The sequence below is a fragment of the Bos mutus genome, chromosome X (assembly GCF_027580195.1).
Source record: "Bos mutus isolate GX-2022 chromosome X, NWIPB_WYAK_1.1, whole genome shotgun sequence".
NCBI classification, from domain to species: domain Eukaryota; kingdom Metazoa; phylum Chordata; class Mammalia; order Artiodactyla; family Bovidae; genus Bos; species Bos mutus.
In genome coordinates, this window is record NC_091646.1 from 93,817,962 (window position 1) to 93,890,050 (window position 72,089).

General features: G+C 41.2%; 1 protein-coding gene across 1 annotated transcript; it reads left to right on the forward strand.

Annotated features, from left to right (window-relative positions):
- The first annotated feature begins 44,578 nt into the window (after window positions 1–44,578).
- On the forward strand, window positions 44,579–55,259 carry DYNLT3 (dynein light chain Tctex-type 3). Its single transcript, XM_005889417.2, has 5 exons — window positions 44,579–44,659; window positions 47,614–47,655; window positions 52,101–52,224; window positions 52,841–52,918; window positions 53,437–55,259. Exons 1-5 carry the CDS (start codon window positions 44,630–44,632, stop codon window positions 53,511–53,513), a joined length of 351 nt encoding a protein of 116 aa, XP_005889479.1. The 5' UTR covers window positions 44,579–44,629; the 3' UTR covers window positions 53,514–55,259.
- Window positions 55,260–72,089: the final 16,830 nt, after the last annotated feature.

A 72,089-nucleotide genomic window follows, 5' to 3' on the forward strand; every position in this document is an offset into this window, starting at 1 on the left:
CCACACTATGTGGCTTATGGGATTGTAGTTCCTTGACCAATGATCAAACCCAGGCCTTTGGTAGTGAGAGCATGGAGTCCTAACAACTGGACCACCAGGGGATTCTCTCAATGTTTTTTATACTTAGAGTCTGGTCTGAAAAGTCCAGTTGTGAAAGTTTGCCCATTTATCACCTAAGGCTAAAAATGGGACTGGAAAAGTGATGAGGGAAGAATCACTGTTCAAGCGGGAAGTTGGTACTATTCTTTAAAGCAAAATTAAATCTGAAATGGAAAGCTTAAACACTGGAGTAATATGCTATGCTTAGTTTTGTCCTCAAGTAAGAAAGGCAGTTACATCTGTGATATGTTTAAAAAAGAGCTCTCCTTTCCACCATCCCAGCAGTATGTTTCTGTGCTGAAATCTTACCATTCCTTTGGGCTTCAAAGCATATTTAATCTTTAAAAGTCTTCTATGCAAAGAAGGAAGTACCTGTTGGAAGGAAGAGCAGGGGTGTACCAACTTATGTTAGAGAATACCAATACAGTGTCTACTGAAGAAAAATTATACAACCTACAAGTTGAGAATTATGTTTTATTCAGTGGACATACTGAGGACTTAGGCGTAGGAGACAAGCTCTCAGGTAGCTCTAAGGGACTATTCTGAAAAGATAAGGGAGGAGCCAGGACATACAGTTTTGCAACAAAAAACAAGAAGTAGGAACATCAAAAGATTAGTGTTAACAAAAGGGAACCAGATATCTCAAGTTACTGAATTTAGCACTGTTCTATGTGTGGGAAGATACAAGAGTCTGGGCTCAGGGAAATCATTCCTTTGATATGCATCTTAGCTCTCTAGGGCCAGTATTCTATTCTTTTCCATCCTGAGGCCCCTCAGGGTACACCATTGGGGGTGGCAGAATTTTTCCTGTTTATTCTCAATTAACGTGATTATTCTCACCCCTTGCTTAAGGCCCATATCGTAGAGGCTGTGCTGTGCTCAGATACTCAGTCATGTCTGATTCTTTATGACCCCATGGACTGTAGCCTGCCAGGCTCCTCCGTCAATAGGATTCTCTAGGCAAGAATACTGGAGTGGGTTGCCATTCCCTTCTCCAGAGGATCTTCCCAATCCAGGGATCAAACCTGTGCCTCCTGCATCTCCTGCACTGGCAGTTGGATTCTTTACAACTGCGCCACCTGGGAAGCCCTTCAGTTCAGTTCAGTTGCTCAGTTGTGTCTGACTCTTTGCAACCCCATGAATCACAGCATGCCAGGCCTTCCTGTCCATCACCAACTCCTGGAGTTCACTCAAACTCACGTCCATTGAGTCGGTGATGCCATCCAGCCATCTCATCCTCTGTCGTCCCCTTCTCCTCCTGCCCCCAATCCCTCCAAGCATCAGAGTCTTTTCCAATGAGTCAACTCTTCACATGAGGTGGACAAAGTATTGGAGTTTCAGTTTCTGATCTCCTTTAGGATATACTGTTTGGATCTCTTTGCAGTCCAAGGGACTCTCAAGAGTCTTCTCTAACACCACAGTTCAAAAGCATCAATTCTTCGGCACTCAGCTTTCTTCACAGTCCAACTCTCACATCCATACATGACCACTGGAAAAACCATAGCCTTAGTGACATCCAAAACAAGCAAATAACAAAACATGGACAAAACTCTCACAAGTCTGATTCTAAAAAGCCTTGTAAAGCCAGGAAAGCATGTCCTGATGTCTCTTCAGGAGTCAGTAAAGTAGAACTGTATCTCACCAGGAAATAAGACTTCTCCAAAGTCCTTTTTTCCTCCATGTTTAAAACATTCTATTAGATTTTAACAAAAACTTTCCTAGTAAATGAATATTCTAGCCAGTCAAGCGGCACAGAGATAAAAAAGAAATAATACTTTTTCCCTTCTCCCAGGCTCTCCACTGGGGTTTCCTTTCATATCTCCTGCTTTCTAAAGCAGCAAATTGGCCCTGCCCCTGGAATTGAGTGACCTTGGGCAGCCAAGGTCCTGGTTGGATATTTTTAAAAATTGTATTGGTGTATAGCTGCTTTACAATGTTGCGTTAGTTTCTGCTGTACAGCAAAGGGAACCAGCTATATGTTATACACATATACCCTCTTTTTTGGATTCTCTTCCCATTTAGGTCACTGCAGAGCACTGAGTGGAGGTCCCCGTGCTACACAGTAGGTTCTCATTAGTTATCTGTTTTATATGCAGTATCAATAGCGTATATATGTCAATCTCAAAGTCCTTTTTCAAGGCATCATTCTACTAGTTCCTTTGTGGTTGCTTTCCTTATTCCCTCTCTTCTCATGAATCTCCCAGTGCCTTTCTTTCTCCACAGATCGCCATCCTTTCCAGACTGTTCTTATCTTCTGGGAGTAGCTCTACACCTTTTCATATAGTGTTTTCACTTTCTCAAATTCTTCTCTCCACTTCAGACTCCAGCACTGCTGCTTCAAAAACCCAGGATTCTCAAAAGGAGAAATAAGGAAAAAGACTGGAAATAAACATACATTACTAAAATTGCTTCCTGTCAGAGTTAAAAGCAACATTGTGAAGTTTTTTGTGGAAAATTGTCAGTTCAGTCCTGTCTTTTCTCCCTCCTATGCTAATTCAGCCCATTTAGGGGAAAAACAGGCTTATTATAAAGGATTTATCTCCCTCTAAACTAGGACATGTAGGCTGTGCTCTTTGAATACTGAAGAAATAGTGGAATGCTAGCTCTCTTGCCTAGTATTACAAATCTCCTAACTTAGGAATTCCCACCTTGTTGAGAATGACAGCACCTGTTTTAAATGTGGGACTGTCCATATGTACTTGCTGTCAATACTTAAAAAAAAAAAATGAGCTGAAATGTCTCTCTTACATTCCCCTCTAGATTGCAAGCTCCTTGTGTTTATTTTAGGGCTTAGTGGCATTTTGCATATAGTAGGTTCTCAATTAATAGTATTAGATGTATGTGTCCAATGATCAAAAAATTACAAATACAATAATAAAAATGAACTTATGAAACAGAAACAGAAACAAACTTACAGTCTTAGAGAATGAATTTATGGTTAGGGGGAGGGGAAAAGGATAGACTGGGAATTAGGGATTGACATGTACACACTGTTATACACAAAATAACCAATAAGGACATACTGTTAAAAACAATCTTTTAAAAAACAATATTTACTCCTTAAAGAGAAGTAGATAAATCATTTGAATGTGTTTGTAATTTTACATTTCTTCCTTCCAGAATCCAAATGTCCAATATCCTAAAGTACTGTTTATCTGTACAGCCTTTTCCAGCTCTCTTAAACCCATAGACACATTAGTCATTTTTATCATCCAATACCAAGAATTCATCCATAACCGTCTAATGGCTTTCCTGATCTCCTGTGGAAAATGCTGCTAAAAACAGACACCTACCACTTTAATTTTTTGTGAGGAAGAAGAAAGCAATTTAGCATCCATCATCCTGGGAATATTTTTACTTCTAGCTTTGTGTGTGTGTGTGCTTGGTTCTAACATGATTTTAAAGAAAAATGTTTGGATAGAATCATCATTTAATATAAGCCATATATGCATAAGACAAGTCTCTGACCATATTACCTAGTCCAAATATCCTCATTATACTTTAATATAGAAAGAGCAAACAGTTTGCATGAATGTTTACTCTGCAGGCATTTACCCAAGATAAGCATTGCATTCAGTCACTGGTCATATCTTTTCTGGCCTTAGGAGTCTCTGTTGTGTACTAAATTGTGGAGCTTGGTGTATCAGTTGAAAAAAAAATACTCACAGACTTAAAACTTTACAACAAGAGTTGCCCTTCATAAGAACACATTGAGAAAGGAAGAGGCAGGGGCTCAATACCTCCATATCCCAATTCCTTACCAAATCAAAAGTACAGACTTTCTTTTATTCCAGAGTATACTCAATGTTCTAATTTGGATTTCCCTGAAACTAGTTCTCTGTGAGTGGTTTCCAGTTTTTACAGTACCCACATCACTCAGGCATATTTTGGGTTTTAGGTATATACAAGTGAAGTCGCTCAGTTGTGTCTGACTCTTTGCGACCCCATGGACTGTAGCCTACCAGGCTCCTCTGTCCATGGGATTTTCCAGGCAAGCATACTGGAGTGAGTTGCCATTTCCTTCTCCAGGGGATCTTCCTGACCCAGGGATCGAACCCAGGTCTCCTGCATTGTAGACAGACGCTTTACCATCTAAGCCACCAGGGAAGTCCCATTAGGTACATACTTAAATCTTATTAATACATCATCTTTCTGCCTCTCAGTGATTCCTCAGAGTTTCTGGAGGTACAAAGGGTTCACGTTCTTGTTTTCTGGCACATTTATACATTTTTTTATATTTTAATATATTTTTTGAATTTTCTGGCAACTGGACACAGGACAGAGGAGGCTTGTCTTATGTGCTTCGTCCACTATTCTAAATGGAAATCACTCATTTTCACTAACCCTGGGGTGGTGGACTACACAAGCACTAAAATCTCTATTTTGAGTTTATTACCACCTCTACAAAGAACTACTGATAGAATGTGTCTCAGTTCTGGAAACCTGACCAGAGCTTCCTCTTCTACTTCAAAACATGTGCATGCTCATGGTCTTCCAAAAAGCATTCTCCACTTCTTCCTTATAATAGAATCACTCAATTATAGATAGGTATATGGTCACCCAGCTAAAGACTACATGTCCCAGCTTCCCTTGTAAGTAGGTATGGCCATGTGAGTAAATTCTGGCCAAATAGATATAATGGAAGTGATTGTGTATTGGTAAATGTTTAACCACCAGCTCTTGGGTGTAGGGAACTTCCCAGGTGGTACTAGTGGTAAAGAACCTGCCTACCAATGCAGGAGACATAAGAGATACAGGCTTGATCCCTGGGTTGGGAAGATCCACTGAAGGAGGGAATGGCAACCCACTCCTGTATTCTTGCCTAGAGAATCCCATGGACAGAGGAGCCTTGTGGGCTACAGTCAATAGGGCCATGAAGAGTCGGAGCACATGTGGGTATAAAGGAGGAGGAGCCCAGATTTGTAGCATTTGCTAATTTCTATGGTGTAAATACTCCAACCGTATCTGATTTCAATCTACAATGTCATTGAATGGCAGAGTTGGAAAGTATTTGCAACAACATTATATTGTATTCGGACCATGTGGATAGATAGATACAAATAACATCAGTAGCATAGATAATTGGAGAAGGTGATGGCACTCCACTCCAGTACTCTTGCCTGGAAAATCCCATGGACGGGGGAGCCTGGTGGGCTGCCATCTATGGGGTCGCACAGAGTTGGACACAACTGAAGCGACTTAGCAGCAGCAGCAGCAGCATAGATAATAGTAAAGTGTAGTAAAATAATTGAGGGAAAACACACTTTAATTATTTACTCTTCTAATACAATTTGTTTAATGGTAAATTTATATATTTAATTTTTAGCAATGGCTGTCTTTCTCAACCAGCTCACAAAATTCTCTAAAATTTAACAATTGCCTCTTGTGAGCTTGTGCTAGCTGGTGTGAGGAAGTTCTGATACACCATTAAGTGGAAGTATAGTTGACCTTTGAACAACATAGGGGTTAGGGATGCTGATCCCTCTTTGCAGTTGAAAATGTGAGTATTACGTACAGTTGACACTCCATATCCTGATAGCTCAGTTGGTAAAGAATCTGCCTGCAATGCTGGAGACCCTGGTTCAGTTCTTGGATCAGGAAGGTCCTCTGGAGAAGGGATAGGCTCCTACTCCAGTATTCTTGAGCTTCCCCTGTGGCTCAGCTGATAAAGAATCTGCCTGCAGTGCAGGAGGCATGGGTTTGATCCCTGGGTTGGGAAGATCCCCTGGAGAAGGGAAAGGCTACCCACTCCAGTATCCTGGCCTGGAGAATTCCATGGACTGTATAGTCCATGGGGTTGCAAAGGGTCAGAGATGACTAAGCGACTTTCACTTTCACTTTCATCCACGGTTCCACATTAAAAGACTCTACCAACTGCAGAATGTGTAGTATTTAGTACTGAAAAAATATCCACGTATAAGTGGATCTACACAGTTTGAAGTGTGTTTTTCAAGGCTCAACTGTAATGTGTGAAATCTCAGGCACATTCTTAAAAGGAAGCATCTACCCTTCCCCTTCCCCTCTTCCTGTTTCTGTAGTCCAGACCACAAAGAAAGCAGTGGTGAGCAACTTTTAACCAGACAGATGAAGACAACATTCTAGGGGGCGGTAAAGCAAAGAGAAAAGAAACTTGGGTCCCCTGGCTGATTTTTTATTCTTTCTTTTGGTTGCAGCATATGAAATCTTAGTTGAGGCACATGGGATCTAGTTCCCTGACCAGAGATCGAACCCAGGCCTCCTGCACTGGGAGCCCAGAGTATTAGCTACTGGACCACGAGGCAAGTCCGCCCTGGATGACTTTTAAAAGCAGTTTCCCTATTCCTCCATCCACCTTCCATGTCAGACTTTCCTGTGAGAGAGAAGTACATTGTGTATTATTTTAAAAATCTTTCTTGTCTGATCTCTGCTAAAGCAGCCAAACCAACCAACCCAACAGAGTTTGCTACCAGGAACAGGGCTGACACTACAGAAGCTGAAATATGTGCTATTTGCTTAGCATTTAGGACAGCAGGCTGTGAGGTAACAGATCATGTAGGCTAGATAGATGGTGACCCTTACTGTGTCATAGCAAACATCTGGTAAACCTGTTAGGGGAAACACTGACTGAAACCGCCACCCTGGCCAGGCAAGATAGTAGCCACTTGCATGAGTTATCTTACAACAGATGGTCCTGGTAAGGAACGTGGAACTAACAAGCTACCACCAAGAAGAATTTTGGGAAAGGTCAAAAGGAGAGAGGATGCTTCCATGTCCTAGCAACCATAAACAGTGCTACAATGACCATCACAATTTATTGCAGAGTAATTGTCCTCCAGTTAAAAATAAAATAAAAATTTTTTTAAAAAAAAAAGGAGAGAGGAGATGCCAGTTCATATGCCCTACGAAGCTCCCAGAATCCTCTCTGGAATCCATCTTGGCTGAGCAATGCATGCACCACCAGGAAGAACCCTGAGTCAGAATGATTGGCCAGAGACAACCTGGAAACTAACGCCATCACCATAAAACCTGAGACTGCGAGCCACATTGCAGAGCCGTCCTTCTGGGTTCCCTTATTTTTACCCGGCTGTTCTCTGCCTGGGCGCCCCTTCGCAATAAAGTTTCTTGCTTTGTCAGCACATGTGTCTCCTCGGATAATTTATTTCCAAGTGTTAGACAAGAGCCCACTCTTGGGCTCTGGAAGGGGTCCCCATTCCTGCAACAAACGTATTGTCAGTGTGTTTGAAATGAAGGCCATTTGCTTACTGAGCTTGTAACTCACAGGGAAGTGGTAACAAAAGTCACATGGTTGGTATATCTTGGCTTCTTTTAGCAAAGTACTATAGTCAAGAACTAACCATAAGTAAGAATTAACCAGTCTGCAAAAAGAGATGGAACAGAATGCAGTTCTATGAAGGGATACTTTCAGCCTGTAGCCTACAATCTAAACTGATTGGGAATCTGACAAATTAAGGTTTTGCACATTTGGATAAATCAACTGCTTCCACACTCCTAACACCACAAAGAAGACTGTGGCTTCAAACCTTTCTCAAGAGCATCTCACATGATTGTTCTTGGCCAGGCAAGAGGAGCCAGACCAGTAGGAAAATTCAGATTAAGGGTTTTGCCTTCTCTCCTCTTATTGTTTTAGGTGCCTTCAATATAGCCACCATGGTCCTGAGGAAGAATAAACATAATTGAGGAAGAGGAGAAGAGTTGAGCACAGAGGTTAGTAAATAAAGTCCTGGTTAACTTAAAACTACATGTCACTTTTACATCAGTTCAGTTCAGTTGCTCAGTCATGTCTGACTCTTTGTGACCCCATGAATTGCAGCACACCAGGCCTCCCTGTCCATCACCAACTCCTGGAGTTCACTCAAACTCATGTCCATCAAGTCGGCGATGCCATCCAGCCATCTCATCCTCTGTCGTCCCCTTCTCCTCCTGCCCCCAATCCCTCCCAGCATCAGGGTCTTTTCCAATGAGTCAACTCTTCGCATGAGGTGGCCAAAGAACTGGAGTTTCAGCTTCAGAATCAGTCCTTCCAAAGAACACCCAGGACTGATTTCCTTTAGAATGGACTGGTTGGATCTCCTTGCAGTCCAAGGGACTCTCAAGAGTCTTCTCCAACACCACAGTTCAAAAGCATCAATTCTTTGGCACTCAGCTTTCTTCACAGTCCAACTCTCACATCCACACACGACCACTGGAGAAACCATAGCCTTGACTAGATGGACCTTTGTTGGCAAAGTAATGTCTCTGCTTTTGAATATGCTATCTAGGTTAGTCATAACTTTTCTTTGAAGGAGTAAGCGTCTTTTAATTTCATGGTTGTAATCACCATCTGCAGTGATTTTGGAGCCCAAAAAAATAAAGTCTGACACTGTTTCCACTGTTTCCCCATCTATTTCCCATGAAGTGATGTGACCAGATGCCATGATCTTAGTTTTCTGAATGTTGAGCTTTAAGCCAACTTTTTCACTTTCTTCTCATGGACTTGACTGAAAGCAAATAAACTGTTAGTTTTCTAATTTTTTGGTGGACTTACGATGCTCAAACCTATTTAAACCCTGCTGTTGCTGCTGCTGCTAAGTTGCTTCAGTCGTGTCCGACTCTGTGCGACCCCATAGACAGCAGCCCACCAGGCTCCCCAGTCCCTGGGATTCTCCAGGCAAGAACACTGGAGTGGGTTGCCATTTCCTTCTCCAATGTATGAAAGTGAAAAGTGAAAGTGAAGTCACTCAGTCGCATCCGACTTAGCGACCCCATGGACTGCAGCCTACCAGGCTCCTCCGTCCATGGGATTTTCCAGGCAAGAGTACTGGAGTGGGTTGCCATTGCCTTCTTCAATTTAAACTCTGAAACAACCCCTAATCCCTCCAATCTGTACCAGTAGGAATTAGGCTGTTTAAAACTATGCAACCCCCAGGAAGGGTACACGTTCCAATACATTCCAAGTGTGGCCTTCCAGAAAAAGATACATGAGTTACTTCCAGAGTAGGACCCAGTGGCACTTCACTGCCAGGAAGGAACCTTTCACAACTGCTGTGCAACAGAATCTAACTGCCAGGTACAATAATTATCACGTGTTTCCAATTCTTCCTTTTTCCAAAATGGGAGCTTTAAGTGTGGTTATCCTAGCTCTCCTCATCACAGCATATTAGATGATGAGAAGGCTGATCATTTGTCAAGTTCATAGGTCACCAGACCATGAGAAGTCACATCAAAACCTGAAAGTCAGACTATGCATCACAAAGGGATGCTGGGTTCTCAGATAAAGTGATTGCATGGCTCTTTGGATTGTTTCTCTAGGGGAAGTGGTATTCATGGATATTTGGTTGACCAGAGATTTGACTGCTAAATGTCCCCAATATTTATTCTTTCTTCTCCTTTTTAGGACTAGAAACCTCTACGTTTAAACTGGGTAGCTAACCATCCAGCTAAGGACTTCATTTCCCAGACTCCCTGCAGCTAGGTATGGCTACCAGGTCTTGGTGTGCAACTCTTGGTTGCTGTTGTTATTCAGTCACTAAGTCATGTCTGACTCTGCAACCCCATGGACTGCAGCACACCAGGCTCCTCTGTCCTCCACTGTCTCCCAGAGTTTGCTCAGATTCATGTCCATTGAGTTGGTGATGTTATCTAATCATCTCATCCTCCGTCACCCCCTTCTCCTGTCCTCAATCTTTCCCAGCATCAAGGTCTTTTCCAATGAGTCAGCTCTTCACATAAGGTGGCCAGCATCAAGGTCTTTTCCAATGAGTCAGCTCTTCACATCAGGTGGCCAAAGTATTGGAACTTCAGCTTCAGCACCAGTCCTTCCAATGAATATTCAGGGTTGACTTCCTTTAGGATTGACTAGTTTGATCTCCTTGCAGTCCAAGGGACTCTCAAAAGTCTTCTTCAGCACCACAACTTGAAAGCATTGATTCTTTTTTAATTTGGATTTGACCAAAATGATGCTTCACTCCAATATTAGGTACTTGGGATCTTCTGGCAAGCTGTTCATATAATGTAGATGATAGGGTATAAAATCTTAAAATCACACTACATAGGTGGGAACCCTCTGGGTCAAAGGGCAGAGTTGACACTACAAAATCACCCAACACTGAATTTGAATTTTACCTTAGGCTAAGTGAGTGAATTTCTAGTGATATCAAGGTGGACTCATGGTCTTTTGGAAATCTGAGGACATTGGGATGGGGCAAAGGCAAAAACCTGAATCAGCATCTGGAGTTTAGGGCCATAAAAATCAGTTTAGTCAAGGAAGGTGTACTCTGAAAACTACCCAGACACCATGAAACACACTAGCCAAGACATCCAAGGAGTGAGTAATATTGGCCTTAGGATAATATGTCTACCAGCACAACTCAGAACTCAACAATGTGTGTTAGTTTCCTGAATTAGGAAAAAAAAATTCTCAGTCCCCATAGGATCCAACATGTTCCAGTTTTCTCAGAATAAGCAGCCTGTGTTAATACCTCAACCCACTGTTGACTTGTATGACTTCACTGCCCTGGACTCATTCGTACAATATTCCCATCTCAGCCATACGCCCGTTAGCACTGTTGGCTGCTCTTTCTGTGTCTAGCAAATGATCAAAATCTGTTTCCACCCACCTGCTCTCTTGTGCTCTAAGTGGGGATATTTGCACTAAAGAGAACCTGTCAGTGTTAATTAGGGAGGAAAGCCTGTGTGGCAATGTGTAGGTTTAAAAGACAAGAAAATCCCCCACGGAGATTCTGTGGAACACTTTGGATACACTGACAAGTTAATAAAAAGCTTGATTCAATGACATTTTCAACACACTGGTATGGAAAGTACCACTGGAAATAAAGCAGCTTTCAAGGGACAGATTGTTTCATTGAACTGTGTGGAAAACGGTGCTTGCCCTTAGATCTCATCTGTTTCACGGCTCCTGAAGTGATGCATCAAAGAACAACTGGTAAGGGAGCTGTGGCTTCAGGTTCCACAACCTGACAACAGCTTCTTTGTGGCACCGGGAGCGTTATTGTTAGAGGAACTCACTCATCCAGAGAAGGCAGAGTGAGTGTTCTGCTTTTACTCTTTTCCAAACCTGTATTCTATGGACAGAGGAGCCTGGCTGGCTATACAGTCCATGGGGTTGCAAAGAGTTGGACATGACTGAGCATGCACGCATGCACACAAACCTGTATTCATGTAGAGCAACCTTGGAGAGGAGGAAGGAGAAGAGAAGGACCCGTGTTGACACAGATGGATCTGTGTGTGCTCCGGATGAGGGCAGACACAGTTGGGGGACCATTTGTGGTCACAGCTTTCAGCACACCAGGCTTGGGCTTGTTTGTTTCAGATGTGTCAAGGATCACTGGATTTACAAAAAGTTCTCTTCCTTCTCTCATGAAAATGCATACATGCTCAGTAGTGTCTGACTCTGTGACAGCACAGACTGTAGCCTACCAGGCTCCTCTGTCCATGGAATTTCCCATGCAAGAATACTGGAGTGGGTGGTCATTTCCACTCCCAGGGGTTATGAAAATAGTAGAAAGATCTACTGAAAGTAGACTACTAGAAAGTGTCTGCCTCAGTTTCACCCGTATAACAAGTTACTTAATAAATCAGGCATATGGGGGACTTCCCTGGCAGTCCAATGGTTAAGACTCCATACTTCCAGTGCAAGGGACATGGGTTTGATCCCTGGTTGGGGAACTGAGATCCCACATGCCTTATGATGCAGCCAAAAAAAATTAAAAAGCAGGCATGTGATAGCCAAGCAATTCAGTGATGAGTCTGTATGTTTCTACATGGCTGGCAAGAAGAGGGTAAAGTCATAATTAAAGGGTCAAAAGTCCTCACCATGCACAGTAGCTACTACGGTTAGCGATTAGTGAAATAAAAGAATCACTCAAACTTCTAAGTGGCTATATCCATTCATATTTATGACTACCAACTACTGACACTTCAAATCATCTCATCTCAGTAATCTAAGAGAAACCACTTAGTCAAGCTGTAAGCATTTATGCTTGCTTATTTTTATGAAGTAGATGTAATCAGACTTACCATACCATGGTCTTAAATTTCAATAAATGACTCAAAAAAATGAACAACGTGGTCAGTTGATAACAGAAATGGCTCCAATACTTCCCTTCCAGCATCTGTACCCCTTACACTATGAAATTTAAGCTCCTCCCACCAAGAGGTGGAGTCCTTTCTCCCACCTTTTGAATGTGGGTCAACCTGTGCCTTGGGCTTCCTTGGTGGCTTACTCAGTAAAGAATCCACCTGCAGTTCAGGAGACCTAGGTTCGATCCCCAAGTTGGGAAGATCCCCTGGAGAAGGGAAAGGCTACCCACTCCAGTATTCTGGCCTAGAGAATTCCATGGACTATATAGTCCATGGGGTCGCAAAGAGTCAGACACGACTGAGCAACTAAGCACAACACAGTACAACCTGTGCCTTACTTTGGCCAACACAGTCCAGAAGAAATAATGACGTTCCAGTTCTGAGCCTGGGTGGCAAGAAACCTTGCAGTCTTATGCTTTTTCTCTTGAACTTTTCCTTTGTATGAAAACAAGTCCAGGCTAGACTGAGGGAAGATGAGAGACCATGATGAACAGAGCCTAGTCATTCCAGCTGAGACCATCCTAGACCAGTCAGCCACCAACTGACTTGCCATCCAGAGATGTATGAATGACAGAGGTTGAAAAAAGCTGTGATGTGAGTGTGCATAATCAATCGTTCAGACATGTCTGACTCTTTGTGACCCCAAGGACTGTAGCCCACCAGGTTCCTCTGTCCATGGAATTTTCCAGGCAAGCATACTGGAGTGGGTTACCACTTCCTACTGCAGTGGATCTTCTCAACCCAGGGATTGAACCTGTGCCTCCTGTGTCTCCTGCATTAACAGGTGGATTCTTTACCACTGTACCACCTGGGAAGCCTGACATAAGTTGAGCCCTGAAATTAGCTGCTGCTGCTGCTAAGTCGCTTCAGTCGTGTCCGACTCTGTGCGACCCCAAAGACGGCAACCCGCCAGGCTCCCGAGTCCCTGGGATTCTCCAGGCAAGAACACTGGAGTTGGTTGCCATTTCCTTTTCCAATGCATGAAAGTGAAAAGTGAAAGTAAAGTCGCTCAGTCGTGTCCGACTCTTAGCGACCCCGCAGATTGCAGCCTACCAGGCTTCTCCGTCCATGGGATTTTCCATGCAAGAGTACTGGAGTGGGGTGCCATTGCCTTCTCTGGAAATTAGCTGAGCCCAGCTCAAATCAACAAAACCCATAGCACCTAGCCAATCAATAGACTTCTGAAAAATTATAGATAGTTGTTGTTTTAAGGTACTACTTTTAGCTACAGCTAATTGAACAGTCAATGAATATTAAGTTTCTTTTGGCTCTGCTGTCTGATTTTCTTTGGAGTTATCCTATTGAGTTGGCCAGAAAGTTCATTCAGGTTTTTCTGTAACATTTTACAGAAAAACTCACAGGAACTTTTTGGCCAACCCAGTCATTTCTTCTTTCAGGTTTCAAACATGAGCAACAGGACTTGTCTTCATTACTGATTGAATGCACAGAAAAGGATGCTATTTTATTAGCAACACTAACTTTTTACTTTGCTCAAATTCCAGACCCCTCCATCATTCTGAGAAATGTCAATATCCATGTAGAAGGGTCTCTCTAGCCTGATATTTTGTTTTGTTTTACCTTCTGAAGTCCAAGAACCTTTACCCCTCATGGCTCTTCAACAACCATCTCTCACTATCTGAACTGCTTCACCCCAGAATTTTTAACCTCCGATATCCTTTAGCTTCCTCCCATTTCTCACCATATCTGATTTATTGGAAGTTTCTATCTCTGGTTCCTGTGTTTGCTTGCAGTATGCCAGCTCTCTTGATCTCACTCCTATTGCAAACACTACATTGGCTCATTTAACCCCAATATCAGACCTCTCTTCCTGAAACCACCTGTGTAAATAGAGGCTGGAAGATGAAAACCTTGAAATTTTGGTCTCCTTTGCAATAAGGGGTGTAATGTGACACAATTCTCTCCAAAGAGGTTAGGGGAAGTCCCAGTGGAAGGATTTCCTTCCCAAAGAGAATCTCATTAAGAGAAAGCCCCTGACTACACCTTCCGCTTTCTTGCCTGGAACTCAGATGTGGTGATGTGCTTGTTTGGCAGCCATATGGCAACCACAAAGATCAAAGCTATATGACAAGGATGAAGAAGATGATACACTGATGTTACAATGATGATACTACAGAATTACAACATAGACCAAGTCCCTTCTTCAGGATTCTCATTGTATAAGAAAAGTAATTTATTACTTATTTAGGCTATTCCATACAGTAAGGTTTTCTGTAGCTCATGGCTCTATAGTACAGTTGGACTGTTACAACTCACTTCCCTATTTGCTCCTAATGTATTTAATACATCTTCTCTTCTATCACACTACCCTGCAACATTTCATGCAAGAATCCCTCCAACTACTCCTAGACCTGAATTACAAAGCCTATCTAGAAAAATCATACAAGTCACACCACTGCAGTGTTAGTTGGTAAAGCATCCTGAGCTTTACTCAATACTGGAGTAAGTCTCCCCTGTCTTCACATACTAGCCATAATTAATGTTTATCACCTTATTGTTCTTTCCTATGTGACTTTGTGACGTTTCCTGACCAATATCCTTTTGCAGTTTATATAGAAGCCATAATATTGGGATTCCCTGTTTCACTTTTCTTCCTCCTCTCACTTCTTTTCTGGAAATGTATCTTTATTCCATCCTACTTCTTTAAACAAAATTTTTTTTCTGCCTGCATAGGGTCTTAGTTGCAGCATGTGGGATCTAGTTCTCCAACCAGGGATCTAACCTGGGCTTCCTACATTGGGAGCATAGAGTCTTAACCACTGGATCATGAGAGAAGTTCCCCAATCCTAATTTCTATCTTTCTGGCTCAGTGGAGAAGTAACCCTTCTTCTAACCAATGTGATTTTCTCTTCCTTTGCTCTAGGGGGTCATCTCCTTCCACTTGCTCAAGGATCACTCTGCATAAGTCATTCTCTTTTCTTCTGTATTTTCAACTCCTCCCTCTTGGCTGGTTCTGTCTCCTAAGCGTAGAAAAGATCTCTACAGTTTTTACACAGCACCTTTCCCTTCACCTATATCAGCTAGCTATTGCCGTCTATCTCCCCATACTACATTCCCAGTCCGTTTCCATTACATGGTAGGCTGAATATATCCTTAAACTCTTCAAATCCTCTGCAGTTGTGAGTCTGAACCCATCACTTCATTGAAGCTGCTCTGATTAAGGTAAACAGAATTCTCCTAATTGCATGATTCAGTGTACTATGTTCAATCCTTATTTTCTTTCTCTGACATTCCATGCCAATGCTCACTCTTTCTTTGAAACTTTATGCATTAGTCAGCTATTGCTGCATAACACTCTACCCCAAAACTCAGTGACTTAATGACCATTGGTGGAACTTCCATGGTGGTCCAGGGGTTAAGACCCTGACCTTCCCATGCACGGGGCCTGGACTCAGTTCCTGTTCAGGAAACTAGATCCCACATGCCACAGCTAAAGACAACTAAAGATCCTGCATGCTGTAACGCAGATCAAAGATCCTGTGTGCCACAACTAAGACCTGGCGCAGTCAAATAAATAGTAAATATTAAATAATCATTGGTTATTTTAACACAAGTCCGTGAATCAGTTGGGGGCTGTTTGATCTAAGCTGGTCTATTCTTCTGCTATGAGCAGCGAGCTACACAGACTAGTCCTTTTCATGGCAGAGGTACAAGAGTACAGGCCAATTTGTATAAGCTTCATTTCCAATCTCTGTGTCACATCTGTTAACATTCCACTGGCTAAAACATGTCATGTGACCAAGCTTAGAGTCAGAGAAGGAAAACACTGAAAATGTACATAATAACAGGAGTAGATACTAGGAGGGGTAAAAAAATTAGTCATTAATGCAATTAATTTATTCTTCGACTTTGGATTTGTGTGTGTGTGTGTGTGTGTGATTTCACGTCTTTCATAATTATGCTTTCTGTCTTCTGGGGGCACCCTTCTGCTGCCTATCCCTTGGATGTAAGTGTTTTCTAGTATTTCAACCTCTGTGCTCCTTTTTTTCTCCTCACTCTCCATATTCCCCCTGGGTAATCTAACCACTCTTTATATATTAAGGAATTTGATTTTTATATCTCAACATGTATCCTGTTTCTATTCAAATGGAAACATTTATACTTTCCCACATGCATTGTAATCTTACATGCTTCCATGCTTTTGAACATTCTGTTTCTTCTTCCTGGCATTTTTACCTTCCTTAACCTAGTTAATATTTACCTTTCTTCTAAGTCTGAGCTCAGCTAATGTGTCACATTCCCTTCCTCCCATGACCCTCAAAAGTCCAGACTACTGTTAGACTATAACAGGCCATCAACAAACATTTGGTGAAATATTGTTTAAAACAAAAATCTGTATTTAATTTTATTCCAAAGATTTTTAAAAAATCAGTCTACTGAGGAAAGACATAACACCAAAATATGTTTTAGGCTACTTAGATAAAAGGTGACAAAGAGACAGATTTTATACTGCTTTTTCCTTTCACTGCTCTTCAAGAGAGATTCACAGTGTAATATGTGATAGCTAGGAGTGAATAATTCATTTTATTTGGACCTCACACATAACCTTTAAAGGATAGGCCTTAAATTGCATTTTTTTAAAAAGAGATGACATTCTCTGTTTTGAAGTTGACCTTTTGTATCTTCATTTTCTATGTAAATGGCTGAATGCTTTTCTTTTGAGGAAAGCATACTTTGTTCAACCATGTCACTGATATCTAAGATACTATGCAATGCTCCAACAAATTGAATAAGTATAATTTTATCAAAACGGTTTCTTACACAGCTCCCTCATTTCACATTGAGTTTTACTACTTAACTTCCTGATAAATAACTCACTGGGAAATTCACACATTGGTAGCATCAGATCAGATCAGATCAGTCGCTCAGTCATGTCCGACTCTTTGCAACCCCATGAATTGCAGCACGCCAGGCCTCCCTGTCCATCACCAACTCCCGGAGTTCACTGAGACTCACGTTCATCGAGTCAGTGATGCCATCCAGCCATCTCATCCTCTGTCGTCCCCTTCTCCTCCTGTCCCCAATCCCTCCCAGCATCAGAGTCTTTTCCAATGAGTTAACTCTTTGCATGAGGTGGCCAAAGTACTGGAGTTTCAGCTTTAGCATCATTCCTTCCAAAGAAATCCCAGGGCTGATTTCCTTCAGAATGGACTGGTTGGATCTCCTTGCAGTCCAAGGGACTCTCAAGAGTCTTCTCCAACACCACAGTTCAAAAGCATCAATTCTTCAGCGCTCAGCCTTCTTCACAGTCTAACTCTCACATCCATACATGACCACAGGAAAAACCATAGCCTTGACTCGATGGACCTTTGTTGGCAAAGTAATGTCTCTGCTTTTCAATATGCTATCTAGGTTGGTCATAACCTTCCTTCCAAGGAGTAAGCGTCTTTTAATTTCATGGCTGCAGTCACCATCTGTAGTGGTAGCATAGTACAGTATAAATGTCATAAACTTGACAACTAGTTAGAGTCAGAGACTGTGTTGACATAAAAGTAAACTCAACTATAGATAAGTATTTCGATAGCACCACTGCTTTGTTGATAGAAGACTACCTATCAGTAGGAGATTTCATAAGGAACAGAATTATTAAAATTGAATGATAAAACACTCTGGGTTCCATAACACTACTCTGCGCGCCACCCCCCCCCCCCACCACACACACCCCTCTTAGCCCTCATACATTAACTGAAAAACAAAACCATTTCTTGCATCAGCCATTGATCTTGGCTCTAGAAATACAGGGGCAAATGGTTCCCTTACCCTTGTCAACTGAAAAAATATATATATATACAACATAAAGTTGAGAATTATGTTTTATTAGGGGCATTACAATAAATCCCCTACATATGAACTTTCAAGTTGGAAACTTGCAAAGATATAAATGTGTGTTTGCAAGTCCAATCACATAAGTTGTCATAGTTCACCTGTCTGGCATACATTGTCACATGCGTCATTTTTTTTAGAGGGTAGATAGAATTGAATACAGCAAGAAACCAGAACCTGTGCCATCAATGTCAGGCATGAATGAAACTGCAGTTTGCCCTGCATCTACTGGGCTTCCCTTGTGGCTCAGTTGGTAAAGAATCCTCCTGCAATGTGGGAGTCCTGAGTTCGATCCCTGGGTTAGAAAGATCCCCTGGAGAACGGAAAGGGTACCCACTCCTGTATTCTGGCCTGGAGAATTCCATGGACTACAGTCCATAGGATTGCAAAGAGTCAGACACGACTGAGCAACTTTCACTTTCACTCCATCTCCTATTGATGATCCTTCAGCTCTACCATCTCCCATCCCCTCTCCCTCCTCCAGTCAGTAACTGTTCTCACCTGTTCACTCAGTGCCAGCCCCTGTATGCCAGCTGTTGTACTCTACTACTGCACTTTTCAAGGTATTATCTTGAAAATGTCTTCTTTTTGTGTTTGTTTTTTATATGTTCTTTGTGTAAGAAGTATTATAAAATTCTCACACAAATAACAACTGATTATATTAGTTGGGACTTAGGCTAACTTTGTCGGATTTATGAACAAGTGGGACTTAGGAACATGCTCTTGGAACAAACTCATTTGGATGTAGGGGACTTACTGTACTGAGAACTTCAGCTTGGGATACAGCCTCTCAGGTAGCTCTGAGGGACTGTTCTTAAGAGATAAGGGAGGAGCCAGGATATATATGAGTTTTTGAAAAGAAACAAAAGCCAAAAATCAAACACCAAAAAATTACTGCTAATTAAAAACCAGACATGTCAAGCTGATGAATTTGGTGCTTTTCTATGTATGGGAAGATGCAAGAGGGTTAATGAAATGATTCCTTTGATATGTACCTTAGCTATCCCAGAGCCAGTACCCTCTTTCTCTTCATCCTGAATCCCCTCAGAGTACACCACTGGGGGTTGGTTGCAGTGACTAAAGGCTTGAAGGCTTCAACACTTTAGCATCCTTTGTTTACTGATATGACAGGTAACACTGTTTGTCCACAGTGCCTCCTCTTGCTCGTAAAGTTAACCAACATTTGGGAGGCATTTCATGACCAACTTTATCCCATGGCACTAGTAAGTATCCTTCCTAGATCACGCAAAGATTTTGTTGATAGACCACTTAATGTGCTAATTTTTGGATCAGGTCCTATTGATAATCTAAAATTATCTGAATTGCCTCTCTAACTGGTCTGTTATCATCTAGGAAATGTCTTTCCTTGTTGCTTCTTCTCACATAAAGAGCTGCATTATTACAATTATTCTATGTAGAGTATATATATGTATACTCTGCATGCTTTGTTGCTCAGTTGTGTCCAACTCTTTGCAACCCTTTGGAATGTAGCCTACTAGCTCCTCTGCTCATGGGATTTTTCAGGCAAGAATACTGGAGTGGGTTGCCATTTCCTCCTCCAGGGGAATGGATACACACACACACACACACACACACACACACACACACATATAATTGATTGCCTCAAGATGTTTAACCATCATTAATTTTGTTGGAGACCCTGGTTACACATTTGGTTAAAAAAAAAGAGACAACCATCTTATAAGACAGCCAAGATGTGCAAGTATGTACTAGATGTACAAGCAATACATATAGTAATGTTAATAAAATCATAGTAGAGAGAGGCATCAGACATAAATGATTTGAAAATAACAGGAGAGAACAAATTAGAACTAAGATTAGTATAACTAGCTGTAGTCTAGTTACAATAAGCCATCAAGTCCATAGGGGAGCCAGTTGGGTTGGAGAAGCCAAATTCTGGAGGGATCAGGGATACAGAAAAAAATTAATGTTTTGTCTTTGTTTACAAAAGTTGTGCTTTATCAACTTATTGTAGGTCATAGTTAGCATAATAGAATAGGTTTTCTGTAAAGATTAAAAGTCAGTATATTTCAGAAAAAAGTCATAAAATCATGAATATCATATTAGATTCCCAGGAATTCCATATAAATTTTGGAATATCTATATTATTTTCCCATACAAAATATAACCTAAGAAGGTTTATCTCCAATTACCTGACAATGCTCCTCCAGTATTAACATACCAAATAAGTCTAATTAGTTTAACATTCCTCTCGGAGATGCCTCAAGGTTTCTTTGAGGTGTCGAAAGAATTTCAGTTAAAATTTGGTATTTGGGAAGTTTGTCAAAAATATCAACAAGAAGGGAGTTCCCCAGTGATCCAGTGGCTAAAACTCTGTGCTCCCAATGCAGTGGACCGGGGTTCAATCCCTGATTGGGAAACTAGATCCCACATGTGGCAACTAAAGACTAGATGCAGCCAAATAAATAGATTAATTTTTTAAAATATGAAAAAGATTCAAAGTACTTGGTCAAATAGGATCATAGATTCTATTGTGAAACAGTACTTGTTCACTTAACTAAAGTGACAAAAGATTTCAAAAGCAAATACAAATCACTTAAAGGCAAAGAAAGTCACACAACCTGTTATCAAAAGCAGTATTCCAAGAAAATTTTGTTATTTTGAGAGAGGAACCAAATTCAGTCTGCATCAGCTTACTCTTAATAACAAAATCCATTTAACTATTTAAATTTAATCCAATCTCAGCCCAACCATTCACGAAACTCCTTTTCCAGGGCTGCCTTTCTAAATACCTTCCACAGCCTTTTATATTCCTATTTGTCCCTTATTCTTCCATCCAGAAACAGCAAGCTCTAGAGCAAAATCACTCTTTCCCCTTAACAAAATATATTTTAATTCCTCATACCTTCTTTTGCTGAAAACACACATTCTATTTTCCATGCATACTGAAATGTTTCCCTTATTATATTTAGTAGATTTAATTACATATTGTAATTTTAATCCTTGAAAATCTTAATCTTTAGTAAAAACCAAAAGCAGCAAGTAGTTGTAAACTGTTTGTAATACTAGCTTATTTATCATACTATACTTACTTCCTGATTGGATTATCCTATAACCTTTAGAAACATACCTCTCTCATAGCATAATTTCTTTCCTTAACATGGTTTAAGACATATGTCTAACAAACCCAAACATCTTTAGCTTCCGTCTCATAAGGAGACAAAAGTAATAGCAATTAATGTTCTAATATTTTATCTTATTTGAAATGACCTAGATATTCAATAAACTCCCATTATTTAACTTAAAAAATAAAGCTGCAGGCTACCAAAAATCTAGAGAAATTAAACATACTTCTTCTTGAAAACTCTTATATCATTTACCTTTATTTTGTAACTTATGAAAATATCATCATACCAAGTTAATTTTGCTTGCTGACACTCTGCAACAGAAATAACATGAACTTACTGACCTTAAGTAAACCTAGGTACAATAAAAACAAGACATATCTGTACTGGTCAACCCAACAAGCTTAAGTTAGTTTTAATACCTGATATTAGCTAATACTGAATATTTCCTAGATCACATGAACTTGAAACTCATCTTGGTCAGTTTCTTTTATATCTAGAAATATTTAATTTGTAAGTGTTTACTTTTAAGTCAATCAAACAGAGCATATTTATACATTTAATTTTGATAATATTTTCTGGAGGTAGAGAAATCTCACATATATAACATACACACAGACATATGTAGACAAATCTAGAGATCTCAAAACTTCATTTTATGGCTTAGTTATGAATCAGGTACTACAATAGAAACTTGCGTGCACATTCAGTCACTTCATTCCTGTCTGACTCTTTGTGACCCTATGGGCTGTATAACCCACCAGGCTCCTCTGTCCATGGGATTCTCCAGGCAAGAGTACTGGAGTGGGTTGCCATGCCCTCCTCCAGGGGATCTTCCCAACCCAGGGATCAAACATTGCAGGTGGATTCTTAACCACTGAGCCATCCACCTTACTAGTTTATAAATAACAATTGGAATAAGTTACATTTGTTTTCTCAGATGACTAAATCTTTACTATTTGTGGAAAGGACTTTTAAGATTCATATTTGTCCTTAATAAATATTTAAGAAGTTGTGGATAACATTTTAGGTGAGGGAGACTTTCCGGTGGTTTGAGTTTTAAAAGTCTCTTTTTTCTCTTTGGTTTCAGGTTCTTCTAATCTAATCAGACTCAGGCTCAGGTCTGTATTTACATTTTGCATGTGGGTGGGCTGTGTTTATATTGGGCTTCCCTGGTAGTTCAGATGGTAAAGAATCCACCTGCAATGCAGGAAACCTGGGTTCCATCCCTGGGTTTGGAAGCTCCCCTGGAGAAGGGAATGGGTATGTTTCTGATTTGTAGGGATCTGCAAGACAAAGCAGAGAAGGCGATGGCACCCCACTGTTGCCTGGAACCCCAGTACTGTTGCCTGGAAAATCCCATGGATGGAGGAGGCTGGTAGGCTGCAGTCCATGGGACACGACTGAAGCGACCTAGCAGCAGCAGCAGCAGCAAGACAAAGACAGTTGCTTTTAATTCCCCAAAGATCTAGTCTGCTGCCTAAATGATATTAAAAGATTGATTGGCCCAACTATATTTTCTCTAATTTGCTTTCATATCAGCAAGAATATTTCCAACTAAACTGCAAGTCAAGAGTTCTATGTTCTAGATTCAATATATCATGTATATATCACATATCATCTAAGATTCAATATAATTATGTCTTCAAAAGTTTGTATAAGGCATTCAACAGAGGCCCTCTGAGTGCACAGGTTAAACCTGAAGCAAAAAAAAAAAAATATTAGCCCCTGAATATTAACTCCCAGTTTTTATTTTATATCATGTGGGCTCAGGTAACCCTGCTGATTACCTTTAGTGTGTTTAATTAATATTTCCTGATGGGCACATTTATGATTTCAAGCAGGGGAAGCACTCCCCAGTGAAACATGCTTACCCCACAATATAATTAGGCAAAAGAGATGTAACCATCTTATATAAATCTCATTTAAATATAGCAATTTATATTAGCTTTCATATCAATTCTATCAACTTTCATACATTTTAAGTTTTGTTTCTATCAGAATCCCATCAACAGCCCTTGTTCTTACAAGGAGTCCACAAATCTTTCTTGTTATCCTGACCACTGAATCTATTTTTATGCAAAAGACCTTGGGATCCCCAATGAGAATTGAGCCAAGGGACACAGGCCTTTATTTAATTTTTTTAAAAAACTTAATTGGCTTGTTGGCCCAAGCAATTGCTGGTCAGGTATCTCAGTGTAATTTTCTTGTAGCCTTTTAAATATATATATATATATATAATTTTTTTTAAAAACTGGTATAAATAGACCAGACTTGCTTGGGGCCCTTTAATGTTGAGAATGAATAAGAGTCCTTTTGGGAGATCTAAACTCAGGCAGTATTGTATCAAAATTTTTTGTTTTTATCTCATTAATGTCTGTTTTACTTACTCTATTATAAATAAGCATATAAAGATTTCTTTATCCTCTTGGTATGATTCCCTTTAACATTTCTACCTTGTTGGGAAGAAGTCCCTAAACTTTCCTTCAGGTTTTTTTTCTTATTTCCCTGTTAATCAACCTAATTAACATTAATTATCCTAATGTTTTTATTAGTATCTCTAGACTAATTGAGGGAAAGCACAGACCTCAAATAAGGCTTCTTAAACCAGTTGTTTTGTTTTGGTTGTTTAAAACTAAGGGAGCTCTTAGGTTACCATTGTGTATATTTCTTTCGACCTTCTAATTTCTGTTTTTCATTGGTGCCAATAAAACAGCTGTTTATAACAAGTTTCTCCAGTTTAAAGGATCCGTCGTCTTGCCGTTAATGATATATTTGTTAACAGTGACTCAAAGTGTCAGGGGAAGCACAGTGACTGAAATTACCCACCCTGGCCAGGCACCGTAGTAACTATTTGCATGAGTTGTTTTACAACAGGAGGTCCTGGTAAGGAACACGGAACTAATAAGCCACCACCAACCAGAAGAGTTCAGGAAAGGTTGAAAGAAGACACCCCATGTCCGACCACCTCCCAGAATCCTTCTCTCTGGCATCCATCTGGGCTGAACAAGGCGTGCACCACCAGGAAGGACTCTGAGTCAGAATGATTGGCTAAAGACAACCCGGAAACTAATCCCATCACCATAAAACCTGAGACTGCAAGCCACCTGGAAGAGCAGTTCTCCTGGGTTCCCTTACCCTACTGCTCTCCACCTGGGCACTCTTTCCCAATAAAATCTCTTGCTTTGTCAGCACATGTGTCTCCTCAGACAAATCATTTCTGAGTGTTAGACAAGAGCCCAGTTTCAGGCCCTGGAAGGGGTCCCTCTTCCTGCAACAAAAGCAGTAAGATGTACCAGTTGTTGTAGTCACTCAGTTATGTCTGACTCTTTTTGTAACCCTATGAACTGTAGCCCACCAGGCTCCTCTGTCCATGGAATTCTCCAGGCAAGAATACTGGAGTGGGTGGTCACTTCCTCCTCCGGGGGATCTTCTCAACCGAGGGATCGAATCTGTTTCTCCTGCATTGGCAGGCAGATTCTTTACCACTGAGCCACCAGGAATGTCATAAGATATAAGAGGTGTCCCCACAAAAGTGTGAAGAATGCCATCTTTACATTTAGAAAATTTTCTCCCGAAAATAGTCTAAATAAAGACTGACACAATGAAAGTTAAGTTGGCAAAAGTCCCTGAGAGTTGGCACAGTCAGACAAGTCTGCTCAGAATCCCAGTCTATTTGATTGGCTACCAACTGTACACCATATGTGTACCTTCCAGATGGCAGCGACCAAGCTCTCAAAACACATACACATACATACACATACCAGAACTGCCTAAGAAGATCAGGTAGACTATTTACACCTCAAAGACACAGGGAGAGAAATGTAAATTCCCCCCAGAAGGACTTCTGTTTCTTTAAGGTCAGAATTCTAAAGTGATGTTTAATCAAGCCTACTTTCTCTAACTTAACTGCATACACAATAAATAAGCCCCATTTTGGCCATTTTCAAGGGAAGATTTCCTTTAATTCCCAATTAAGTACTTATATGTTTTTTAAGTACATAAACCTGGCTGGGGTGTAAGTATAAGATTTGGTAAGTACATAAGCCAAGCTGACCTTCTGGTGTGCCTTGTTTAGGAAAGGTGTTAGACCAGCCTCTTACCTACCTAATCAGCTAGTCCAGACAGTGGGGTGTTTCTCAATTGGGCAACTCCCCATGTCTTTCAACTGGGCTCTTGCAGTATTTTTTCAACTGGGGGTGTTGTGGCGGGGTGCGCACCTATTAGACATCACCAAATACAACTCAGGATTGTCAACCAATCAATAGTCAGAAGGTTCAAAAACCAGGAAAGGCTCACCCAAATTCACCAGAACTTTCTGAGGAGGTGGACAGGCACAAGAGCCTCTGCTGGAACAAGGCTCAGGTTCTCATAGCGTTCAAGGAAAGGTGAGAAATCTGCTCTGGCTCCATTTGTTGTCCGTAAAAACTGCTGACCACTGGGGGGGAGCAGAACACAACCTAAAAGTTATGGATTGTATTTTATTTGGAGCATTCTTGTTGCAGTGAAAGGAAAAAAAAAAGGAATGAGTTTTTCCTCTTTCCCTTTCCTGAGAACAAAGAAAATAAAGAGAACAGTAAGCAGGCCTGAACATTCCTAGTTTTTTTTTTAGTTTAACTGCTCCCGACTCTGCATGTCTGTGACTAAGTTTGTTTTTCTGCCCCCTAACTCTGCAGGAGCTAAAATTCACATTCTTCCCTTTGACTCTATGCTTAAGTACATCCCGTATCTCATGTTTACCCTTACAACACTCTTCCCCTTGTAGTTACTTATCAGAAAGAAGGCCGAAGAGTCACTGAACTGCCAGACTCAATTACTGGGTTACTGACACCAGTCTATGACTGTCTTTGAAACAATGCAAGAGGAAGACATCAAGATACTATCATCTTTGTTCCTCATCACTGACTCCTGACTGCAAGCCCTCATCTTATATAAGTCCCTAGACTCCTCATGGGGGCTTGGTACAGTTCTTGAGACAGGAGCCTACTGTGTTTCCCTCTCTGCCGCTGAGAATTAAAGCCACCTCTATTTCCTCCAAACTCTGTCTCCGTATTTTTTTTTTTTTTTCAGCTTCAGTGGGTAGAGAAGGACAAGATTTTGGCCAGCAGCATGTGGAGGACGGAAGCCTGGGATACAATCTCTCAGATAACTGAGGGACTATTCCAAAGAGATAAGAGAGACTCCAGGATATACAGGAGTTTTTGGAAAACAAAACCAAACCAGGTATTTGAACATCAAAAGATTACTGCTAATTAAAGAAAAATCGTATGTCTCAAGTTAATGAATTTACTGCTTTTCGATGTGTGGGGAGATACAAGAGTCTGCGTCTTAATGAAATTACACCTTTGCTATGTACCTTAACTCTCCAGGGCCAATATCCTCTTTTTCTCTATTCTAAAACCCCTCGGGGTGCACAGTCGGGTGTGGCTGCAGTGACTGAGGGACTGGTGGCCACGACATCCTTTGTTTACTTATATGGCAGGCAACCTTCTTTGTCCATACTGTCTGTGTCCTGTTCCCAAGGCCACAGGTGAGAGACTTTGCACCAAGGCCACAGAAGAGGAGCCCAGAACCAAGAACACCTCCAAAGCTGACTGAATCCCTTGGTAACCTGGCCAAAAGCCCCTTGATCATCACTAACAAGCTTCCTGACTCCCAGTTAAGCAAAGATGCCCACTCCTATAGCGCCCAAACAATCAACTAAGGCAAACTATGCAGCAGGAATTTTGTCTTGAGGCTATAAAAATCGGCTATTATCCTACAGAAACTGTCCACTCTCCCTGGCCTGTCAGGAGTTGTTGGCCTGCTGCTCCCCAGGTGCTCACTTTATCTCTGCTCTTTGTTCTTAATAAACTCACTCCCTTCTGAAATACTCTGTCTGGAAATTCTTTTCCAACCCGCGCTCGGACTGCCTCAATGCATACGCTCATAGGGTTTACACTTACATGAAAGATGCGTGCAGTTTTGCAGTTACAATAAACCCTAAATGGAGGGGGATTAAAAACAAAGGGGGAATTAAAAACAGTGTCTTCTCATAGTCTATGAGTGAGAAAGAAAGTGAAAGTCGCTCAGTGTCAGACGCTTTGAGACCCGCATGGACTATGCAGTCCATGGAATTTTCCAGGCCAGAATACTAGAGAGGGTAGCTTTCCCCTCCTCTAGGGTATCTTCCTGACCCAGGAATCAAACTGGGGTCTCCTGCATTGCAAACTGGGGTCTCCTGCATTGCAGGCAGATTCTTTACCAACTGAGCTATCAGGGAAGCCCCAAGTAAGAAAGAAAGAAACATCAAAGAACTGATGGAGAGATTACTACTTCTGTTATAAGAGAAGCAAAGAATAGCTAGGCTTGCAAGTGTGTTCTTATATTAGGTGGCAAGAGATTAAAAGAAGCCTCACATGATGGATACCGTTTCTTGGTGAAGTGGGAAGCAATATTCTGACAATTCTGACAGGAATGTTCTGGAGTCAGAGGGTCAGAGAGTCGGGAGAATGTTTATAATGGCCATGGTGGAGAACAAGAACTGAGCAGAAAGTGAAAGTGAAAGTCGTTCATAGCTCAGTTGGTAAAGAATCTGCCTGAAATGCAGGAGACTCTGGTTCGATTCCTGGATTGGGAAGATCCCCTGGAGAAGGGAAAGGCTACCCACTCCAGCATTATTGGGCTTCCCTTGTGGCTCAGCTGGTAAAGAATCCACCTGCAATGTGGGAGACCTGGGTTTGATCCCTGGGTTGGGAAGATCCCCTGGAGAACATGCTAGCAAAGTAATGCTCAAAATTCTCCAAGCCAGGCTTCAAAAGTATGTGAACCATGAACTTCCAGATGTTCAACCTGGATTTAGAAAAGGCAAAGGAACCAGTGATCAAATTGCCAACATCCGCTGGATCATCGAAAAAGCAAGAGAGTTCCTGAAAAACATCTACTTCTGCTTTATTGACTATGCCAAAACCTTGGACTGTGTGGATCACAATAAACTGTGGAAAATTCTGAAAGAGATGAAAATACCAGACCACCTGACCTGCCTCCTGAGAAATCTGTATGCAGGTTAAGAAGCAACAGTTAGAACTGGACATGGAACAACAGACTGGTTCCAAGTAGGGAAAGGAGTACGTCAAGGCTGTATATTGTCACCCTGCTTATTTAACTTATATGCAGAGTACATAATGAGAAAAGCTGGGCTGGAGGAAGCACAAGCTGGAATCAAGATTGCCGGGAGAAATATCAATAACCTCAGAGATGCAGATGACACCACCACCCTTATGGCACAAGGCAAAGAAGAACAAAAGACCCTCTTGATGAAGGTGAAAGAAGAGAGTGAAAAACTTGGCTTAAAACTCAACATTCAGAAAACGACGATCATGGCATCTGGTCCCATCACTTCATGGGAAATAGGTGAGGAAACAGTGACAGACTTTATTTTTTGGGGCTCCAAAATCACTGCAGATGGTGACTGCAGCCATGAAATTAAAAGATGCTTGCTCCTTGGAAGAAAAGCTATGACCAACCTAGACAGCATATTAAAAAGCAGAGACATTACTTTGCCAGCAAAGGTCCATCTAGTCAAAGCTATGGGTTTTCCAGTGGTCATGTATGGATGTGAGAGTTGGGCTATAAAGAAAGCTGAGTGCCAAAGAATTGATGCTTTTGAACTGTGGTATTGGAGAAGACTCTTGAGAGTCCCTTGGACTGAAAGGAGATCCAACCAGTCCATCCTAAAGGAAATTAGTCCTGAATATTCATTGGAAGGTCTGATACTGAAGCTGAAACTCCAATATTTTGGCCACCTGATGCAAAGAACAGACTCATTTGAAAAGATCCTGATGCTGGGAAAAATTGAAGGCAGGAGAAGGGGACGACAGAGGTTAAGATGGTTGGATGGCATCACCAACTTGATGGACATGAGTTTGAGCAAACTCTGGGAGTTGGTGATGGACAGGGAAGCCTGGTGTTCTGCAGTCCATGTGGTCACAGAGTCGGACACGATTGAGTGACTGAACTGACCCACTCCAGTATTCTGGCCTGGAGAATTCCATGGACTGTGGAGACCAGAGAATAACCCAGAGGTTTACCCCACTGTTCTGAAAACCCCACTGTAGATGGAGACCCCAGAATTAGAGGCCCCACTCTGTTCCCTGAAGGACTTACTCACCAGCCTGGCTTACGTAGAGAAAAGGCAGATGAGTTGGATCAACTGAAGTGTTCAGCTGTGTTAAGCTATTAGTCAACAAAGAGTCAAAGAAAACCATAATTTTCTTCACTTGGTGATGATTTCTAAAAGAAGTAGCCAAAAGCTAAATTTCAAGATGACTTCAGAAAGACACCTCTGGTAAAAATCCCCCAGTGAGGGCCTCCTTCACATCTGAACAAATTCCTGTCACACTGGCCTGACGTCCTCACCATCATGGCTGTCTATCTCCAGGCCCTGAATCTCACATTCTATCAAACATTAAACAGGGGAGAGTTAAGATTGCATGCAAGCATGTATGTGTGCTTGTGTGCTTAGTGGCTCAGTCAAAAGAGTCAAAAGAGTTGACTCTTTTGCAATCCCATGGACTGTAGCTCACCAGGCTCCTCTGCCCATGGAATTTTTCCAGACAAGAATATCGGAGTGGGCTGCCATGCCCTCCTCCAGGGGATCTTCCCAACCCAAGGATCAAACCCAAGTCTTCTGTGTCTCCTGCATTGGCAAGCAGATTCTTTACCACTGACCAGGGTGGGCAGAAAACCCTTTATAAACAACTTTCATTGTTCTCTATGCACTTGTCTGTGTCTGGAAGGAGACAGTTGAAATTTGAACATTTCAATTGGTGCTGATTCCTAAATTTTTATACCTGGGAATAAAAGAACGAGAAATGTGTTTAATCATATTGCTTCAAAGCACTGTTCAATATCTGTGTCATCCATGTCTTTACCTAAGGAGAGTGGAATATATTGATGATTGTTATGAGAACTCTATCTACAGCAACATGGATGGACTGAGCAATTATCATACTAAGTGAGGTCAGAAAGAGAAAGACAAATACCATATGATATCTTTATATGTGGAATCTAAAATGCAACACAAACTTATCTATGAAACAGACTCACGGACACAGAGAACAGAATTGTGGTTGCCAAGCGGGAGAGGGGATTGGGAGTTTAGGTTTAGCAGATACAAACTATTATATATAGAATGGATAAACAACAAGGTCCAACTGTATAGCACAGGGAACTAGAGTCAATACCTTGTGATAAACCATAATGAAAAAGAATATATACACATATGTATAACTGAATTAGTTTGCTGTGCAGCAGAAATTAACACAACATTGTGAATCTGCTATACTTCAATAAAATAAAATTTAAAAATCTATCCATAATCCCTTAATGTCGACTAAGATCAAACTATATAAGTTTCTCTTTGATTATGCCTTTGAAAACCAGAGCTGTATGACGTGTTGAATAAACATGTGTGATTAGTACTTGTGCTTAGCAAATGCTTTATTATGTGGAAACCATGACACAAATGCTCATCTTGTTCATATTCAGTGTTATTTTCACCCTGTACAAAAGTTGTTTTAAAATTAACCACTTTAAAGGTTCTCATCTGGCCTGTGAATAAATATTTATAATGTGCTTTGCCTATGAAGAGGGTTATTAGCATGCAAGCTTTGACAATGAATGATTTCCTGAAGATTTTTGATGAGCAAAATGACTAAACTTAATGAAGGCATTTTATGCTTGTAAATACCTTACTCCAGGCCTTCAAAATCATCAAGAAATGTCCTTCGTGAGATATGGTTTAGAAGAATCACAAAAATGAAGAGCTTGGTGAGACTTAATTGGTCTCTTTGCACCTGTATTTTCCCTAAGTAAATATAGAGCAGATTCATGAAGTACATTTATTTTTTAACCAGATTATAGTTCCCATGAGTACAATAAGGCACTATAATAGACAACAGGGTCAGATTATATGCCCTGAATCAAAAGGTCAGCATTTCTTTCCATCATAAGATAGACAATAAATAAGAAATAGATTTTTTTCCTCTGTGATGGAAGAAAATATTCTGAGTCATTTCAAGTTCGCAATTTGTGGATGAGATAGGGAATGGATCACCCAAAACATGCATAGAATTTTTAAAACCATATGGTTTGAAAATTACTGCCTTTGGTAGAAATAGCAGGAGTAGGAGGGATCAAAAATGCACAAATAAATGAATCCTCCAAACCTTAGCCTGAAACACTCTTATTGTTATGCAACTGTGTGGACAAGCAGAGCATATCAGGGTCAGAAATGTAATGTCACCTTCGCTGCATGAACAAATACTAAATCATACTAAAAATTCACTCAGAGAAAAGGACAGAAAAAAAGACATAGATGTCTCATATAGAATTTACGTGTTTGGGAGGAAGGATCAGCCTGCATGGAAAAATTCTTTTTCTTCCCTCGTGCCTACTTACTCCAGCCTGAGTCAATGCTCATCATGGTGCACGACACTGGGCTTTGTTCTCAGTGACCTCCTTCTTTTTATATTACCCCACCATGGATCGAGCCCTCATCCCCTGCATTGAAAGGTGGATTCTTCACCACTGGACCACCAGTGAAGTCCCTCAGCTACCTCTCTTCACTTATACCCCAGAACACCCCATATACCAACAAGCCAGGGAAAGACATCAAGTCCAAATCATAGAATCTGATATAAGCACTGGCCCCCAGGTGTGACCCTAACACAAAGTTCCTGTACTCCTAGTAGTCCCCTGCCCCCTGGCTTCACTGCCCACAGTGGGCTACAAAGGGGGTACCAAGTAGGAAAGGCTCCTCCTTGTTCTGTAGATGTTGGCTTCAAAAACTTTTATTTTCAATCATCTGACTTTCTGACCCTTACTCTCTTTCTTCCCATCTCACTTCTTCTAAAACCCTCACCACAGTAATTCTCTAATCTGATTTAAAGCAAAGACCCTATTACTTTTTTACTGTCCACCATTACTCACCCAGCTGAAAATCCATGACCTATCCGCACATTCTCTCCCCCGCAAATACCTTCAAGTCCCAAGCACTGCTCATCCTCGATTGAATCACCTGGAAAAAGCCTACCGCTGGTTCACCCTACTCTTCTGCAAGTGCTTCCAAGAGCTGAATGTGGCTAGACCTCGTGACTTAAATAATTGTTTTAACTTTGAAATAAGGATCGAAAAGCCCAAACCAGCAGCCGTAAGTCTTTTCATAGTTTCCTAATTAGTTCTTTCCCTTGCTCTCCGAGAAAACACATTGTCCTCTCTCACTAACTGCCGATTTCTAGTCTAAATTCTAGCCTAACCCCTAGCCTAACTCCCGAGTTCTCATCTAGCTTCTTGATATTCCAGTGATGGCTTAAACTTCTTTTTCTCAGAGGAGCCTTCCTTCATCACCTCATGTAAAAGAGCCTCTTTCCAATCACACTTTAGTCCCTTACTTTGCTTAATTCATCTCTGTAATAGTTAAAACAAACTGCCTGACGTCATACACATACATATAAATACACAAATATATATAGTATTTGCTTATTGGCTGGCTTCTTCCACTAGATCATAAGCTCCAGAGAGACAGGGACTTTCTCCCATTTACCCACATCCAATACAGGATTTCTCAACTTGAGCACTACTGGTATTTTGTGCAAAATAATTTTTGTTTTTTTGGAGGGGAACTGTCCTGTGCATTGTGGAATGTTTAGCAGCATCAGTGACCACTACTAATTACGTGCAGTACCATCCAACCTAGTCATAACAATCAAAAATATCTTCAGATGTTTTCAAGTATCCCTCAGGTCCAAAAGGGGGCAAATATCACCCCTGATTGAGAACTACTGCTTTAACATGATGCCTGGCACATAGTGGGTGCTAAGCAAACATTTTATGAATGAATGAATCACCACACCATGGATCACCAAAAAAACCCAAGAATATAATTTATTGTCCTAACTTCCAGCAGAACTCTATGCCTTACCAGCAAAAGTGAATTGACCTTGTTTTACTGACATTCAGAGACAGGTAAAATGGATTTTGTACCAAGGGTTCTCATCTGGGACGTCATGTTATAATCACCTAGGAAAAGCTTTGGAAAAACTGCCGATGCCAGAACAGTTAAATGAGAATCTCGGGTTGCGGTTGGGCGGGGCAGCGGGGGGCAGTCTAGGATGTTGTTGTTTAGTCCCTCAGTTGTATCCAACTTTTGGTGACCCCATGGACTGTAGACCACCAGGCTCCTCTGTCCAGGGGATTTCCCAGGTAAGAATTCTGGAGTGGGTTGCCATTTCCTTCTCCAGTGGATCTTCCTGACCCAGAGATGGAACCTGCTTATCCTGCATTAACAGGCTGATTCTTTACCGCTGAGCCACTAGGAAAGCCCGGGGGTCTAGGATAGAGAGTTTTACAAAGCTCCTCCCATGATTCTGATTTGTAGCCTGGGTTCAAATCCTGTTCTTTTCAGTCCTCCAGAGACTAATTTCACAGCATTGCAATCCTCATAAATAGGACATTTTTCCTCACACATCTGCATTACTGATCAGTGTTTTTAGAATGGGAGAAAGTGTATGTCAGCGTAGTAACTGCATTTGTAGCTTCTATTCCCTCTCTTTCTTTTATTGGCCACACCCCATGTGGGATCTTAGGTCTCTGACCAGGGAACAAACCTGGGCCCCCTGCATTGGCAGTGCGGAGCCTTAACCACCAGGAAGTCCGGACCCTGCCCCATTTTGATCCATGTTCATCCTGCTGCTGCTGCTAAGTCACTTCAGTCATGTCCGACTCTGTGCGACCCCAGAGATGGCAGCCCACCAGGCTTCCCTGGCCCTGGGATTCTCCAGGCAAGAACACTGGAGTGGGTTGCCATTTCCTTCTCCAATGCAGGAAAGTGAAAAGTGAAAGTGAAATCACTCAGTCATTCCCGACTCTTAGCGACCCCATGGACTGCAGCCCACCAGGCTCCTCTGTCCATGGATTTTCCAGACAAGAGTACTGGAGTGGGGTGCCATTGCCTTCTCCGATGTTCATCCTAAGTGAGGCAATTTAAAATTAGTGTTCTATTTGGTGGCTCAGATGGTAAGGAATCTGCTTGCAATGCATGAGACCTGGGTTCAATCCCTGGGTTAGGAAGATACCCTAGGGAAGGAAATGACAACCCACTCCAGTATTCTTGCCTGGAGAATCCCATGGACAAAGGAGCCTGGTGGGCTACAGCCCATGGGGTCGCAAAGAGTCGGACACAACTGAGCGACTGACACACAATACATACTAGTAATGAGAAAAAAATGTATTATCTTGTAATTTCCTTTTTTGATAATGGCTTATGCTATGGAAGAAAATGTATTCTGTCATATTGGGACCAGATGTCACAAAGGCTTTAAAATAGTATGATGTGAAAGTTTTATAGTGGCTTACCTGCTGGAAACAAAAGGATTGTAGAAGCAGATACCCAAAACAAAACCTATAGGGAAGCAGGGTTAGCATTACAAATTGCAGAGTTAAGTTACATATGATGCCCTGCTAGTGAGAACATTGATAACTATGACTTTGTGTCTTATTAAGTAGACAGAGTTTTTCATTCCCAAAGTGGTAACGTGTAGCTTGAAAAATGAACTCTGGTGTCAAAGATGAATAATTCTGAAGTAAAATGATTATTTTCTAATTCTAGAAAAGATTTCTTAAGGGAGTATGTGTTTCTCCCATTTGAAACTGAAGGACTGTCAGCTACAAAACTAATAGGCCTAATATCTATCATCATATTACAATCATTGTTCATAAAAATAATGCTGATTAAATTCCCCATGCAATATAATCTAGTTCATATAAAGTTCTGTTTGTATTTCAAAAGAATAAGTATTTTGTGGTTGCTGCATTGTTTTCTACACATGGTCAATTGGAAAAAAAAAGTGTTCATTTTGTTTAAGTCTCCCATATTCTTTCTGATGTATGTTTTTGCCAACTTGTTGTGTTACCTATTGAGGGAGTGGTATTAAAATCTCCCATATGGTTATGAATTTATCTGTTTCCTCTTTTTATTCTATTAATTTTTATTTCTTATGTTTGGAGGCTATTAAGTGCATACAAATGTAGGACAGTTATGTCTACCTAGTGAATTGACTCCTTTATCATTGTGAAATGTCTGTCTTCTCCTCAAGTAATGCTTTGTGCCTGAGAGCCTACTTTATCTGATGTTAATATATGTATGCTATATATCTGATATTAACATATATGTATATGTGTATATATATGTATTTTTAATAAATAACATATATATGATCATGTTGCATGGCATTTCCTTCCTATCATTTTGCTTTCAACTTTTTACACTTCCCTAATATTTTTTATGTGTCTCTTGTAAACAGCATATCGGTGGATTAAGTTTTGTTTTGCCTTTGGTCTTTTAAGTGAAACATATGATCTAGTTATATTTAGCATAATTATGATACATTGAGGTTTAAATATATTATCTTAGTGGTCCCCAACCTTTTTGGCACCAGGGATCAGTTGCATGGAAGACAATTTTTCCATGGATCTGGGGGCAGGGCATGGTTTCGGGATGATTCAAACACACTACGTTTATTGTGCACTTTATTTCTATCATTATTACATCAGCTCCACCTCAGATCATCAGGCATTAGATCTCAGAGGTTGGGGATACCTGTATTATCTTATTGCTTGATACATATTTGTCCCACCTGTGTTATGCTATTTTTTTTCCTCTCCCTTTATGCCTTCTTTTGAGTATTTTTTATTATTATTACATTTCTTCATTCTATTGGCTTGGTAGTTATACTATTTTTAAACTTTTCCTTTATTGCTTCAGTTCAGTCGCTCAGTCATGTCTGACTCTTTGCGACCCCATGAATCGCAGCACACCAGGCCTCCCTGTCCATCACCATCTCCCGGAGTTCACTCAAACTCACGTCCATCGAGTCGGCGATGCCATCCAGCCATCTCATCCTCTGTCGTCCCCTTTTCCTCCTGCCCCCAATCCCTCCCAGCATCAGGGTCTTTTCCAATGAGTCAACTCTTCGCATGAGGTGGCTAAAGTATTGGAGTTTCAGCTTTAGCATCATTCCTTCCAAAGAAATCCCAGGGCTGATCTCCTTCAGAATGCACTGGTTGGATCTCCTTGCAGTCCAAGGGACTCTCAAGAGTCTTCTCCAACACCAAAGTTCAAAAGCATCAATTCTTTGGTGCTCAGCTTTCTTCACAGTCCAACTCTCACATCCACACACGACCACAGGAAAAACCATAGCCTTGACTAGATGAACCTTTGTTGGCAAAGTAATGTCTCTGCTTTTGAATATGCTATTTAGTTTGGTCATAACTTTCCTTCCAAGGAGTAAGCGTCTTTTAATTTCATGGCTGCAGTCACCATCTGCAGTGATTTTGGAGCCCTCAAAAATAAAGTCTGACACTGTTTCCCCTGTTTCCCCATCTATTTCCCATGTAGTAATGGGACCGGATGCCATGATCTTCATTTTCTGAATGTTGAGCTTTAAGCCAACTTTTTCACTCTCCTCTTTCACTTTCATCAAGAGGCTTTTGAGTTCCTCTTCACTTTCTGCCATAAGGGTGGTGTCATCTGCATATCTGAGGTTATTGATATTTCTCCCAGCAATCTTGATTCCAGCTTGTGCTTCTTCCAGCCCAGCGTTTCTCATGATGTACTTTGCATATAAGTAAAATAAGCAGGGTAACAATATACAGCCTTGACATACTCCTTTTCCTATTTGGAACCAGTCTGCTGTTCCATGTCCAGTTCTAACTGTTGCTTCCTGACCTGAATATAGGTTTCTCAAGAGGCAGGTCAGGTGGTCTGCTATTCCCATCTCTTTTAGAATTTTCCACCTTTATTGCTTACCATATATAAAATGTATCTTTGACTTGTCAAAATACAATTTGATACTTTCACCCATGTCATTGACAATGTAAGGGCCTTTGAACACTTTAATTCTATTTTCCTCTCAATTTATATTCTTATCCTGTATTTTAATTGACATTATCTATTCAACTCTATAACCTCAGATATGCAGATGACATCACCCTAATGACAGAAAGTGAAAAGGAACTAAAGAGGCTCTTGATGAAAGTGAAAGAGGTGAGTGAAAAAGCTGGCTTAAAACTCAACATTCATAAAACTAAAATCATGACACCCAGTCCCATCACTTCATGGCAACTAGATGGGGAAACAATGGAATCAATGACAGACTTAATTTTCTTGGGTTCCAAAATCACTGCAGATGGTGACTGCACCCATGAAATTAAAAGACACTTGCTCCTTGGAAGAAAAGCTATGACAAACCTAGACAGCATATTAAAAAGCAGAGACATGACCTTGCCAGCAGAGGTCCATCTAGTCAAAGCTATGGTTTTTCCAGTAGTCATGTATGGATGTGAAAGATGGACCATAAAGAAGGCTGAATGCCGAAGAATTGATGCTTTTGAACTGTGGTGTTGGAGAAGATTCTTGAGAGTCCCTTGGACTGCAAGGAGATCGAATCAGTCAATCCTAAAGGAAATCAGTCCTGAATATCCACTGGAGGACTGATGCTGAAGCTGAAACTCCAATACTTTGGCCACCTAATGCGAAGAGCTGACTCATTAGAAAAGACCCTGATGCTGGGAAAGACTGAAGGAAGGCGGGAGGAGAAGGGGACGACAGAGGATGAGATGGTTTGATGGCATCACTGACTCTATGGACATGAGTTTGAGCATGTTCTGGGAATTGGTGAAGGACAGGGAAGCTTGGCATGCTGCAGTCCACGGGGTTGCAAAGAGTCGGACACGACAGAGCAACCAAAAGGCAACAGTTTAACTCCATGAGACATTATCGTTATTGTTTTATAGAGTTGATAGTCATTAAATTATCAAAAAATTTACTTCTTTAATTACTCTTTCTTTACTCATTTCTTCCTGCTGCTGCTGCTAAGTTGCTTCAGTCATGTCCGACTCTGTGCGACCCCAGAGATGGCAGCCCACCAGGCTCCCTCATCCCTGGGATTCTCCAGGCAAGAACACTGGAGTGGGTTGCCATTTCCTTCTCCAATGCAGGAAAGTGAAAAGTGAAAGTGAAGTCACTCAGTCTTGTCTGAACCTCAGTGACCCCATGGACTGCAGCCTTCCAGGCTCCTCCGTCCATGGGATTTTCCAGGCAAGAGTACTGGAGTGGGGTGCCATTGCCTTTTCCACATTTCTTCCTAATTTGCCCTACTTTCTTCCCAGGATTATTCACTTTTGCCAAAATAATAGATTTTTTGTATTCCTTGATGTGGAATTTTGAATTCCTGGACTTCTGCTGCTGACTAATTTTCTCAGTTATTTGCCTAAATTTTTTTATTACTTCATCTTTATTTTTGGAGGTTATTTTGCTAGGGACACATTCTAAGTTCATGGAACTTTTCTTCAGTATTCTGAAGGTGTCAAAATACATTGTCATTGAAGGCAAATGTATTGTCTGTCTTTGGTTTTCTATTGTTTCTGTGAGCTGTTAGATGTCAGTCTTCTTGTTTGACTTTTGTAGGTAATTTGTCTTCTGTGTTGGAAGGGGATGCTACTTCATAATTTTTCAGTTTCCTTTGGTTTTCAATCATTTTAGTGCAATGTGCCAAAACGTGAGTTTTATTTTATTCGCTCTGCATGGGACATCTTAGGGATTCTTGGATCTGTGGCCTTCAGTCTCTGCTACATATCCTGTTTGCCTCTCTACATCCATTCTCCACGCTCCTCTGCCTTGGGAAGCTGACGTATATTGCTTACTAATACAATAGCTCCCATGCCTTCTGATTCCAGTTGATTGCAGCCAATGAGGAGCATTAGTAGGAGGTCAGAAGGAGGATGAAGAGATTAGGATAATGATTCCTCTGGCTCCCTTTTTTGGAGGTATCCTGGGTTTGCTGTATCCTTTGACAAAAGGGTACTACTGTTCCTCTCAAAGTGGCTTTCTCTACATAATTGTTTAAGCCTCTTTTCCCCCTTAAACTTATGGGGAAAAGACTGATAGTTCCACAGTTTCTCAGCCCAGGTTATTGCAATCTGATTTGTCATTCACCTGCCCACACCCGTGTAATTAGTCCCTTTGTAAATAAGCCCCCCTCAATTTATGCTAATTTGAGTGTGCCACCTTTATCCTGGCAACCTGACTATACAGTAACTAGTATGAGAAGTAGTCTCTGATGGTTATTTTAACTGTATTCTTATTGTGATGGTTACTTTTATATATCAAATTTTCTGAGCCACAGTTTCCAGATATTTAGTCAAACACTATTTTGAATATTTTGGTGGGGGTATTTTTGAATGAGATATACATTTAAGTCAGTGGACTTTGAGTAAAGCAGATTGCCGTCTATAATGTGGGTGGGTCTCATCTAATCAGTTGAAGGACTGACTAAAACAAAAGGCTGACCTCCCTTAAGTAAGAGAGAATTCTCTAGTAGACTGCCTTCTGACTTCATCTGCAATATAGGCTCTCCTGGTTCTACAGAAGGCTGCCTTTGGACTTGAAATGAATTTCTTTCCTGAATCTTCAGGTGGGTGGCTTCCCCTTCAGATTCTGGGCTCACCAAGCCTACCCAGTTGTGTGAGCCAATTCCTTAAGTTAAATTCCTTCTCTATATACATACATCCTGTTGGTTCTGTTTCTCAGGAGAACCCTGACTAACACAAGGTATTAGGAATTAGATCCTTGTGAAATAAATCCTTAAATGTTCATATTCTAAGGGAGCTCATGGATGATCTTCCTACTGAGAATCATGAGCATGAGTAATTCATGGCATGAGGTGACATCATAATTACTCACATTATCAGCAGAGGGTGAAATGCATGTGGAGGGCAAGGTACTGGAGGGTCAAGGGGCTATAGGGTAGTCTCAATGGTAACAAGAGCACTAAAAAAAACTGTAGAGTCACCTGGAATCTTACCATAACTTTGGAAAACACAGATAAAAATTAAGAGTTATGAACACAAAATTTAAAACCTGCACTATGACATTAGAAGGCCTCCAGGGCAAGTTTGAAGGAGTCCATCATTTCCCATAATTGTACAACATCACATTGATCCATCACATAGGTGACTTTAAAATGGTAATCACAAGCTCCATATAAATGTAGTAAATGTGCAGTTTAAGACATGTTGCTTGATACACAGAGGTGACCCATCAACTGCAGTATCATTCTAATGTGAAAACAAGTTGATCATGTAACCACCTGAAACCAAAAAAAGTTAGCTATAATTTGTGTCCTATATGAAATGGTGGAGTTACAAAGGGGAGAGGCTCAAGTAACATGAAATAGTAGTGAAAGTCTCTGCCTCTGTAGCTGGTCAAGAGGCTGAATGTTGAGGGCAAAAGTTGTAGACTGTATCAGGTTCCTGAACTATTAATTGTGGATTGCCCATACCTACTTCCCGAACACACATCATTGTAAATAAATCCTTATTGAATTATTATACTTCGAGTGTTCATCTGCTTCCTGTAGAAGACCTGATTAATATGGTCCTTCAATCATTTTTGGAAGATAGTCAGCTATTATTTCATCAGATATTGCTTCTGTCCCATTCCCTCTGATCTCCTTTTGGAACTACAATTATGTGTGTTGAACATTCTCATCATGTTCCTTTTACCTCTATGATTTCTTGCATATTTTCATTTATTTCCCATTCTGAATATTTTCTCACAACCTATTTTTAAAATTTCACTAATTAAATATTCAGCTTTGTTTAAACTACTATAGAACCAGTCCTTTAAAATTTTAATCTTGGTTATTGTGTTTCCCACTTCTGGAAATTCCATTTGGATATTCTTCATAGTTTCTAGTTGTTTTTTTTTTTTAATTATTTATTTATGGCTGCACTGGGTCTTTGTTGCTGTACAGGGGCTTTCTCTAGTTACAGCCATCAGGGGATACTTTTTAGTTATGGTGTTTTGGCTTCTCATTGCAATGATTTCTCTTGTTGCGGAGCATGGGTTCTATGCGGAGCATGGGTTCTATGCAGAGCATGGGTTCTATAAGAGCAGGCTTCAGTAGTTTCAGTAAGCGGGCTTAGTTGCCCTGTGACATGTGAAATCTTCCCAGACCAGGGATCGAATCCATGTTCCCTGTTTTGGCAGGCAGATTCCCAACCACTAGATCACCAGGGAAGTCCTAGTTTCCAGTTCTTTGAGGAAATTCTCAATATTATCTCAAATACATTAAGCATAGTTTTTTTTTAATATATTTTTATTTATTTGTTGTACCAGGTCTTAGCTGCAGGATGTGGGATCTAGTTCCCCTATCAAGGATTGAACCCAGGTCCCCCACATTGGAAGTGCAGAGTCCTAGCCACTGGACCACAAGGGAAGTCCCGAAGCATAGTTATTTTAAAATCTACTGTATTCTGATAATTCCACCATCTAGAATTGTTGAGTTGTTCCTATTGTCTGTTGATTTATGATAATGTTTTATCTGTTTATGTGCCTAGTTATATTTTATTCTGCATCCGATGATATATGTGAACAATTAAGGATCTAACTTGAGATCTAGGATGATGTTTTCTTCCTTCAGAAAGAATTTACATTTGCTTCTAGAAGTTGGCTAGAGGCATTAGCAATGCCAGGTCATGTTAATTTGATTTCAAGACTTGGAGTGATTTTAAATTGAGCTTTGGGCTTCCCTGGTGGCTCAGTGGTAAAGAATCTGCCTTCCAATGCAGGACAAGCGGGTTCAATCTCTGGGTCAGGCAGATCCCCTAGAGAAGGAAATGGCAATCCACTCCAGCATTCTTGCCTGGGAAATCCCATAGACAGAGAAGCCTGGCGGGTTTCAGTCCTTGGGGTCACAAAAGAGACAATGCCGGCAAAAACTGAGATTCAATGCCTGCAAGATCAAGTTTTATTGTTTTACACTATTTTTCTAGGGTGTAATCCGTGGAGTCTCAACCCAAAATATGATTGTTATCAGAGATCTCCTCCTTGGCAGGGCACAAATCTGATTTTACCTCCTGGCTTATGAACAAAAAGCTTTGTACCTTCTCTCCCCTCAGGGGAAAATTTGTCCCAAATGCCCTGCTCATGCTTCAAAGTTTCATTCTTCTCCAGGTCTTAGATCCATGATTCTTGCTCATGTTGTTGAAGCTCCGATTCCTTTGAGCAAATGATTATATTTTTGCACAGCCTTCCTAATTGGCAGTGAAAGGGTTAGTCCTAATTACTTAGACTACTATTGCAGAAGCTTTTAAATATAAATTGAATGGTTTATAAAATGGGTCTAAATGTTTTATCAGTCACTCCTATGAAGAACACTTCTCAACAACAGAATCTATTTAGATTTGGAGGATAAATAATTATTAAAATCTCTCAAACAGAAATTGCATATAGCTATTTTAAGCATAAATCCAGATATAAAATATTATCCATGAAAGCAAAATTGAGGGTCTCATTAAAACATTTGAATGATTTCACTTGCAAGTTTTTACAAATTCAATGTTTAACAACCTTTGTATTTTATTTTTTCCTTACAATTATATAACTTAAAGAAAATACATATTTTTTAACCAAACACCATAAAATGCCCCCAAAGCCTCTGTAGTTTACCCCATAGTGGTGAGTACCCACATTTGTCATGCAGGAGACCAGAGTTTGATTCCCCAGTGGGGAGGCATGGAAATCTTTTGGGGGCTTCCCTGGTGGCTCAGACGGTAAAGAATCTGCCTGCAATACAGGAGACACAGGTTTGATCCCGGGGTCAGGAAGATCCCTGGCAGAAGGGATTGGCTACTCCCTCCAATATTCTTGCCTGGAGAATCCCATGGACAGAGGAGCCTGGTGTGCTACAGTCTGTGGGGTCACAAGGAGTTTCACATGACTGAGCAACTAACACTTTCACTTCACCACGCAAATATTACTATTATATATGGACCACTGCATGAAAATAGTTGATAAGGACTTTCCTACCAAGGCTTATTTCACATTCCCTTTTTCCTTCTAATAACACTCACTTTTCATCATAGAAGATGAAAATACAAGACTTTTTTTCACATAGGTTTTGTCAAGGGATAAATCTACATGACTAAATGTTGGTGATTGGGAGGGTCCTGAAGACAAGACTCCCAGGAACTTGAAGGAAAGATTTGCCTTACTAAGAAAAATCAATAAACCCAAGTCAATGTGCACTTTTTTCATTGGATGTGATAACTTCATTCCTTGTAACACAAGAATTGCTGCAGCTATGTATGACCATGACCAAATATTGCTGATATGCTGAGGATAGTAGAATGGAAAGCTGGACAGCTCAAAGGTTCCAAAAACTTGTTGAGCTATTGAACCAACCTGGAACATGTCTACTGTTGTATTTCTGACTATACCAGAAAACAAAGGTCCTTAGTATTTCAGCTCATCCTATTTGAATCTTCTTTTTCTTGCAACCCGGATGCTAACAGAGCTATAGTGGTTTTAAAGCATGGTCCCTAAAGTATTTGACATTTATTGAATGTCAAATATTATAGAAAGGTAGGCAGCTTCTAGAAGCTGGAAAGGCAAGGAAATGGATTCTCCCCTTAAGCCTCCAAAGGGAATGTAGTTCTACAGGCTCATTTTAGATTTCTGACCTTTGTGCTGCCTTAAGCCACAAAATTTATGATAATTTGTTACAGCAACAAGAGGAAACTAATACAGTGATTAAGAACTTGGGTGCTGCTATCAGCCTCCTAAGTTTAAATTCTTCTACTACTTACTGAATATGAGACCTTGGGTAAATTAAACTCTCTACCCTGCAGTTTCATCTCGAAAAATGGGATGATGGTAACAGAAGCAAACCTGCTGGGTTGTCATGGGTTTAAATGAGAAACTACTTAGGAGTATCTGAAGCTTTATAACTTAAAAACAAATGTAACTATTGTTCTGCTAATATTTATAATTTAGTATATTTGTACCTTCTCTCCTATAAATCAGTTGTGTTTTTTTTTACATAGTCATGGAGGAGGAAGGGTGTGAGAGCCTCTACCTACAGCATCTTATTTGATGCCACAACCAGTCATAAAATAAGTATAATTTTGTTTTCATATGGGAAAACTGAGGTTGTGGAAGGTTAATTTTTCCAAGTGACATAGCTAGTAAGAAGACAAATCAAAGCAACTTATTCACCATTGCATTCATTACACTATTTGCGGGATGATGCACGAATATGTACAAATAACCATTGCAGTGGGCACTCCTAAATAATGAGGACTCTAGACAGACTGACACTAGGTCACCCTTTCTTGACCCTCACTGGCACAAATCCTAGCTCTTTAACAGCAAACTACGGTTTCCAGAATGGTTGGAGGCAACGGAGAGAGACACCCAGTTGCAGGAGCTCTGCGGGAGAGTGGTGATGGCAGGGCTGGGATGAGGGGAAAGGAGGGTGGAGCCACTGCGAGGACGCAAAGGCGGGGCCTGCGTGGGGAACGCCCCGGGCCATGCACGGAGGCGGGGCCTCCCCCGAGGCCAGTGCGCGGCCGCGGAGCTTGACCCGCCCATAGCTCCGCCCCCCAGGAGACTCGGCGCCACCATGGAGGAGTACCATCGCCCCTGCGACGAGGTACCGCCCCTCCGCCGCCCCCGAGCGACCCCCGCCCCCGCCCGTTTCGGCACTTTGTCTCGGCAGGGTGGTCTCCTGGCATCCAGCAGCCAAGAGAGTTGGGGTGCAGCGTCCGCCGTGCCTAGGTCCTCTCCACAGGGCCTGGGATCCGCCCCGCCCTTCTTCGGCCCCCAACCCCGAGGCCTTGAGGGTGGGGTGAGAGTCGGGATGGCAGGAGCTACTGGGAGCGCTGGGGGCTGGCAGTGGGGTCGGGGCCGAAGGTTAGAAGCCTTGACTTAGGGTGCGTGGGGTGGCGGGAGCCGCCCGTCTACAGGGCGGGCCTTGGGAACCGGTCTTCCTGGCTGCTTCCTCTGCCCCTTGGTGTCCCCAAAGCAGGGGCCACATCCCTGCCAAGCGAGGCCCTGGTGGCAGAGCCGCTGCCCCTCCCAGGCGCTCTCACTGGGGTGGTTTGGAAGGAGGTACTTTATGGATTAGGAGCCCTTGCTTATTGACTCAGGCTTCCCAAAACTTCACCAGAAGCCCGTGATGTCAATTGTCATCTTCCTGTTACCCACGGGGGACTGTGACTTTCATGGCGGCTAAGTCAAAGTTAGAACTGCCAGAAATGACAGCCACTCCATTTGAACCCAGACCTCTGACTACACAGCTACAACTCTGGCTTCTCTCTAACCAGGAGGAGGATGAGGCCTGTTGGATCCCAGCATAACCTGTGACAGGGCAGAACAGACAAAGACATTTTCTGTCCAGTGGTAGCCACAGGTGAATGGTGCCCTGAAATAAAACTAGGCAGGCACCTGGTGGAGGTGCAGCATAAAATAGTGTATTATTAGACCCCTGGAAGGGCGTTCTGGACCATTCATCTTTAGGATGTGAGCTTTTGCAGAAGTTAAGATCACATTTAAACTCAGGCTGCTATGATGCAGGTGGCATACAGGCTTCAAGGTTAGTGGTTTTCTTATTTTAGAAATTGAAACATAAGCAATTTCATCCTCAAGGCATATCCCCTGAAAGTACCAGTCTCCTGACTCCTGAGAGGGTTCTGTACTGCTGTTGCTGCTAAGGTGGTACCCCCTAAATGCCTGTATTATAAAAGAAATAAAATTACATGTGTTACCATGGCCATCCAGTACAACCTGATTCCCTGGTGACCTTCCAAATTGAACGGAAATGGACATTATTTAGTTTGTAGACCACTTTTGAAAATAGATAAGGACCTTATTTGAAGGTAAAATTATTTTAATAGGGGCAGTTGTGACACCTGTTTTCATGATTATTCTGATGATTTAGGGTGTTGTTGGGGAATTATCTGGTATAATTAAATAAGTTGAAAATACTTTAAATCTGTACTCAACAAGGTACTTATTTTCAGGATTTACTTCGGTTTTTTAACTATTTTGTTGTATAGTGGGATTTACAAACATGCTGATGTCATAAAGCACCTAAAAAATGTCTCCATGGAAACAAGTCATGTACTACCTGAAATGTTTTGGTTTAGACTGAGATCTTATCACATAACCTATTTCTTGACTCTAGGACATTTTTTAGTCATTAATAGTTGCTTTTAACTCAAGATTGTATCAGGCCACTCCCCAAGAAAGACAAAGTTGCCAGACCTGTTGTATTATGGGCATAGATTAAAGGTCTAAATATTATTTATATGTTATAAAGTAACAGTAATTTGGAATGATCAAGTATTTTCATAAACTTTAACTCAGGAAAGCCACATAAATTGCCAAGCATAAGTTAAGAACAAAATTCAAACTTACCAGCATTCTTTTTTCATGGCCCCCCTCATTATTATTTGGTCACAACTATTTCCTGTGTACTGATAACACATATGTCTGTCTCCTGTTTCCTGAGCTTTACAACACAATGATCTGCAGTCTGGGTGTTTATCAGAATCACCAGGAAAACACTTTTTTTTTTCTTGTGCTGCCCATATCTTTGTAAAAAAATTTTATTTTATGTTGGAGTATAGTTGATTTGCAGTGTTGTGATAGTTTCAGGTGTACAACAAAATTATTTAGTTATACATGTATATATTCTTTTTCAGACTCTTGTCCCATGTAGGTTATTATAGAATATTAAGTTGAGTTCCCTGTGCTATATAAATAGGTCCTTGTTGAGTATCTATTTTATATATAGTAGTGTGTATATGCTAGGAGAAGGCGATGGCAACCCACTCCAGTACTCTTGCCTGGAAAATCCCATGGACGGAGGAGTGGCGGGCTGCAGTCCATGAGGTCGCGAAGAGTCGGACATGACTGAGTGACTTCACTTTTACTTTTCACTTTCATGCATTGGAGAAGGAAATGGCAACCCACTCCAGTGTTCTTGCCTGGAGCATCCCAGGGATGGGGGAGCCTGGTGGGCTGCCGTCTTATGGGGTCGCATAGAGTCGAACACGACTGAAGCGACTTAGCAGCAGCAGCAGCAGCAGCAACAGTAGCAGTGTGTATATGAGCGCTCACATTCTCAGTCATGTCTGACTCTTTTGCGACCCTGTGGGCTTACTAGACTCCTCTGCCCATGGAATTTTCCAGGCAAGAATACTGGAGTGGGGTGCCATTTCCTCCTCCAGGGCATCTTCCCAATCCAGGGATGGAACCCTCATCTCTTGCATCTCCTGTGTTGGCAGGCAGATTCTTTACCACTAGCACCACCTGGGAAACCCCATATGAGTAAAGCACTTTAAGAAAAATGTTGCCTAGGCTCTGCCCAAGATCTAATAAGTGAAAATCTCCAGGGAGGTAGGTGGCATGGCATTTTGCGATTTTAAAGATCAAGGTGGGATTAGTAGCCTCAGTAATCTAATCCTAATGCCCCTTTTCACTTCGGTCCCCTGTCACCAATACCTGTCTAGGCCAGCCTAGGGTATTCTGTGTAGCATCATAGCTCCCAGGAGAAGGAAGTCTGTGTTGAAAGCCACTATATCTTTTGTTTTCCATCTTTAGGTTGGCTTCAATGCTGATGAAGCCCACAATATTGTTAAAGAGGTGAGTTATGTATCTTGTTTATCTTGAAGATTGATGCGTTGGTGAAATTTTTTAAAACTGTGTTTTCACTTTCAGTACAAAGTTAAAAGCCTGAGTATTAAACAAGATTTTTAATATTCATTCACTAATTCTTTATAGGGCTGCTTCTGTGTTTGTTATATTGCATGCTGTCAGTCATATTGTATGCTCTTAGGCATCTTGAGGCTTACCCTGAAAGGGATATTTAAGTGTTGATCTAGAATATTGGCTTGCTGTTTTCTAAAGCTGATTTTCTGTCTTTTGAATAAAATAACTTTTATTCCAATGGGGCCACATATTATTGTAAATGTTTAATAGTTCAGAATCATGTATTAGAACTTTGTAGCCAGGAATATTTCGTTATTAAAACAAAATGCAGGATCTTGCCTAGCAGTCGAGTGGTTAAGATTTTGCCTTCCAGTGCAGGCGGCATGGGTTTAATCACGCCCCCCCCCCAAAAAAAAATAGAAGCAATATTGTAACAAATACGATATAGAGTTAAAAATACTAAACCACTAATTTTTTTTAATGAAATCATGATTTTAAAAATGCAAAGTTTTCCATACTTTGACAATGCAGAAGCACAAATGAGAGCATTGGGGAGGCGGAAGATAGCATGGATCACGGGAGGGCAGGAATGATAGCAGCCTCATTTTTCAAAGTGGAAAGTCAACAAAGACTGTCCTTGCTGGATGGAACATGAAGCAAAGGATGCTGAGGTATTGGAGGAGTCTTTTCAATGGTACCTGCTTCTTTACACAGATTATGAACCACATGAAAAGACTAAAGAGTGAGTACAAGGAGAATCAAATATCATCTTTGTTATTGGTTAAAAACTAAAGATTGGGGCTTCCCTGGAGGCTCTGTGGTCAAGAATCCACCTGCCAATTCAGGAGATGTGGGTGTGATCCCTGGGTTGGGAACATCCCCTGGAAGAGGAAATGGCACCCCACTCCAGTATTCTTGCCTGGGAAATGCCATGGACAGAAGAGCCTGGTGGGCTACAGTCCATGGGGTTGCCGAAGAGGCATGACTGAGGGACTGAACGACAACAAGATTAGAGATGGGAGCTTGTTTTTCAAACTGCGTACCGGTTCAGTTCAGACCTCTGAAGAGGCATCCAGGGAAAAGTTAGAGTCAGCAGAAACACTTAACCAGGCTGGTGCCTTTCGTTGGTTTGGGTGAAGAGGGAAGGAGAAACCCAATACTCAGGTCCACAGCATTTGGAGATCACACCCACATCTCCTGAATTGGCAGGTGGATTCTTGACCACAGAGCCTCCAGGGAAGCCCCAATCTTTAATGTAGTTTTTAACCAATAACAAAGGTGATATCTGATTCTCCTTGTACTCACTCTTTAGACTGGCTCTCCCAGATGAGAAGGGTGGAGCACCAGCAGGTAACTTGCTCCCCCTCCATGGGGAGGAATGATAACAGGTGGGGCAAGAGGCCAGGGATGATCAGGAAAAATCCTCTGTGTAGAAAGAAACATCCAGAGTAGAAAAGAAACGTGCTCCTAATGGTGTAAATATACTGAAGTAAAAATAGTGAATTCACTATATTGAGGGGACATGGTTGGGGCAGGAGGTGGCAGGTGGTCACAGGGAACTAAATTTTCATGTCATAGCAATAAAAACGTTATCTGGAGATATGTAAGGGACCCTTAAGAGATTTTAAAAACCAGTTGTACCCTAAAAGTGTTTGCTCTGCAGAAGGGGGCTAAGGATGGGGGGAAAAAAAGTAGGGAGGAGAGGATTTTTGCTTTTCATTGTAAACTCTTCTGTTGGATTTTTCAACCCACATGCATGGGTTACTTAAATAGTTTATTCAGGTAAAAGAACCATGCTTCTTAAAATGTGATACACATACTTAGTGGTGGTTAGGTGGTCCTAGAAGCCACTGAGTGTGTTTTAGGGCATCAGTTTTACTTCCATACTTGCAAGAAGGGGTTAAGTAATATAAATAACCATTTTCAAATACCGATAACAAACGGATACAATGGATACAAATGGATACACTATGGAGTCAAAAGCAAGCTTCATTTGAAATTTTCATATGAAATATGAGACTTGAAAGACATCTCAGGTTTCCCACAGGTGGCATTTTGCTACTAGTCTATTCTTTTTCCTCTCCCTGAGCCAACTCTGTTTGCTATTGAGACATTAAAAAGTTGAGGGAGAGAGGTGGGGGAAGGAGGGAAGGTGGACAGAGAGTGGGGTGGGGAGAGAGAGCGCTACTGAAAACATTTCAACACTTCCCAGATGACTGTATAATTTCAGCAGGCATTTTTGTTTTTCTTATCTTCTGCCAATCTCCTTATTTTCTTAAGAGTCCTTGCTCTGAGCTCCTCTGCTACTATATTTTTCCTACTGAAGTCTTAGAGCCACTCACTCATCAGTGATATGCATATATTTTATTCATTGTCAGTAATAGAATTTGCCACAAACACATTTTGGTAGAAAAAGTGGGTTACAAATGGAATTAACTTGGAGCTTAATCTAAAGTACATTTGATTCAGGATGTCCAGAGAGTATATCAAAGCCAATATTACTTGAACAGCAAACATGTATGGAGTGTCTGCTACGTGCCTGACTTCTGAGTTTTGCCCTGTGGATACAGAGCAGGTTAAGGACCTCATTATCTAGTAGGTCTCCTGGTTAATGGTAATGAAGAGGCTAAATGTTAATTAATAGTAATTAGCAGGGTTATTTACAATGGCATCCACAGGCCCCGGATGTTTCTATTGCTTCAAACAGAAACTGAAGTGGTCCTATTAGATAATGTGAAAGGGAACAAGGGCTCTTGTTTCTCATTAAGGTATGGCAGTCTAGGGAGAGGCAGAGGTTTCCCAAAGACTGTCAGCTTGGGAATGGTAAAGCCAGAATGAAATTGCTGGCCCACTGACCCTTGGGCCACTGACTCTCCTAACTCTTCATGTTATTGAATGTCCTGGGAGAATAATTTGAGCCATGTTACTTTCTTCAGTCCCTCTAAATTTCATTTCTCTTTTTATATTTTATAATTAGTGAAGATATTATACCATCCAGCTTAGGATTCCATATTAATTAATGCCTCTTGCAGGCAGACTCTTTACTGTCTGAGTCACGAGGGAAGCCCATTAATGCCTCTGCATGTGTGCTCAGTCATGTCTGACTCTTTGCAGCCCCATGGACCATAGCCCGCCAGGCTCTTCTGTCCTTGGGATTTTCCAGGCAAGAATACTGGTGTGGGTTGCCATTTCCTCCTCCAGGGGATCTTCCTGACCCAGGGATTGAACCCGCATCTCCTGCATTGGCAGGCGGATTCTTTACCACTGAGCCACCTGGGAAGCCATTAATGCCTCTGCTGCTGCTGCTAAGTTGCTTCAGTCGTGTCCGACTCTGCCTGTACTATAGTCGAATTGTAGTAAATGAAAGCTGTGCACCTGTGTGTATGTCTGTCTTATTAAGCTGGATTCTATGAATGAACTGAATAAATGCTTTACTCTCCTGGCTCTATCCCTTGAATTAAAAATAGTAGCAGCCAAATAAGTCAAGAGAAAGACAAATACTATATGATCTCACTTATATGTGGAATCTAAAAAACCCCAAACTCATAGAAGCAGTAGAATGATAATTGTCATGGGGTGGGGAAGATGTCAGTCAGAGGGTACAAACTTCTAGTTATAAGATAAATAAGGGACTTCCCTGGTGGTCCAGTGGTTGGGAAAATAGGGGTTTCAAGAGATGAAGTCACTTGCAAAAGGTCACACTAGGGTGGGAGAGGTAAGTCTTAAAGTGAGTCTTAGAGTCTTAAAACCTAAGACTGTGATGCTACACCAGTGCTCTTCATCAAGTATCAGAAGTGGATACTAGTAAACACTGTGGGAAAATGTTTAACTGTTTCTAGAGTGCCTGAAAAGTAGTGTTTGTTGATGATTCACTTTTAGTGGTAGGTGTGCTTGCTCTTTGATAGCTAAGCATTATATGGATGAAAATATAATTATTGTACATGAGAAATATATTTTTTCATTTGTCTCCTTTGTTTCTAGCATCTGAAACCTAGGTCAAATCTCAGGTGTTGCAAAGCCATTCTTTAACCAATTGATATCACCCTTTTAAAATCACCCCCCCATAATCATTTTACAACATAACTTATCACCCTGGATTGGTCTTCCTTGTGTGATAGAGTTCTTTTATTAGCTTCTCTGCTAGGCTGTTGAGTTCTTTACAGTAGAGGCCATGTCACATTTATCTTTACATGGCCTGTAATATCTCAGAGTGAGATAATGCATGCAGAAATGCTTTGAAAATTCTCCAACAGTTAGAGACAATGCATAATAAATATTTACCAGATGCGTATTTTCTAAAATGTTTTATTGGGTTATATTTTATATTTTGAATAAATCTTTTCCTGCAATATGTGTATAATTGTCCTCTGCCCTTTTAGTGTATAGATGGGGTCTTGGGAGGTGAAGATTATAATCAGAACAATATCAACCAATGGACTGCAAGCATAGTGGAACAATCCCTAGCACATCTGGTTAAGTTGGGAAAAGCTTATAAGTATATTGGTAAGTATTTGTGTCCTTCCTCATTAGTTTACTCACTTTAGTCTCTGTGGTTTTCTCTGAATTTAGAGAATGTAAATGAATGATAGACCCTCAAGTTGGATACTAATAGGGTGTGAAGGACTTTTAACTTATTCATCCCCAAATAATCTATGATAATACCTGAAAGATGGAGATCTCTTGCTACTCAAAAGCAGTTTGTGCTCCTGCCAACCATCTACTTGTCTTGGTAACATCACCTTTTACATTTGCACCGGTTATTTTCACTGAAACCGCCTCAGCCCTACTGTCTTTTCAGTAGGATTGCGAGGTGACACATAATATTGATTTTCTTTGTTTCTGTGTCTGAATTATGCCTATGGGACAAGGCACATGATTTGGCCCACATTTTTCCTGTAGTACGATTACCATTGGTTATGGCACTGGGCAACAAACAGACTGGATCCCATGAGTTCACAATTATTGTAATAAATCATCAAAATGAGAGACTTAGGTTTTTCAATTGATTCACTGAAGGCTTTGTTTTCTGTTATTTATTTATTTATATAGCATTTACTGCTCTGAACTCAAACACTTACTTTTCCTTTTAAGTGTTCTCACTCTGCATCATTATTTTTAGTGACCTGTGCAGTGGTCCAGAGGAGTCCATATGGCTTTCACACAGCCAGCTCATGTTTTTGGGACACCACATCTGATGGTAAGAGGCTTTGTATGTGCGTGCTAAGTCACTTCAGTCCTGTCCGACTGTTTGTGACCCCATGGACTGTAGCCCACCAGGTTCCTTTGTCTACAGGATTTTCCGGGCAGGAATACTGGAGTGGGTTGCCATTTCCTACTCCAGGGGATCTTCCTGCCCCAGGGATCGAACCCACATCTCTTATGTCTCCTGCACTGGCAGGCAGGTTCTTTACCACTAGCGCCATCTGGGAACCCCTAAGAGACTTTAAGCTGACTCAAACAAAATCCAACTTCTGATAAAGTTATATAGTGGTCCTTGTTATTAAATCTTTATTTATCTCTACTTAAATTCCCACAAGACTTGATCAACAGAATTGCTTTATACCTAGTGGCAAGTCTGCTATCAGACAAATAGGAAAGGGGAAGAGTTAATGGGTTGTATTAAATATGATATTAAAACCTATGAAAAATGTATATATATTCCTGATAATTTTGATGTTTATGATGTTTCTGAGTCCCTTCGTTGTGTGTTTTCAGGAACCTGCACTGTAAGATGGGAGAACCGAACCATGAACTGTATCGTCAATGTTTTTGCCATTGCTATTGTCCTGTAGCTGGCTAAAAATACTTGGCCAAAGCCATTAATCTAAGAATTTGTCAGTGTATCCTTTCTAAAAAGAGTAACAGTTACTTATTCATATGCTAGATGACAAGTGTGCAATATGCTTCAAAACTATCAACAAAAACAGAATAGTGCAAGCAAGCAGTCTCGTAGGAAGTTGGCAGATTTTCTCATTTTCCATACAGGATCATTTAAATAGGGAAAACTTAATGTTAGCAAAAAACAAATATATAAATATGGCATGACATGAAAATACACTCTTAAATTTACACCAGCTTTTCACTAACAATATGTATGTAAGGAGATGGGGAAATCCATGAAGATAATTAAATTTTCTTTCAGCTAGAAAAGTTAACAGGGATAAATATATGAACAAAAATGCTGCAAGGATAACTGTGGAGAAAATGATAAAAATCAGTTAATGCTTAGTTTTTTATTTCTCCTCAGTTGTATGTATGATTTAGTGGAAAGTAATCCCATCCTTTTTTTTTTTTTTTCCATCAACTAGTAGCAACTGTTATTATTAACTTGTTTACCTTTTCTGAGAATAGCTAAATCACTTTTTAAAATTTAAAATTCTTAGATTTACATCTGAGGGCTTAATTGAATTGGGTAACCTGAATTCCCTAGGTAAAGAAAATTAGCAAAATAAAATAAAATAAAATAAAAAAAAATTAGTTACAGCATATGATGAAAGTATAAGACTCCAACAGCTGCCTTACAACTCATTCATTCCAGATAGAAGACGCATTTATTGAATGTCTGTTATGAGCTATTTTTCTGTTAATCATAGTTATCAATATGCCATTCAAACTTTCTTTTGGTACCTAGTCAGTTGGACAACATTTATGTCTGGGAAAGAGAAAAAAATATTGTTTTATAAGAGGAAAAAAGTGAATCTGGTTATCCAAGTAGGAATAAGCAAATGAAAAGCAATTATTACTGACAGAGAATCATTGATGTAATTTTAAGAATGGCTCCTAGCAAGCAAAAAACTGCATAAAATATGCAACTCTTAGTTAAAGGCCTTATTATCAGTCTAATACACAAGTAGTAAATTCCATCATTGCTTTAGTTACAATCATCTGTAAATAATTTTAAGTACTTATGAGGGGTTCAAATTGAGTAAAGTGTAAATTAAAAGTATACAATCATTAGCAGGTTATTGAATATCTCAGGGCTTATGAAATGTAGTTAAATTTGTGAAAGAAATAACTGATAAAAAATTAGGGTACACAGCTGGCCACCAAATGCAAAGTCAATCTGCTATTTAACCTTGAAAACAAAATAAATTTTGCATATTACCACTAATACATGTAGGGAGTGGAACCATGAGTCATTGAATTCCAGGGGGAAAGGAAGGCATAGTGTTGACAATGTTAAGAGAGTATTCTTGTAGGCATGCTATGTGCATGTTTGATATTTTGCCGAGTAACAATAATTGTTCAGTGTTGAAGAAGATGATTAAGAAAATACAAGGATAGAGTTTAATGCAGTGATCTACACTTTGGCACATTAAATTTTTCAGTGATTACCTTTATGTTAGTTTACGCTGCTGGCTTTGGTGCCCTTGAAGATTTTAATAGTGACCAAAATATATCTGTGCAGTTAAGGCTCGCTTTTGACTATTGTTATTGAAGCCTGATTTTAAGAGAATAATAATCAAAAATACCTCGTGAACTTGCTATCTGCTCTGTTTCTAGTTAAAATGTAATAAAGATTATCTTCCTGCACTGTATGTTTGCTTCTGGATGATCATTGAATAAGAAATGACATCGTCTTTAAGAAATTTTAAATAATAAGAATGGGGACATGAAATGAATGTTGGACCACAGAGATACATTGTACAGAATAAATGCTGTTAAAATAGCAAGCCAAACACTGGTGTTCACTGGGTGAACACCGATGTTAACATAAATAACAGTTCCTATTTTATGCCTTCTATTATTTTTTAATGAAAAATTATTTTAAAAAGCAGTATAAAATATATTCTGTAACTATTTATTAGCTTCTAATAACTATTTGTGGCAAGGAATTTTGTCCTATTTGTCAACTTGCAATTGAGTTGTTGCTGTTTTGTGTTTTTTTAATTAAGGACTTTAAGTATGTAAAATTAGGGTATTCAGCTGTAAGTACTAACTTGGATTTTGGTAAAGCTATAATTTTATGTTTGTAAAGTACCAGTATACCGCCCTAAATGATAGCAACATCTCATTACGTTTTCTCTGATAAGAAGTACTTTTTTGCTCTTCTTTCCAAGTTGGGTGTTATCTAATTATGAGTCACCGAAAGCATTTTCATCACCTACAGCCGTCATCACATTTTTAAGGTAATCTTACGATACTGCGGATTGTATTTTTAAAGTTTGAGTAAGAAACTATATCCTTGATAACAGGTTTTTAAAAGTGGGATAAAAATCTGTGATTTTTTTGTGTGTGTGGTAAAGGAATTAGGTCTTTTTTTATCAGATCAGATCAGTCGCTCAGTCGTGTCCGACTCTTTGCAGCCCCATGAATCGCAGCACGCCAGGCCTCCCTGTCCATCACCAACTCCCGGAGTTCACTCAGACTCACGACCATCGAGTCAGTGATGCCATCCAGCCATCTCATCCTCTGTCGTCCCCTTCTCCTCCTGCCCCCAATCCCTCCCAGCATCAGAGTCTTTTCCGATGAGTCAACTCTTCGCATGAGGTGGCCAAAGTACTGGAGTTTCAGCTTTAGCATCATTCCCTCCAAAGAAATCCCAGGGCTGATCTCCTTCAGAATGCACTGGTTGGATCTCCTTGCAGTCCAAGGGACTCTCAAGAGTCTTCTCCAACACCACAGTTCAAAAGCATCAATTCTTCGGAGCTCAGCCTTCTTCACAGTCCAACTCTCACATCCATACATGACCACAGGAAAAACCATAGCCTTGACTAGACGAACCTTTGTTGGCAAAGTAATGTCTCTGCTTTTGAACATGTTATCTAGGTTGGTCATAACTTTCCTTCCAAGAAGTAAGCGTCTTTTAACTTCATGGCTGCAGTCACCATCTGCAGTGATTTTGGAGCCCAGAAAAATAAAGTCTGACACTGTTTCCACTGTTTGCCCATCTATTTCCCATGAAGTGGTGGGACCGGATGCCGTGATCTTCGTTTTCTGAATGTTGAGCTTTCAGCCAACTTTTTCACTCTCCACTTTCACTTTCATCAAGAGGCTTTTGAGTTCCTCTTCACTTTCTGCCATAAGGGTGGTGTCATCTGCATATCTGAGGTTATTGACATTTCTCCCAGCAATCTTGATTCCAGCTTGTGCTTCTTCCAGCGCAGCGTTTCTCATGATGTACTCTGCATAGAAGTTAAATAAGCAGGGTGACAATATACAGCCTTGACGTACTCCTTTTCCTATTTGGAACCAGTCTGTTGTTCAATGTCCAGTTCTAACTGTTGCTTCCTGACCTGCATACAAATTTCTCAAGAGGCAGGTCAGATGGTCTGGTATTCCCATCTCTTTCAGAATTTTCCACAGTTTGTTGTGATCCACACAGTCAAAGGCTTTGGCATAGTCAATAAAGCTGAAATAGATGTTTTTCTGGAACTCTCTTGCTTTTTCCATGATCCAGCGGATGTTGGCAATTTGATCCCTGGTTTCTCTGCCTTTTCTAAAATCAGCTTGAACATCAGGAAGTTCATGGTTCACATATTGCTGAAGCCTGGCTTGGAGAATTTTGAGCATGACTTTACTAGCGTATGAGATGAGTGCAATTGTGCGGTAGTTTGAGCATTCTTTGGCATTGCCTTTCTTTGGGATTGGAATGAAAACTGACCTTTTCCAGTCCTGTGGCCACTGCTGAGTTTTCCAAATGTGCTGGCATATTGAGTGCAGCACTTTCACAGCATCATCTTTCAGGATTTGGAATAGCTCAACTGGAATTCCATCACCTCCACTAGCTTTGTTCGTAGTGATGCTTTCTAAGGCCCACTTGACTTCACATTCCAGGATGTCTGGCTCTAGGTCAGTGATCACACCATCGTGATTATCTGGGTTGTGAAGATCTTTTTTGTACAGTTCTTCTGTGTATTCTTGCCATCTCTTCTTAATACCTTCTGCTTCTGTTAGGTCCATACCATTTCTGTCCTTTAACGAGCTCATCTTTGCATGAAATGTTCCTTTGGTATCTCTGATTTTCTTGAAGAGATCCCTAGTCTTTCCCATTCTGTTGTTTTCCTCTATTTCTTTGCATTGATCGCTGAAGAAGGCTTTCTTATCTCTTCTTGCTATTCTTTGAACTCTGCATTCAGACGTTTATATCTTTCCTTTTCTCCTTTGCTTTTCACTTCTCTTCTTTTCACAGCTATTTGTAAGGCCTCCTCAGACAGCCATTTTGCTTTTTTGCATTTCTTTTCCATGGGGATGGTCTTGATCCCTGTCTCCCATACAATGTCACGAACCTCATTCCATAGTTCATCAGGCACTCTATCTATCAGATCTAGGCCCTTAAATCTATTTCTCAGTTCCACTGTATAATCATAAGGGATTTGATTTAGGTCATACCTGAATGGTCTAGTGGTTTTCCCCACTTTCTTCAATTTAAGTCTGAATTTGGCAATACGGATTTCATGGTCTGAGCCACAGTCAGCTCCTGGTCTTGTTTTTGCTGACTGTATAGAGCTTCTCCATCTTTGGCTGCAAAGAATATAATCAGTCTGATTTTGGTGTTGACCATCTGGTGATGTCCATGTATAGAGTCTTCTCTTGTGTTGTTGGAAGAGGGTGTTTGTTATGACCAGTGCATTTTCTTGGCAAAACTCTATCAGTCTTTGCCCTGCTTCATTCCGTATTCCAAGGCCAAATTTGCCTGTTCCTCCAGGTGTTTCTTGACTTCCTACTTTTGCATTCCAGTCCCCTATAATGAAAAGGACATCTTTTTTGGGTGTTAGTTCTAAAAGGTCTTGTAGGTCTTCATAGAACCATTGAACTTCAGCTTCTTCAGCGTTACTGGTTGGGGCATAGACTTGGATTACTGTGATATTGAATGGTTTGCCTTGGAAACAAACAGAGATTATTCTTTCATTTTTGAGATTGCATCTAAGTACTGCATTTCGGACTCTTTTGTTGACCATGATGGCCACTCCATTTCTTCTGAGGGATTCCTGCCCACAGTAGTAGATATAATGGTCATCTGAGTTAGATTCACCCATTCCAGTCCATTTCAGTTTGCTGATTCCTAGAATGTCGACATTCACTCTTGCCATCTCTTGTTTGACCACTTCCAATTTGCCTTGATTCATGGACCTGACATTCCAGGTTCCTATGCAATATTGCTCTTTACAGCATTGGACCTTGCTTCTATCATCAGTCACCTCCACAGCTGGGTATTGTTTTTGCTTTGGCTCCATCCCTTCATTCTTTCTGGAGTTATTTCTCCACTGATCTCCAGTAGCATATTGGGCACCTACTGACCTGGGGAGTTTCTCTTTCAGTATCTTATCATTTTACCTTTTCATACTGTTCATGGGGTTCTCAAATCTCTCCACCATGACCCATCCGTCTTGGGTTGCCCCATGGGCATGGCTTAGTTTCATTGAGTTATACAAGGCTGTGGTCCTAGTGTGATTAGATTGACTAGTTTTCTGTGAGTATGGTTTCAGTGTGTTTGCCCTCTGATGCCCTCTTGCAACACCTACTGTCTTACTTGGGTTTCTCTTACCTTGGGCGTGGGGTATCTCTTCACGGCTGCTCCAGCAAAGCACAGCCATTGCTCCTTACCTTGGACGAGGGGTATCTCCTCACCGCCGCCCTTCCTGACCTTCAATAGGTCTTTTTTTTATAACAGACACCAAAGAAAAGTTTGAGTGATGAATTGAAAATTTCACCCCATGCACTAGAATCTACCCAAGGGGAACTTGTTTTATATTCAGAGGTAGAGTTATATTTGTGGCTAAAGAGGCTTATAGTTTCAGTGTCTAATAATTCAATAAAATTGACCTTTGCATATTTACTAAATTCCCTATAAAAGGATCTTAAGCATTCAGCCTTTCCAAGATTTAGATAGCCACCATTAACATACAGCAACCTCAGGGGTCCAGGAGTTTCTAGTCTACCTTGTCTAATCGCAAATCCTATATTTCTCATGGTGGTCCCATTCTGTGTCACTCCATGTCAACCTTGAATATGTAGGAAATACTGACAATCCAGGCCTAATTAGAAATGGCCCCTAATTACTTCATGAAGAGCATCTCTTCCTAAAATGGTTTCTAAGGATCTCAGAGGTGAAGCTGGGACTTTGTATAGACATTTATAGGCACCACTGGGATCTTCCCTAGAGGACATAAAATGTGGGCAGCTGCCCTCCCTCTGGGATGCTTTAAAGGTGAAGACTGTATGGGGAAGTGTCTTTGCAGTTCTGCCTAACCAGGTCAGGGAATTTGATGCCTGGGCTTAGCCAATAATGTGTATTCAGCTTGCTTCATGCCAAATAAGCTTTTTTATTTTATTGAATGCTTTGTCTTTTTAGATGTTTTTCTGTATGCCAGCTTCTAACTTGAGATATCTCCATTCAGGCTTCTCAGCACAGAATTTTACGTGAGGCAGCGTTATTACTTAATGACAGTTCTGTTGTTTTCAATCCCTATAATACCTTATAGAGAAAATCTCCATGGAAATTAATATTATATCATGTACTAACTTTTCCTTAATTTTTAATTTTGTATGCTAGGAATTTGGAGTAAGCTGCATGTGCTAACATAGGCTTCTACAGATAATGCTCATGGAGAGTACCACTCAAAATGATCAGGACTACAGTAGTGGTCTCTTAATAATTAAAGCAAACTCATTCTTAAAGGACCAAGTAATAAATATCTGAGACTTTATAGGCCTTTGCAGCTATTCAAGTATGCTATTGTAGTGTGAAACAGCCCAAGATAGTATGTAAATGAATGGGCATGACCATGTTCCAATAGAACTTTATTTACAAAAGTAGGTGACAGGCTGGCCAGAGTTTACCAACCCCTGTTTAGAGTAAGAGGTGTTTCCCAGCCACTTAAAAAATTATACCTTAATTTGAGGACTTTTTTCTTTTTATTGTTCTCAGTTATAAACAATGGAATACAAGGTACTTTCATATATTATGTTTTTATTATCTTGAACTCAGAGACCTTACCAATAAACCAAACCTGTACTCTGCTTATTAAAAGAATGAAGTCAGCTTTTCCAAAACTGAAGTATTCATTTTTTTTTCTGACATGTGGGATCTTAGTTTCCCAACCAGGGATCAAACCCATGGCCCCTGCATTGGAAGGGCAGAGTCTTAATCATTGGACTGCCAGGGACGTTCCAAAGTATTCATTTTTTGATGTATATCACCTCACTTTTTACTGGTGTACAGGTAATTTTATATTGTCTTGGAGTTCATTTTACAGCCTTATTTGAAAGAACATTATTATAAAAAGGTTAACGTTTTATTTACTGATTTTTGCTTTTTTTTAATGGCTAAGATGGAATCCCCTCTACCAAGAGAGTCATCCATGCACACTGAATATGGTAGTCACCCATTCAGTGCCTCCTGCTAGAAATCATACCACACGCACACACAGACACAAAATTGCACAGGCCAAAGACAAAATGACTCTGCCCCATAAAAATTTAGGGGAAGTAGATGTTCTTTACCCAGGAATGGCTGGGACACATTTGGTCAGGCAAAGTAATTCTCTCTGAATTTTGGGTTGTAAAATAAGGAGAGTATTATTCAACAGGAGAAAAAGGGAAGATGGAAAGCGGAAATCTTGTCAAGGACTCATCCAAGTTTTATTAGCAGAAATATTACAGCTGCCCGCTCCTCTCTACCACCCTCCAACCCAGGGAAGACATACCACACTTCGAATACCAGCAACACCAGCAGAGTGTTGAGAATGGTGTCAGCAGCAGATGTGGCAGAGGTGGTGTATTAGGCAGGGAGCAGGTTGACGGCAATGGTCTGGTGGTCAGTTTAGAATCACCAGCATAGGGTGATTAAAAACAGAACAAAACCTGTACATAATGTTCATAGCAGCATTTTTAGTAACAGCAAAAACCTAGAAACCACTTTGTCAACCAGTGAATAGTTTATCAAACTGGTACATACATGGGCTGTTACTCAGAAAACACGCACAAGAACTTGTATGAATCTCCTGAGAACTATGCTGAGTGAAAAAGCCAATCCAAAAAGAATACTGTTTTGATTCCATTTATATAACATTTTGAAACAAACGTTTAAAAAATGGCAAACAGTGACTACCCTGGTGGTCCAGTGGTTAAGAACCCACCCTCCAATGCAGTGGTTAAAAGTGAAAGTGTTAGTCACATCAGTCGTGTCCGACTCTGTAACCACATGGACTGTAGCCCACCAGGCTCCTCTGTCCATGGAATTCTCCAAGCAAGAATACTGCAGTAGGTCGCCATTCCCTCTCTCCAGGGCATCTTCCTAACCCAGGGATCAAACCCTGGTCTCCTGCATTGCAGGCAGATTCTTTACCATCTGAGCCACCAGGAAAGCCCCCCATTGCAGGGGACTCGGGTTCAATCCCTGGTTGGGCAACTAAGCCCAAAAACCCCAGCTACTGATTACACTCACTCCAGAGCCCATTCTCTACAACTACAAAAAGCCTGTGCCACAATGAAGACCCAATGTAGCCAAAATTTTAAAAAATAATAAAAATGTCATACAGATTAGTGGGTGCCAGAGGTTAGACATAGTGGAGAGGGAAGAGGAAATGGGCAGGAGGGAGATGGGTGTGGTTATAAAAGTCCAACATGAGGAATTCTTATATTGGGACTGTTCAGTATCTTGGTTGTGGTGGTGGATACACAAACGTACACATTATAAAATTGTGTAGGACTAAATACAAATGAGTATGAGTAAAATTGGGGTAATCTGAATAAAGTGAGTGAAAAGAAATACTTTCAAGTCAGAAAGAGAAAGACAAATACCATACACTATCACATGTGGAATCTAAAATACAACACAAATGAACTTGTCTGCAAAACAGAAACAGACTCACGGACGTAGAGAACAGACTTCTGTTTGCCAAGGGGGAAGGAGACAGGGGAGGGCTGGATTGGGAGTTTGGGGATACAAACTATTATATGTAGAATGGATCAACAACAAGGTCCTACCGTACAGCACAGGGAACTATATTCAATATCCTGTGATAAACCACAATGGAAAAGAAGATAAAAGAGAATGTATATAAATACATAACTGGGTCCCTTTGGTGTACACCAGAAATTAACACAACATTGTAAATCAACTGCACTTCAATTAAAGAAAGAAATACTTTCTTGTTAATGTTTCTATTAGTTTTCTATTGCTGCTTAAACTTGGTGGTCTGAAAACAACCTGAATTGACTCTCTTACAGTAAGTTTTAGAGGTCAGAAGTCCACAGTGGTCTTACTGGGCTGTGCATGCATGCGTAGTTGCTCAGTCGTGCCCGACTCTTTGTGACCCCATGGATTGTAGCCCACCAGTCTCCTCTGTCCATGGGATTTCCTGGCAAGAATATTGAGTGGGTTGCCATTTCTTCCTCCAGAGGATCTTCCTGACCCAAGGATCAAACCTGCGTCTCCTGCATTGCAGGCAGATGCTTTACCACTGAGCCACCAGGGAAGCCCCTTACTGAGTTAATGTCAAAGTTTAAACAGGCCTGCATTCCTTCCGCAGGTGAGCATCCACTTTTTTTTTTTTTCCCTTGTCTAGCTTCTAGAGGCTATGTACATTTCTTGGTTAATGGTTCCATCTTCAAAACCAGAAGTGTAGCAATTTCAAATCTCTTCTCTTTTCTGACCTCTGCTTCTGTCATCTCCTCCTTTGACTCTGAGGCTCCTGCCTCTATCTTTCCCTTATTAGGACCGTTGTGATTACACTGGGTCCACCCAGGACAACCTCCCCATCCCAAGAGCTTTAATCATATCTGCAAAGTCCTTTTGAAATGTAAAATATTTACATGTTCTGAGGATTGAGAAGTGGATACCTTTGGGCATCATTTTATTTAGTACAACTCCATTATCACATGATGCTGCATCTCAGTGATTTAAAAAATATCAGAAAATGACTCATATCAGAAAATGACTCATATCAGAAAATGACTCAGTATCAGAAAAGAAATAGGGAATACTGAGGACTGTGAGGTGTTTGACAGCACATGCCCCTTCAGATGGAGGCTACACCTCAGCTCCAGTCATTATTAACATTTAGAAACAAGGTTTTGGGGTTCCCTAATCTTCCAGCTTTGCAAGAAATTCAGAAATACGTGTGAAGTCTCTCAATTTCAAAGACTCAGTATTTTTCAACATTGATATTTGGACCTAGTGGTGGCAGGGGATGGGGGGGTGGTGTGGGTGGGTCTCATAACTGGTATACCTCTTCCATTCCTGAGTTCTGAACAAATTAAGAGACAGAAAAATTAAAACCAAAGTATCACCTTTCTGAGAAAGACAAATATGATATCAGTTACATGTGGAATCTAAAATATACAAATAAATTTGTTTACAAGACAGAAAGGAACTTACAGAAAACAAACTTATGTTTACCAAAGGGGAAAGAGGGTGAAGGAGGGATAAATCAAGAGTTTGGGAGTAGCAGATATAAACTACTATATATAAAATAGATAAACAACAACTTGTCCTACTATACAGCACAGGGAACTCTACTAAATGTCTTGTAACAAACCATAATGGAAAACAATATAAATAATACATAATACATGGATTCGTATAACTGAATCACTTTGTTCTATAATATACCAGAAATTATCACAATATTGTGAAACAACTATACTTCAGTTAAATTATAAAAATTTTAAAAATGACCTTTTTGTTGGAGAATGGGACTGAGGGGAACTGGTCTTATTAATATTTTAATATTTTGGCTTCCCTCGTGGCTCAGATGGTAGCCATGTCTGCAATCCAGGAGACCCAGCTTCAATCCCTGGGTGGGAAAGATTCCCTGGAGAAGGGAATGGCTACCGACTCTAGTATTCTTGCCTGGAGAATCCCATGAACAGAGGAGCATGGAAGGTTAGAGTCCTTGGGATCGCAAAAAGCCAGACACAACTGAGTGATTAACACTTTCATACTTTCTAGGGGCTTCCCTCGTGGCGTGGTGGATAAGAATCTGCAGGTCAATGCAGGGGACTCAGGTTCCATCTCTGGTCTGGGAAGATCCCACATGATGCAGAGCAACTAAGCCCATGCACCACAACTTTTGAGCCTGTGCTCTAGAGCCTGGGAACCGCAACTAATGAACCCATGAGCCACAACTGCCCAGAGCCCGTGCTCTGCAGCAAGAGAGCCAGTGCAATGAGAAGCCTGTGCAGCACAGTGAAGAGTAGCCCCTGCTCACTGTAACCAGAGAGAAGCTGGTGTGCGGCAATGATGACCCAGCACAGCCAAAAATTAATAAATAAATACAATATACTGACCCTTAAACACTCGCTGTCTGATGAATCAACAGAGAGGAAAGGAAGAAGAAGCACTCTACTTTCCAGGTCAGGAATGAGTGAGAGAGTAAAGAAAGATCAAGAATGTTAAGGAAATTAATGATTCTCCACATGGAGAACCATATGAAAGAGAACATGAGTGGGGATTAAGCACTGCTCCCTTAACACTTGGCACTGATTTCGATATATATATATAAATATATTTTTAAGCACTGTGTAGCCTAACATTGTACAGGCCAAAAAAAACATGTCTATGGGTTAATGTGGCCCATGGGTCATTAATTTGTGTCAGTTTCATGGTCTACCAGCCTCTACCTTCCCCTCCCATACTATCCCAGTCTCCTCCACCATTAGGCTGATGTGGCAGGCTCTGTGATTGTTCCACCAGTGGTCAACAGGCAAGGGGAAGGAAATTAAGTCAGCTATTGTCTGGCCTTAAGGCCAATGCAGTATGTCTGGAAGCAGCTATTACTGTTGCAATCATGATAATATGATCTAGAGAGTTACCACAGAACTACTGTTCTATGAATTATCGGTATGCTCTTTTGGGAGGGTACTTCAGCAGCATCTATCAATTTTTTAAGTGTTATGTTCCATGATCACAATTCTTAAGATCTATATCACAGAAATAATAACATAAATGGATAAAAACAAAAAGTTTCCTTGCAATACTGTTTGTAAAAGCTAATTAAAAAAAAAAAGAAGAAGAAGAAAACAACTGAAATGCCGACCAATAGGGGAAGAGAGAAATTATGGGGAAGAAAAGGGAAGTATCACATGTCACTTTATGTATTATGTGGTTAGAAACAATCATACATTACTTTGAAAAACTTATTTTAAATTACACAGTACGTGAATGCACTGTTTTACACCAAGCTTTTCCACATAACAAAAGCTTAAAAGCCCCTTGCTCTCCATCTTGTCCTCTTTTGATCTCCTATCCTGCCATCCACTCCCAAGTGTAATAGGAGCTAATAATTATTGCTATTTTGATGTATATGATTCTGTTTCTTTTCACATTTATATACATATATGCATGTATTATTGTATATAATGCATATTCTTCTGTAGATTGCTCCTTTTAGGCAACAGTATGCCTTTGGGATTTCTTTTCTTTTTTTTTTTTTTGATGTCAACATATATAGAGTCACCTTGTTGAGTTTAGCTGCTATATTGTATCATATAGTATGGACAGGCCATAGTTTATTCCATTTCCTATTGGTGGACATTAGGTGGTTTCCAGTGTTCCACTCTTACAGACAATGCTGGTATGAATACCTTTGCTCAAACCTCCTTGTGTCCATGTGTGAATGCTTCTCAAACACTTTAAAAGTGGAATTATTGGGTTATAAGATGCTGCTACTGCTGCTAAGTCGCTTCAGTCATGTCCAACTCAGTGTGACCCCATAGATAGCAGCCCACCAGGCTCCGCTGTCCCTGGGATTCTCCAGGCAAGAACACTGGAGTGGGTTGCCATTTCCTTCTCTAGTGCATGAAAGTGAAAAGTGAAAGTGAAGTCGCTCAGTCGTGTCCGACTCTTAGCGACTCCATGGACGGCAGCCTACCAGGCTCCTCCACCCATGGAATTTTCCAGGCAAGAGTACTGGAGTGGGTTGCCATTGCCTTCTCCGGGGTTATAAGATGCTGCTGCTGCTGCTGCTGCTAAGTCGATTCAGTCATGTCCGACTATGTGCGACCCCAGAGATGGCAGCCCACCAGGCTCCGCCGTCCCTGGGATTCTCCAGGCAAGAACACTGGAGTGGGTTGCCATTTCCTTCTCTAATGTATGAAAGTGAAAAGTGAAAGTGAAGTCACTCAGTTGTGTCTGACTCCTAGCGACCTCATGGACTGCAGCCTACCAGGCTCCTCCGTCCATGGGATTTTCCAGGCAAGAGTACTGGTTATAAGATGAGTACCTTTTAATTCTTAGTAGATTGTATTTCTTTTGTCATTTGTCTTCAGAAGAGAGAACAGAGTTAAGACTCTGGAAAACAGCAAGCACGTATATCTGTACATGGGAGAGAATTTCCTCTGCCATATATAAATATACAACATATACACATATAGCTAAAGAGATGCTGTGCCAGCCCTTAAAAAGATCCATTCTAAAATGGAATTCATTGTGAATTGCAGTATAGCTCCCCCAACAAAGCACAAAAATCGTACACACTGGGCCTGCTCTTTTTGTCATTCTCAGGGTATCATACCTGCCCAGCTCTTTATTTATGTGTATTTGTGTGTGTGTGTGCGTGTGTGCTTCAGATAACTTGCAGTAGGTTTTCTTCTGGATGACTGTCCTGAACAGCAAGTGTTCAGGACAGCAAGTGCTGTGGAGTAGGAAGGTAATGTGTAAATGTAAGAAATACAGTGGAGCTTGAATTATTTGGAACTCATGACTGGTAGGTCTAGGAAGCCAAGAAGAGAGAAAATCCAAGAATGCCATGGGATTTGGTTTCTCACTGGTTGAGCTGAATAAGGTTTGTTAAAGTATCTAAAATCATATAGAGTGGATTTCCCTGGTATTTCAGTGGTTAAGAATCTGCCTGCCAATGCAAGGGACACGGGTTTGATCCTCGATCCAGGAAGATCCCAGATGCTGCAGAGCAGCTAAGCTCATGCACCATAACTACTGAGGCTGTGCTCTGGAGTCTGTGAGCCGCAGCTACTGAAGCCCACATGGCTAGAGACTGTGCTTCACAAGAGAATCAACGGCAGCGAGAGCCCATGCACCCCAACAAAGAGCGGCCCCCACTTGCTGCAACTAGAAAAAAGACTGTGCAGCCACGAAGACTGAGCACAGCCAAAAATAAAATGAGTTACAATTAACATTTAAAAAAAAAAATCACACAGAGCACCACTCACTGGGATCAGCTTCATTAAGGCCTGTAGGTTTGCCTCTCTAGAGCCAACAATGGCACCTGACTGGGAGTAACAAGCCTCCATTTTAGTTTTGGCTCTAACTCCAGTTGCCTACATGGTCTTGAAGTAATCATTTCACCATTCTAAACTGTACTTTATTCATCTATAAAATGAAGAGGGCAGGTTAGGGCCTTTAGTATCACAGAATAAAAAACCCAAAGCAACAGTCTATTCATCTAATATATATTTGACACTAAATCAACCGTTTGCATCTGTCCAGAAGCTTCTCTGGTACTTTGCCCCTTCATAATATGTCATAGGACTTTACAGAATTAAGATGGGATAAATAGAAAATCCAGCCAAGACTGGCACCAAACAAGGGAGCAGGTTCAAGCAAGAAGTTTGGCTTAAAGCTGGCCATGACCCAGAAGCCAGAAAGACAGGAGAGTGATCAGCGGCTGAGGCCAGTAGCCTTGGCAACACTGGATCATATTCTTCTCCATGTCAGCCTACAGGACATATCTTCTGAGAAAATCCAATTCTACGTATGATATTTACAAACTGCTTGACACTTTCCTTTTAATGGTTCAGGGCAGTGTCAGAGGAGGGGCCTTAGAACTCTGTTCTCTTGTTACCATTTTTTCCAGTATCTCCCAAAGGTAGTCCATAGACCACCTACAGTGGGAAGACTGGAAAGTGAAAGAAAGTAAAAGTGGTCGCTCAGTCATGACTGACTCTTGCAACCCCATGGACTGTAGCCCACCAGGCTCCTCCCTCCATGGGATTCTCCAGGCAAGAGTACTGGAGTGGGTTGCCATTATCTTCTCCAGGGGATCTTCCCAACCCAGGTATCGAACCCAGGTCTCCTGCATTCCAGGCAGATGCTTTAACCTCTGAGCCACCAGGGAAGACTGGAAGTGCCAGCTAAAAGGAAAATACCCAGGCTCCCTGCTTGATATGCTGAATCAGAGGTGGAGAGTGACATGGGGAAGAATTGAAATTCTCCATTTCTAACATTCTCCTCTGGCGATCCATATGCATGTTAGAGAGAACCACTAACTTTGGGACTCCACTACATTCACGACACAGTTTAAAGATAAGATCTCTAGTTACACAAAATCAAGAATAAGAAATTTGTTGCTTAGGGACTTCCCTGACAGTCCAGTGGTTAAGACTCTGCTTCCACTGCAGGGGGTGCAGGTTCCATTCCTGATTGGGGAACTAGGATCCCAAATGCCACATTGTGTGGCCAAAAAATTAAAAAAAAAAAAAAACTGTAAAAAGGAGCATGTTGCTAGGCAGAAGTAAGATGCAAGCAGTGACGATTTCAAGGGGAATGGAGATGCCTCCAGCAAGTGAGAGTCTGAAGCAGGAGACTTAGGGCTGGCCAGACTCCCACTCCAGTCAAGGGAATGGAGTGACAAGGGCTCACTGTGAAGTCATTGAAGCCTAGAGCTGGAGGGGACTTTGAGGTTGCCTTTGTCAACCTCCCAGCCACAAGAGAAATCCTTTCTACAAACACGTTTGGCAGATGGTTATGAGAGGAGGTTGTCCAGGGCCTGGATTGAGGGGTGTGTTTTATATCCAAACCTAGCTGTTGGGGTAATGTATTTCATGAAAACTGGTCCCCTGGGATGCTGGAGTCACATGAGTAAGGAAGCATGATCAGATTTCGGAAAGGAAAATCACTTAGAGATCTTACTCCCAGGCAAACACACCCGTGTGCACATACTTCTGGTGGGTACAGGTTTTGAGAGCTGCAACCTTTGCTTGACATCTTTGTTTTGCCTTTTCTTTTTCTTGAAGGCATCTGTCTCCCTGTGCAGTTTAGCTGTGCTGCCACCAGGGGACAGAAGGACGCCACTGATTGTGTCCTGAAGTCTAAGTTCCAAAGTCTGTTCTCCCTGAGATGAAAAACCATGGCTCCCTGCTGCCTTTGATCACTTATCCAAGATGGATAGTCAGAGATTTCCAGCTTTTCCCATAAAACATATGTAATTTGTTCATATGGTTAAAATAAGTCAACCTCTAAACCTATCACACTGGAATTCGCATTTCCCAGGCCTCTGAGTATAAGTAGTAGAGACAGGGGGCAGTGACTGATCTGCTTTGTTCACTACCTCTCAGCTGGGTCTCATTTGTACTCCTCAGTGGCCCTTCCAGGCCACCTCTTGCCAAACTCCCAAGACCTACTTTCCTTCTCTAGACTCTTCCCTACACAGAACAGTGTAAGGTCAGTAATTTATGCAGTTAGCAGTTACTTAAGTTTTCATCATGTGCCAGACACCTCGTTCTGGGCTTTTGGGAAAGAAATGAACAAAACTCTCCCCTCCTGGAGCTTACATTCTAGTGGAGAGGCAGACAATAAGCAGGTATGTTCAGAGGGTAGAAAGTACTATAGAGAAGTCATAAGAAGTAAGCAGTAACACTGGGAGGGGGTGGCTCAGGGAGGGAGGGGACAGTGTCAAGGCTGCTGTTTTAGACCCAACAGTCTGAGCAGACCTCTCTCGTAAAGGTGACATTCCATCTGAGGTCGGAAGGAGATGAGGGAGTGAGTCACACTGAATTGTGACAGAAGGTATCTTCCAGGCAGAAGGAATCATAAGCGTGACGATCCTGAGGTGAAACCAGGCTTGTTATGTTTGAGGGACAAAGTGGCCAGTGTGAGGGACTTCCGTGGCGGTCCAGTGGCTAAGACTCCACCCTCCCAACGTAGGGAGCCTGGGTTCGATCCCAGGCCAGGGAATAGATGCCACACGCCACAACTAAAGATCCTGCATGGCAAATAAATAAATAAATATTAAAACAAGAAAAGGGCCAGTGTGGCTGGAGCTGAGTGAGAAAAGGAGGGAGGTAGTGGGAAATAAAACCAAATAGGTGCCAGGGGACCTGATCATATGGGACCATATCTGCATGAGATGCTGCTGCTCTGATGTTTCTGAGCAGAGGAGGGAGTGATCCCCGTGGCTCCTGTGTTGAGAGTGAATGGTAGGCGGGCAGGGACAGAAGCCAAGAGCCCCGACAGCAGGGCCACTGTGATAGTGCAGGTGACAGATGACAGCAGCCCAGACTAGGATAGTCAAGGCAGAGGTGACGAGCAGCCATGGAGGTCAGATGCTGGACACGTTCTGAAGGTAGGGTGGATGCTGGACACGTTCTGAAGGTAGGGTGGACAGGACTTGAAAATGAGCTGCTTGTTGTGTGTGAGAGAGAAAAGTCAGCAGCAGGTGACTGGGTAAGTGGAGGTTCTGGGTAAGCAAATGGAGTCGTTATGCACTGGAGATGGAAGGCTTGGGGGACCGACAGCAGAGTCAGAAGAGGGTGAGGTCCTGGAAAGTCCAGTGAGGAGAGTTTCGCAAGGAGAAGGCTGTGATCAACTCAGTCATGCACTGAGGAGGTGGATGGCAACCCTTTTGGCTGCAGCTATGGTGACAGTCACTGCTTACCTCACAGTGCCACTGATATCAGTGGACTGTTAGAGACAATTTTCCTTCTTTTTTAAAAAAATATTTATTCATTTATTTTCGGGTTGGCTTCCCTGAAAGCTCAGTTGGTAAAGAAACTGCCTGCAATGCAGGAGACCCTGGTTTGATTCCTGGGTCGTGAAGATCTCCTGGAGAAGGGATAGGCTCCTACTCCAGTGTTCTTGGGCTTCACTTGTGGCTCAGCTGGTAAAGAATCTGCCTGCAATGCAGGAGACCCTGGTTTAATCCCTGGATTGGGAAGAGCCCCTGGAGAAGGGAAAGGCTACCCATTCCAGTATTCTGGCTGAGAATTCCATGGACTGTATAGTTCATGGGGTCGTAAAGAGTCGGATCCAACTGACTTTCACTTCACTTCATGCCACGTAGCTTGTGGGATCTTAGTTCCCCAAAGAGGGATTGAACCCGCGCCCCTGCAGTGGAAGTGCGGAGTCTTAACTGCTGGATTGCCACAGAAGTCCAGAGACAATTTTCATATCCAGCCTCAATACATGGCTGTTCTCTATGTCTGTTCTCAGTTTTGCACTTCTACGAGTTCTACTAGACAGTAAACAGCTGAATTCTCAATCCCACAGTGGGAGATGAGCAAACACATCACAAGTCTGTAAGAGGAACACAGATTTCTCAATTCAGGGTGGTTCTTTTCCACCCAGAATGCTGCTTCAGTTAGGTTGACCATCCACAGGACTCCTAGGGCTTCAAGCAACACTAACCCTTTCCACGGCCATTCACCTCTCACATCCAATCTCCCCAGATAATCACAGGTACTCCAGG

Excerpts from the sequence above, each read along its gene's own strand:
- DYNLT3 (XM_005889417.2), top strand. The coding sequence starts at position 44,630 with ATGGAGGAGTACCATCGCCCCTGCGACGAG. Across the intron at positions 44,660-47,613 it reads ACCATCGCCCCTGCGACGAG|GTTGGCTTCAATGCTGATGA; the intron begins GTACCGCCCCTC and ends TTCCATCTTTAG. Across the intron at positions 52,919-53,436 it reads TTGGGACACCACATCTGATG|GAACCTGCACTGTAAGATGG; the intron begins GTAAGAGGCTTT and ends GTGTGTTTTCAG.